We start from the raw sequence: 70,967 nt of genomic DNA, 5'->3' as shown, positions 1-70,967 counted from the left end.
CACCACGTGCACACACACACACACTCCCACGTGCACACCACGTGCACACACACAAACGCCCACGTGCACACACACACACTCCCACGTGCACACCACGTGCACACACACACACGCACACACTCCCACGTGCACACCACGTGCACACACACACACGCCCACGTGCACACCACGTGCACACACAAACAAACCAAAACACAGGAGCGTGCACGCGCACACGCGCGCCTCTGGCCAGGTCGCCATGGCGACGCGATCCACGCCACGCACGCGCCCAGCCCGGGCACGCGCTCCTCCGGGGTGGGGGGGGGGGGTGATTTGGGGGAGGGAGGGTGGGGGGGCGGGGGGATTTGGGGGAGGGGTGAGGGGGGGAGGGGGGATTTGGGGGAGGGGGGGTGAAGAATCCCCCCGCCCCGCCCCCCACGCGGTCCCCTTGGGGATCAATGGGTGCGCCTTGACCCCACCTCACGTCTCGAGACCACTTCCCACACACCTCCTGCTCCCTTTATCGGGTCTTTGAGTGCTACGTGTGTGTGTGTGTGGGTAACGACGTCACGTGTGTGTCACGTGTGTGTGAGAGAGTGCGAGCACTTACGAGCAACGCCAGTGACGGATTGTCTGAACCGGTCCTGGGCCTCCCCTACGTCGGCTCGGCCTTAAATGAGTACCTGCTGCGGTGTGTAAACACCCCCACGGAGCGATAATAGACTTTTGGTGGCAAGTGCTGTTAGCGAGCTCCTGTGAAGGCCGGTAAGGCACACGAGGGGGTGGGTAGCCAGCACCACGCCCAGCCGCCTTTATCTCCCCAGTGGCTACGTTTACACCTCATACCAGGTACTCATTTGAGGCGGAGTCGACCTAGGGGAGACTCCCTTGTTGAGCGTGAATCAAACTCGGGTCGCCGGGTTCATCCTACGGCACACTGGTGCACACTCACACATACAGACACACAGACACACCCCCCTCTCTCACACACTACTCCCTCTCACTCTGTGTCATGGTGTGGTTGGCATGAGTCCTTGTGCAACGAACGACATGGGCCCCCCCCCCACCTTGTTCAAATTCCATTCTCCCCCCCCCCCGTCCCCCCCCCACCTGTCTCCCCCCCCCTGTCTCCCCCCCCCTGTCTCCCCCCCCCTGTCTCCCCCCCCCCTGTCTCGCCCCCCGTCTCCCCCCCCCCCTGTATCCCCCCTCCTGTGTCCCAACCCCCCAGGTGCAATTCCACCGCCTGCACTCTCGACAGCTTACGTCACTGCTCACTCACCCTCTCGCACTGTGACGCGCTCGCACTCGCCCACTCGCACACTCGCTCGCCCCACTTGCCGTCACACTCACCCCACTCACCCTCACGCTCGCCCCACTCACCGTCACGCTCACTCGCCCCACTCACGCTCTCGCCCTCTGGCGCGTCCGTGTGTCGTGCAGGAGGTCACAGGTCGAGAGCTGGAGGGAGAGGATTTCCGCGCTGCCCTGGAGAACGGCGTTGCCCTCTGCGAGTGAGTCTCGGGGCACAGGGCACAGGGCACAGGGCACAGGGCACTTGGCGACAGGGCAAGCGAGGGCAGGGATAAGGGAGGTTGAGGGGTCACTTGCACAGCTGCACCACAGCATCACCCGCGCCCGGAGCACAGAAGGCCGGGGGGCATGGGACGGAAGGGTAAAGGATGGCAGGGCTGGGGGAGGAAGGGCATGGGGGGGGCAGCGATGACGATTCTGAACCCAGGGACTCAAATAACCCCCCTGTGTTGTGGTTGTATGGGTGGTTGTGGTGGATGTGGTTGTAGCGGTTGTTGTGGTTGTTGTATTTGTGGTGCCGTAGCCTCGTGAACCACATCAAGCCGGGACTGGTGAAGAGGGTGAACCGACAGCCGACCCCGATCGCCGGCCTCGTGAGTGACATCGGCTCTGCCGCACCCCCGCACCGCACTGCACCACTGCACTACCACATCGGACTCTCACACCACCAACACGGAACTTGCACCACCACACCACTGCACTACCACACCAGACCCCCACACCACCAACACGGAACTTGCACCACCACACCATTGCACTACCACACCAGACCCCCACACCACCAACACGGAACTTGCACCACCACACCACTGCACTACCACACCAGACCCCCACACCACCAACACGGAACTTGCACCACCACACCACTGCACTACCACACCAGACCCCCACACCACCAACACAGAACTTGCACCACCACACCACTGCACTATCACATCGGACTCTCACACCACACCACCACACAGGATCCCTGCACCGCACTACCACACCAGACCTCAACAGCACCGCACCCCAGCACCGCGCCACCACGCCACACTCCCACACCCCTACACCACACGACACCGCACCATCACTCCACAACCCCCCCCCCCCGGACCGCACCCCTGCACCAACACCACCGCACTCCACCACCATGCTCCCACACCGCTCCCACACCGCTCCCACACCGCTCCCAGCACTCCACGCGGAGTGGTGCGCTCACCGCCACCAGGTTGAGTCTCTCTCAGCTGTGCATCCTCCTGGGCCCACTGTGGGTGTGGTGCACGCCAGTGTGGCTGATGGTCGTTGCGGTGGTGATTGCGGTGGTGATTGCGGTGGTTGTGGTGAGCGATTGTGGTAGTGGTGGTGGTGGTGTTGGGTTTGGTGGCTGTGGTGTAGTGGTGGTGTGTGTGGTGAGCGCTTGTGGGAGTGGTGGTGGTGGCGGTTTACATTCTCGGTTCGCCAAGCACCATGTTGCCCCCTCTCCCAGTCCTCCTCGGGTGTCGGGTTCAAGGGTCAGGCCCCCCACGTGCCGCGTGAAGATGGGGCAGGGGGGAGGTGTGAGGATGGCGGTGAGGAGGTTCTCATCCGCGTTGGGAACTCGCGTCTGTGTTTCCCGGTGCTTGTGAGTGGGTACGCAGCGCGAGTGAGCGCGCCCGTTTGCCCAACGTGTGTGCCTCGTTGTGTCTGTGTGTTGCTTTAACTGTGTGTGTGTGTATATATGCCCGTGTGTCTGAACCTAGGTCGACTCGGCCTTAAATGAGTACAGTGCCTGTTTTTTTGTTGTTGTTTAAACCTCAGCACTAGGGAGACTAAGGCGGCTGTGCTTAGCCACCCATGCCCTCTTGTGCCGTGCTGGCCTTCACAGGTGCTCACTAAGAGCACTTGCCCCAGCAGCCTCAGGTTATTTTGGCCACCTCGTATTTTGTGTGTGTCCACTTGCGTGGGTGTGTATCCATTATCTAGGGTCATTACTATTGTAATTCTGTAGTTTGTAATAAAGTTTAATGAGTTTAACGTTATTGTAACTTCGGCCAACATTACAGCTCTAATTGTAAATGACCCTAGGACTGGTGTGTGTGTCTGTGTGTGCTTGTGTAAATATATGCCTGTCTGTATATACGCGATATATGTGTGTGTACGCGTGTGTTGTGGCGCCGCTGTTACCGCAGTGCGCTAACTGCAGCGCCACCGCTCCCCAGTGACCCGAATCCCGCTCCTGACCAATAACAGTGGTGGTTATTTAAACCGGTCCTGGGCCTCTGCGAGGTCGACTCAATCTTCAATCAATACCTCGGGCGGTATGCAAATATCAGAATTGGGGACACATAGGCGGCCGGGCTTAGTGCTGGTAATCCACCCCCCCATGTGCCATTTCGGCCTTTGTAGAAGCTCGCTATTAGCACTTATCCCAACAGTCCGTTAAAGGCTATACGGGGGATATTTGTGTGTTTTTGTGTGCGCACACGCGCACCTCTTAACATTTATTGCAACCAATTCGTTGGGACGGCGAGATTCGGCCAATCTCGTCTATCTGTGAGCCGCGCCTGGGGAGGTGATGACGCTGCGAGGACGAGGGGAGGGGCGGGGATGGGGGCAATGCTCGGGGAAGGAATTCCTTCCTTGGGACTTTGCTGCTGGCGACGCTTTTGGGACATCAGGTCTTGAGATGAAAGAATCCATTCGGAAATTTCCCGTGGGAGTTCAGTGATCAATTGTCTTTGGTTGCAATCGAACAATATTATTTTTATTTATTACCATGAAAGCCTCTCACTTAGCCTCAAGACTCCCTTACAGGACATGGGGACGTTTGGCCAAGCGTTGCATTCATGAGAGTTTGCCGCCATGCGGGAGGAAACGAGAGAACACTCGGAAGCTCCGCACAGATGGATCCAATAATCCATTGTTGCACTCCCAATCTGTACCGTGTGATTGAAAAGGTGCCAAGTGCTCCCTTGGATTAATTCACCTTGGCGCCACCTGTCCACTGCTCGTTCTGCCAAATCGGTCCACGGATTGTGCCCATGGGGCGTGACCTCGACCTTGACGGTGACCTCGACCCTGACGGTGACCTCGACCGTCACCTCTGCAGGGCAGAATGGAGCGAATCTGGCAGGCCGCGGCGGTTGACGCTGCGCCGAGTGGGTGGACCGTAGGGCGCCACGCGCCGACCGCCTCGCAGTGCAACATTACAGGTCCCGTGACGTCGTCGTTCGAGAAAGAGCAGGCCATTGTGTGCCGGCGTCACTGTCCAAATTTGTCACATTTAAAAGAGACTGACCCGATTGCGATCGCACACAGCAGCGTCGCCCCCCCCCCCTCCCGTGAAGCTGCTTGGCAGCGCTGCCACGGCCCTGCGTGGTGACGACGACGATGAGTGAAGAGGTGTCGGATGCAGCGAGCTGGGGGCTGAGAGCTGGGGGGGGGAGGGCGAGGAGGTGAGGGGCAGGGAGTGGGGGCCACGCTCCAAACCCACTGCCCCGGCCGATGATCTCAGAGAGCGTGAGCTCCCCGGAGGAATGGGCGGCACGGCCGCTCTCGTCTCTCTCGCGAGCGGAGGTTGCGCCGCCTCCGCTCGCGAGCCCTCGCATTCCTCGCGCCAGATGTCATCCCGCGCCGCTCGGGCCGCGCGACGATGAGCTCAGCGTGTGTCACCGTGGTGGCAATTCCAAAAAAATAACAACGCGCGCGCGCAGGGACGCGTTGGGGCGCGGAGAATGCCTGGGACCGTGGGGGACCTTGGGGGACCTTGGGGGGCCGTAGGGGACCGTGGGGGGGACTGGGGGCTCTGGGCGGAGGGTCTCGGGGGTGAAGGTGTCCCAGGATGCAGCCTGCTGTAGGTGAGGATCCGAGTGGTGGAGGGTGCAGCGATAGAGGTGTTTCGCAATGGACAGTCCGGCAAAGGGGGCACCCCGCGATCGTTCCTAGGCTGGAGGTGTATCGTTCCTGGGATGGAGGTGTCCCTCAGGGTAGAGGGTCACGGGATAAGAGAGCTCCAGGGTGGAGGATCCAGTGGTTGGAGGCGTTGTAATGGAGCCACCGGGAGGCAGGAAACATTGTCACGGTGACGTCAGCTGCAGCAAGCAACAGCAGGTCTCTGGGGAGAGGCGCAGGCTGGGCTGGGGAAACAGTGCGATTAAAACACAAAAATAACAAAAATAACAAAACGCAGCGCGGCCAAGGAGCTGGGCGCGTCGGCCATTCATCGCTCCGGGGTCCAGCAGCGGAACCTTCTGCTCCCCGCGGCTGCTCCCCACCCCCTCGATCTGGTTCCCAAGCCGTCAGTTCCAAACTCTGGAAAATCTACAGCTCACATCCTCCTGGACTCCACGGGACAGCCTCCGAACTGGAGACTCCCACCGCTTGCTGCTTGCTGCTGCGGCGGGTGGGTTGTCGCTCGGCCGAATCGTCGGGCATGATCTATCCACTGCAGGATGAACATCCACCGCCCCCCCCCCCAAGCTGTCATTGTGTCCCACGCTCCTGCGACGTAGCGATCCATCGCGTTCCGAACCAATCTCGCGGCTCCCCGTCGCCGGCGCACGTCCTTTGCTTCCACGTTGCCCACCGACCGTCAGCCCTTCTTTCTCGGTGCGATCGCACGTCCCGTCCACGCCACTTTGGCACACTTGTCAGTTTGTTGTTCCACCTCCTCCCCGCCGCGTGCCCCGTGTAAGCGCTGCCTTTGTGCGTCTTGTTCAATCGCGGTTGCCGCTGAGCCCAGGCGCAAAACGCCAAGTGGCCAGCAACACACGGCACCCATTAACATCACAAAAGACAAAGCTTCACATGCTTGTTCGAGTGAAAGGGCTTGGAAAATCGATGAGCGGATTGTTCCCTTCGTGCCCCCCACTGAAGCCACGTGACTAGGTAGCCACAACGACGCAGAGCAGTGCTGGACGTGGTGTGCCGGGTTCGGAAATATTTTCTGGGGTCACCGACCCGCACGGACCCCCGCCTGACATTGGTCCCTGGCGACGTCCCCTCGGCTCCGGCTGTTTCCCGTCTCGAGCGGCCGCGTCTCGACCCGCCCGGCGCTTCTTGCACTGGACTCCTCGGCATCTGTCCAGGGAGCGGCCCCTTGGAATTTGGCACGGGAATGGGACCTGCGAGTACGTGTGGTCGCGCGCGTCGTCTGCGTGCCCACGTGCGCGCACGTGTGTGCGCATGCGCGCGTACGCGCACGCTTCTGTGCGCGCGTACGCGTGTGTGTGTGTTTGCGTGTCGCGGACTGCGCTACGAACCCGCCAGCCCGAGTTCGGTTCCCGGCCCCGGCCGGTTGTGGACCGCTCTCCCTCGTTGACTCGGCCTTAAACGACGAGCACCGTCGAGACGAGGGCGACCAGGCGTGGTGCTGGCCACACCAACCCCGTGCGTGCCTCGGCGCCCTCCCTCTATAGGTGCTCGCTGACAGCACTTGCCCCATCTGTGTAGGCTAGACGGGGGGGGGGGGGGACCTTTGTCTTTGTGTCTGCATGCGTGTCAGGCGGGTTGGGGAGGAGGTGGGTAGAGAGAGAGAGGGGGGGATGGTCAGCGGAGGGGGGGGGGTCTTTTTCCCCTGGTGTCCTGCAGGGGGGGGCGATGGGAGACGGGGGGCGGTGGGCAAACATTCCTAAATCTGGCCCCGCAGCCGGGGTGGCGGCGAGGGGGCTCTGCTTTCCCGGAGCGGCCCAGGGAGTGAGGCGTGCGTGGCCCTCGTTAGCGCGGCCCTCGTTAGCGCGGTCCCTCGTTAGCGGTAATTGGGGCTTCTTGCGGCGTTTGGCGGGGAACTCCGTCGCCCTCGTTTCGCTTCCACCGTGAGACGCGGCGACGATGGCGCCGTGCGTTGATGTCGCAATTAAACCACCCCCCTCCCCCTGCCCATCGCTCCCCTATCACGGCAGTGACGTCCCCCCCCCTTCCCTAGCTGTGCCAAACTAAGGCAGTGTGCAGTGAGTGGCGTGAGACCACGTGGGGGGGGGTTGAGTGATCGGGGATCAGCGTTAAGTCACTGATGGGATGGGGGGGAGGGGTTCAACGTGGGGGAATCGTGGGGGGGGGGGGGATTGGGTCAGTGAGGGATCAGGGAGGATTGAGGGGGGTAAGAGTCGTGTGAACGAGCGTTGTGTACAAGCGGAGAGTACATCGTGTGTATTCTGTGCAACGTGTGTGTGCTGTGTGCACTTGGTCTATGTACCTGGTATGTTTGCTATGCACCAGGAATGTAATCTGGCACGCGTATGTATTCAGCTATGAGTGTAGTGAGTGCTCGGACAAGCCACTATTATTGCATTCGTTTGTGTAGACGCGTGTGTGTACCCCCCCCGTGTGTGTGCGTTATTTTGAGTTCACATTGTGCGTATACACGTGCGGTTAGACACGTGCTTATCTACACGTGTGCGTGTGTGTGTATACAAGGTAGGGAGCGGTTGTGCAGTGCTTGGCGCATTGCACGGCTAACAGTCGGTGGTGAATATTTGAACCAGTGCAGAAAAACCTTCCTTGGTCGGCTCAACAGTTAAATGAGTACCCGGTTCGGTGTGCAAGCATCCGCACCGGGGAGACAAAGGCGACCGGGCGTGATGCTGGCCATAACACTGCCTGGTGCGCCGTGCCGCCCTTCCGAGGTGCTCGCTAACAGCACTTGCCCCTAACAGCCCGTCAAAGGCTACGCATGGGGCAAGGGATCTGCGGCTTTTTGTTTAGCCCAGGGGCCGGCAACGAAAATAACAATGAGACATTTTTTTCGGATTCGTGTAAAAAAGAAAAACCTTCTATTTCAAGAGCCGCAAATGCCGCGCTTTGAATACGAGAGGCCGTGGTGGCACGTTGATAAGCGATGGAAAAAGTCCTTAAAAGAGCGGCGTGTTGGCTCTGGATATGCAGGTTGTCGACCCTCCGTGTTCATATTCTTAGTTTTTTCGGTAAAGTCACGTAGGTAAAAAAAAATGAAATTAAAATTAATAAAATAAAATAATAAAAATCACGGTGGGACTGTCACAGCCAGATTTGCTGCATCAAGTGAGGGTGTTTATTCGGCCGGGTTCGGTCTCGATTCGCCGTGGGGCTGGGGAGCGTCGCAGGGTGCGCCGGGGTACGCGAGGGAGAAAGCGGAGAGAGGGGAACGGGGCGGGGAGAGCGGCGAGATGAGATGTGAGACAGAGGGATAGAGGAGAGGAGGATGGGGAGAAGGAGAGGTTAGAGAGCGAGAGAGAGAGGGGGGGGGAAGGGAGTTTCGAGTTGAGTTGGAGAGAGTGATGAAAGCTCTGAAACGGAGGGGCAGGGAGGGAGGGAGGAGGGGATGAAGGTGGAGGGATGAGGCAGGAAGGGAGGGGATGGAGAGGGAGTGATCAGGCAGCGAAGGAGGGGATGGGTTTCGGCACAGGAATCCAAATCCCGCCTCGCTCTGCCACCTCCCCTCGTCTCTCCCCTCTCCCCCTGCTCCTCCCCACGCCGCGACCCCCACTCCCCGCTCCCCCTGTCACTCTCAGCGAGGAGTCGCGCGTGCGGGAGTCGGGGTGCGTGACTGAGCCCGTGACGGTGACGGTACGCCTTGACCCGTCTGCGTGTGCGTGTGTTCACCCGTCACTTTGTGTGTGTGTGCGTGTTCACCCATCAGTGTGTGTGTGTGTGTTCACCCATCAGTGTGTGTGTGTGTTCACCCATCAGTGTGTGTGTGTGTGTTCACCCGTCACTTTGTGTGTGTGTTCACCCATCAGTGTGTGTGTGTGTGTTTCGCCGTGACTCTTGGAGTGTTTACCTGGGACTGTTGACGAGTGAGCGCGTGAGTGTTCGGCAAGTGCCTTGCGCGTCTGTGACGGTGACCGTGCGAGCGTGACTCACAGTGGCAGTCCGATCGTCGCTGTATTGGCCCCTGAGGCCGTGACTGGGTGAGCGTCTGTCACCGTGCGAGTGACTGTGTGAGTGACTGTGTGAGTGACTGTGCGAGTGACTGTGTGAGTGACCGTGTGCGTGACTTTGTGTGTCTGTGACTGAGGTTCTGTGAGGGATGGTGAGCATGTGAGCGTGCCTTCGTGAAGATTATTTAGTTGAAGTTTGCATTGAGAGTGAGCGACTGTGTGTTTGTGCGACTGTGTGTCTGTGCGACTGTGTGTCTGTGCGACTGTGTGTCTGTGTGACTGTGAGAGTGTGCGACTGTGTGTCTGTGCGACTGTGCGACTGTGAGAGTGTGGGACTGTGAGAGTGTGGGACTGTGTGTTTGTGCGACTGTGTGTCTGTGCGACTGTGTGTCTGTGTGACTGTGAGAGTGTGCGACTGTGTGTCTGTGCGACTGTGCGACTGTGAGAGTGTGGGACTGTGAGAGTGTGGGACTGTGTGTTTGTGCGACTGTGTGTTTGTGCGACTGTGTGTCTGTGCGACTGTGTGTCTGTGTGACTGTGAGAGTGTGCGACTGTGTGTCTGTGCGACTGTGCGACTGTGAGAGTGTGCGACTGTGTGTCTGTGTGACTGTGAGAGTGTGAGACTGTGTGTCTGTGCGACTGTGTGTCTGTGTGACTGTGAGAGTGTGCGAATGTGTGTCTGTGCGACTGTGCGACTGTGAGAGTGTGGGACTGTGTGTTTGTGTGACTGTGAGAGTGTGCGACTGTGTGTCTGTGCGACTGTGAGAGTGTGCGACTGTGAGAGTGTGCGACTGTGCGTCTGTGTGTCTGTGCGACTGTGAGAGTGTGGGACTGTGTGTTTGTGCGACTGTGTGTCTGTGCGACTGTGAGAGTGTGGGACTGTGTGTCTGTGCGACTGTGAGAGTGTGTGTCTGTGTGTCTGTGCGACTGTGAGAGTGTGTGTCTGTGTGTCTGTGCGACTGTGAGAGTGTGTGTCTGTGTGTCTGTGTGACTGCGAGAGTGTGGGACTGTGAGAGTGTGGGACTGTGAGAGTGTGGGACTGTGTGTCTGTGCGACTGTGTGTCTGTGCGACTGTGAGAGTGTGGGACTGTGAGAGTGTGGGACTGTGTGTCTGTGCGACTGTGAGAGTGTGTGTCTGTGTGACTGTGTGTCTGTGTGACTGTGATAGTGTGTGACTGTGTGTCTGTGTGACTGTGATAGTGTGGGACTGTGTGTCTGTGTGACTGTAAGAGTGTGTGTGTGTGTTTATGCGACTGTGAGAGTGTGTGTCTGTGCGACTGTGAGAGTGTGGGACTGTGTGTCTGTGTGACTGAGAGTGTGGGACTATGTGACTGTGCGACTGTGCGACTGTGCGACTGTGCGACCGTGTGCCTCCGCGACTGTGAGCGGCTGGGCCTCTGCGAGCGGGCGCTGGCGAGCGATCCCCCGAGGGCGACCGCCGGCACCGTGAGTGACATTTTCCCGTCTCCCGGCCCGGCAGGACAACGTGAACCAGTTCCTGGACGCGTGCGCTAACCTGGGCCTCAAGCCGGCTCAGCTGTTCCACGCGGGCGACCTGCAGGACACGTCGGAGCGCCTCACCATCAGGTGAGCTCACCTGCTGCTCCCCCCCTCCCTCCCCAACCTCCACCCCACCTGGCGGCTTGGCCCCCCTCCACGGAAATCACAGCAGGCTCTACTCGTCCGTGCCTCGTGGGCGAGGGGGGGGTGGGCACCTCAGCGATAGGCGGCCCCGCGCGCTCTGGGAGCGACCGTGCGTCTTGGCGAACTTCACATCTCTCGCCAGGGTGACCCCTCGAGGTGGAACGTCTCGTCTGCAGTCGGGTCCAGAGGGGGGGGGGGGGCGGGGGGGCGGTGGACTCGGGCACGGCAAGCACCTAACGACACGCGCGCATTTTAAACCTGCAGCTCGTGCGGGTTGGCTGGAATAGCGCACGCGCACGCGCACACATGCGCACGTGCACATTAGCGCGCTTTCTAGATTCGTCAGTCAGAGCCACGACCCGGTGTGGCTAACGGAGGACCGACGAGAGATAACGAGGGCGACCGGGATCCCTACCCCCCCCCCATGCCTCCATGTGCCAAGTCCGGCTTTATTGCGCGGTCCGTGCCGGGGTTTGGTAGAAGCCATAAATTCCTTTTTCGTCCTTGAGCCAGGGTAACGCGGTCCTCGGTGAGTTACCGTTGGGTCCTCGGTGTGGTCACATGGGTCCTCAGTGTGGTACCGCGAGTCCTCAGTGTGGTACCGCGAGTCCTCAGTGTGGTACCAGGAATCGTCGATGTGTTACCATCGGTTCTAAGTGCGTCACCACGAGTGCCCGGTGCCTTAAAAAAGGGGGTCCTCATTGCTATTAAGAACCCCATCAGAACGTTCCCAAGTATCCTCATGGGGCGTGACCAGGATCCCAAGGGGGGGACCCCTTTGTGGGGGTGGGTGAGGGTCCATGTCGCCCTTGACCCCGGCTGGAGCGGCCGTGGTGCCTGGAGTCGCAGAGGCTGCTCCCGGAGGCACCTGTGAGCTCCACTGGGGTCCCGCGGGGTCTCTAGGGGGGCTATCACGGGGTCCCCGGTCCAAAGTTCGCCCCTCGGCGTGACACTTTATTGCGCCGTCATGGCAACTGCCGTTAATGTGCAGTGGCGTTGTGTCGTGCCCAGTCGTCACCGCTCCTCCCTCCCTCCCACCCCCCCACACTCGACCGCTGAGATTGTTGTGGGGGGCGGGGGGGGGTGGGCGTAGCTTTGGGCCGTGGATGCAGGAGGGGGGTGGAGGACACAGTCGGTCCTGCGGTTTGTCTACCCCTGTGAGAGAAACGGGCAAGATAGGGGATTGAAGATGGGAGATTTGGGGGGGCGGGGGGGGATAAAAGAGCCCCGCCCCCTCAGGAGTCAATGTAACAGGTGCCCCCCAGCCCACCTCTTAAGTAAACACGATGCAATGCGGATCACACGGCGTCCAAATGCGACTGCATTTCAAGACCCTGTGATAACAAAACCCTCTCCCCCCCTGTACAGTTGAAATCTAAGGCAACCCCCCCCCACCACCCATCCTGAAGAAACAGAACATGGACACCCCCTTTCCTAAGGAACAGATCTGATGCGAGCCCCCCTCTGTGATACAAATGACAACAACAAAAAACTCCCTTTTGGCTTTGAGATACAAGCAGCTTCCTGAGGCCAGAGATCACAAGAGCTCTGCTTCTAGGGTGAAGATAACAGGGCCCTGGCTTTGCCTAAACGTAACAGCCCCCCCCCCCCTAGAGTAGAGATAACAGCTCCAGCCCATCATAGAGGTTTTTTTTTTGCCGGGACCCAGGGTCCGTGGGCCTTGGAGGGACCGTGCCTCTCGCGTCCCCTCGGGAGAATGTGGAGTTGCCGGATGTGTGTGTGTGTACGCCCCGTGTGTCATGCGATGCCACTGCAGGGAAGCCTCATCGAGGTCTCACGACATTTGTCAGGAGAGTGCCCTGCCAAGTTTGTGCAGTACGTGGCGATGATTGCTGTATGTAATCCAATCAGGTCATTTGAGTGGCGGTAATTGAGTGGCGGTAATTGAGTGGCGGTAATTGAGTGGTGGTAATTCAGTGGTGGTATTTGAGTGGCGGTGGTGGAGGTGGTGGTGGAGGTGGTGGTGGTGGTGGCCCCGCCACACCCTTGGCGTTCCAGTGACTCCTGCCAGGGCGGTGCTGTTGTTGCACGCATTCCACGGCGGGGAAGGGTGGGGGGGTCCGAGGGGCGGGTGCGATGGGTAAAGGTTAAAGGTGAGGATTACAGGTGTGTTCTCACACGACAGGTATGTCCCCTTTGCATATCTGCAAGGCGCAATCTGCGCTGCATTCCGCCGCGTCCCTCACGCTCTGACGTTGGTGGCGGTAAAACAATGAGACTCGGGGTTAGGGCAATCGGGGGGATAGGAGCTGCACCTGCCGTTGCACCGGGGAGTGGGCGGGAGGGTGCAGCTGAAGGTGCGGCGGCTTTCATCGCGTCGGCGGGACGGGGCATCGAGGGGCCTCGGGGGACCTCGGGGGGCTTCGGGGGGCCTCGGGGGGCGTCGGGGGGCATCGGGGGGCGTCGGGGGGCTTCGGGGGGCCTCGGGGGGCGTCGGGGGGCGTCGGGGGGCATCGGGGGGCCTCGCGCACTTTCCCTGTCACCCGGGGCCATCGCACCGGGCGGCAATTCGCGTCGACCCCGAGAGTGCGGAGGGCGACGTGCGGAGCTTTGGCTGCGCGCGTCCCCAGCGAGATCGCGATGGTGGACGCACATCCGTCGGTCGCTCGCGGGTTGCGTCCTCGCTCCCGCTACTCCACCGCACAGTCGGCTGCCAGGAGGACAATCCTGATGCAGCATGGCTGCCGGGAATTCCCTATGCAACATGGCCACTGTGCTCAGGCGGGCTGTGGCTAAGTTGCATATTTATGTTATTCGTGTATTTTTAAAGTAATGCGAGGGTGTCTTTGCGTAGCATGTATTTGTGCGAGTGTGCGTGCGAGCATGTTTTTCTTTTTATGTCTCTGCCGTGTGGCGTGTCTGTTAAAAGGCTCTATGGAGGATCTTTGCCTGTTTACAAGAGTGCGTGTCTGTGCGAGGAGCGTATTTGTTCGCGATTGCGCACGAGGTGTGTTGGGTGTACGTGTGGGTGCAAGCGGATGTGTGTGGATGTGATGGCGGAATTCAGGCTTGTCTTCCTCATCGCCCCTGATATCCCCTAGTGTCCCCTGATGTCCCCTGATTCTCTGGTTCTCCCATCCCCTCGTGTCCCGGTCTCTCTACCCCCTTGTTTATTTATCACCTGGTTCAAAAGGTCACCTGTTAGCCTCATTATCCTCATTACTTAATCGCCTGATATCTCCACCTCCTGATCCCCGAGTTACCCCGGTCGCATTGTTCTCCTCTTCTCCACACCCCCTCATCCCCCTGGTCCCCCCTCGTTATTGTGGTCGGGGACGGTGCCTGGGCTGGGTTGCGCGTGGGGCACGGAGTCCATCCCGGGCCCCGGCGAGCGCGCGGTTAAATATAGACCCGCGGAGAGGAATTTACGAGACAACAATTTGGTTTACGAGCCAGGGGTCGCGATGGGCGGGGGGGGCGGGGTCGGGCGCGGCGGTGAGTGTTCGGGACGGACTCTGGGCCCGGTCGCTCACTCGTCCTGTCACGCAAACGGGAGACGAGATCAAGTTGAGTTTGTGCACGAGAGACCCCTGTCCCCTTGCGCCTCACCTGGCCACGGGGGCCCACGGGGGCCTGGCGAGGCCGGCCCGAGCGTCGCTGTCCCGGCGCGTGTTGCTGAGCGCGGAGTAGCACCACCGAGGAGCGTGGAAGCGAGCTTCGCTTCTCGCTTCCACGCTCCTCGCGCGCTCCGCTCGGGCAGCTGCCGCCCCACGGAGGCACAACGTTGGCCGCCCGCAGTCTTGTCCCGCCAGGTCGTCACAGACCGTTCCGCAGGTTCACTCCGATTCTGTCCACTCATCCTCGCGTGTTATTGCATTCGTACGCTGCGCGAAATACTCAGGGGTGTTTTTTTTTTTATCTCGCTTGCTGAGCATAGTTGCCAAAAGGCCCAAAGAACACCCAATGGCCAGTAACAAACAGTACACTGCTGTAATAGGTGAGCGATAACACGTTCCTTGAATTGAGCGAGATTATTATTATGATACCAGTTTGGGGCAATGTGACGATTGGAGGGAATTCCAGAGTCGAACGGCACAAGGGAAGTGGCAGGGAAAGTGTGGTGACCTGCGGCCTGGTGGTGGCACGCGGGTGGCGACATCGGTGAGTTTAGTTCGAGCGAACAGTGAACCGTGCTCGTGGCGATAGGCGAGTGATCAGGAGGTGATTGACTCGGTGTGTGCTGGGGCACTGTGAGTGTCCACGGTGGGGGAGCTCTACAAGTGGTGCTCCTCCTCTCAGCCGCCACCGCTGCTGATCCAGACACCTCTGGGCCGGGTGACGTCTCTGTGATTGAGAGAGAGAGAAGGAGGGCTTCATGAGCAGAGCCACGACGTCCGGCCCACGGGGGCCATGGGGCCCCAGGCGCATGGCCGGCTGTTTCCCCGGGACGGCTGTGAGCAGCCGCAGTGTGAATTCCTGTGCCCCGGGGCTGTGGTTTGACAGGTGCCTCCTCCTCCCCTGACTAAAAATACTCGCGGGTCCGCCATTCACAGCTCGCGCTCGTTGAAAGAGCAGGGGCAGGAGCCAGACTGGGCCCCGGGCAGTTGCGGAGAACGGTCAAACGAGGCTGACTTTTAAAGGGCACGGCCAGGGGCATTCCTCGTGAGCGGAGCGACTGACTGGCTTTTCAAGAGGCACGGCTCGGGCAGTCCCAGAGCGCAGGTTACACCACGGTCTTAGACTCTCGTGTGGCCAATGAAGAGTGACCATCGGAGATTTAGTTGAGAGCCATTCAATTGCTTTGTCCGAGTGCTGGTGAATTGTCGACTCGCTCACCCACTCGCACCTAATCACTCGCGCGCCTACCCACTCACTTGCGCGCACCCACTCTTCCAACCCACTCTGCCAACCCACTAACTCACTCATTCAAAGGCAAAGAATTCCCCTTAGAGCCTTAACAGACTTTATTCGCTCACTCACCCACCACCTTCAAGTTTATATTTGGGGCAGTGCAAAGTCACATGGTAGCTGCAGTGGCGCATGGGGGGAGAGAAGGAGGCTTCTGTGTCTCCGCTCGTGCGCTGCGTGCCCTCCACGTCCGTCCGTCCGTCGTCTGTCATCGTCTCTCGCCCAACGTATCTCTCCTTCTGCTTTAACTCCATTGATGCTATCGGCAACAAGAAAGAACGGCAGTGGAGGGAGATCAAAAACCAGCGTGCGGGGGGGGGGGTGTGTAGATGCAGTGGTGAAGGATCCAGAAGAGAACGGGTTGAGAGTAGACGGAGCGGCGGTCTCCGCTAAAGACACCCGCAGCACGAAGTTGCTCCCCAGCCCCATCGTGGCTGGTGGGCCGACAGATGACAAAGATGACGACGACGATGACGACGATGACGACGATGATCTATCGTCGTTGTGGTAACAAAGTGTCCATGTCGTCGTAGACAATGGCCCACGGAAGCGGATACCACAGAGCTGCCTCTGAGATCACGTCAAGTGACCTCTGGTCCGCTCGGTAAGGGGCAGCAGTTGCCAGCCTCCCTGCTGGATGGAGGCGACGTTCATCGTGTGACGGTCAAACTAACATTCGTCACTTTCATCGCTGCGTTTTACCAACATTAGGTGCAGAAACAAATTTAACCCGATGTTTTATTTTTGTGTGTGCAGTCATTGGTAACTGGGCTGAGACCATCCACTCACTGACCACAAGGGCCCGGTTTAATCGGGGGCGGCTGAAACGGAGATTCGAACCCGCGGGGGTTAAGCGGTGCCGGCTCGGCGCTCCGACCGCTAGGCTGCGCCGTCCCGTGAACCTGAATTCCTCCTCCAGCGAGGAACTCAGGTCCACGGGATGCCCTGACGTTTACCTCTGGGCACAGGATCGGCACGGGAGCGGCACGGGATCGGCACAGGAGCGGCACAGGATCGGCACGGGAGCGGCATGGGAGGCGGCGGGGTGCGGCAAAGCGAGTCGCGGGGAGTCACGTGGTGGGTGGGAAGGAGAGTCGCAGGGAGGCGGAGGGGAGTTGTAAGGAGCCGCCGAGAGTCACCAAGGGGGTCGAGGGGAGTCGCGGGGAGTCACGTGGGAGGGTGCAGTGGGCGGGTGGCCGGCCTGGGTGTGGCAATGTGGGCCCCGGGTAATTTTAGCCACCGAGGGTTGGCAGCTGCTTTCCCAGCTCCTGGAGAGAGAGAGGGAGGGAGAGTGAGCGAGAGGGAGAGAGCGATGGGTGGGATGGCTGATTAGGGTTGGCGACGGCGGTTGTGTTGAATGGGTGGTGGAATGAAGGGATGATTAGGGAGGTGGTGGTGAAGTAGGGTTACTTGGGACCACGGGCCCGGCCGTGCGTGACACCGGCGTGCAGGTGCCCACACCGCGCGCGCGGTGTTTACCTGCGACGAGTGTTTGCCGCACTTGTCACCGGGCGCTGAGGAACTCGCCCCGGCGGTGGCGTCACCGCCAAGGAATGGCGCGGAACCGCTCGGCTCACGGGACGCGCCGTGCCCGTCAGCGAAACAAAGAGCTCAGGTGTCGGCACAGCCCGTCTGATGCAGCACCCCCCTCCCCACACCACACATGCCACCACCGCCACTACCACCGAGCCCCTCCCAGCCTCCTCTCATCCTCTCCCTCTTGAGCCACACCTTGCTGGGACACCTTTTCCCGTCGCTTCTACCTGAGACTCTACCTGGCACTCTACCTGTGTGCATTAATGGGCGGCAGGGTGGTGGCAGAGTGGCGACGCTGCTGCCTCTCGCAGCAAGAGGTTCCTGCGTTCGAATCCGGTCTCGGGCACATTTACGCGTGGAGTTTTTATGTTTCTAGCCCCTGTTCTGCATGGGTTTCTCCGGTCCCCCCCCCCCCCGCATAGCGACAACACACGCAATGAAAGTCACCGGTATTGGCCAAACAACCCAAGGATGAAAAATAACCTGCAGATTACTCACTTCGGTGAACACGTGGAATAGTCATAACGATGCATCGCTGGTCGTCTCATTTAGCCGTCTTCCAATCGACGATCTCGGTGTTTTCTCTCCCTGAGACGTCTACTTGAGGCACTGCTACTCCCGTGCTTCCGTCCCTCTTAGCGGCCTTCTCCACCGGCAATCTTCGGCGGTCTCGTCAAACCCGAGGGGACCCCTCTTGGGCCGTCCTCTCTCGCGGGGACGCGGGCGGAGGCGTCGTCTCACCCCCGCTCGTCTCCTCCTGTCTCCCCTCCCCCGAGACGCTGTGACCCTGCGTCCGTGACCCTGAGACGCTGTGACCCTGCGTCCGTGACCCCGAGACGCTGTGACCCTGCGTCCGTGACCCCGAGACGCTGTGACCCTGCGTCCGTGACCCCGAGACGCTGTGACCCTGCGTCTGTGACCCCGCGTCTGTGACCCCATGACGCTGTGACCCTGCGTCCGTGACTCCGAGACGCTGTGACCCTGCGTCCGTGACCCCGTGACGCTGTGACCCTGCGTCCGTGACCCCAAGATGCTGTGACCCTGCGTCCGTGACCCCGAGACGCTGTGACCCTGCGTCCGTGACCCCAAGATGCTGTGACCCTGCGTCGGTGACCCCGAGACGCTGTGACCATGCGTCTGTGACCCCATGACGCTGTGACCCTGCGTCCGTGACCCCGAGACGCTATGACCCTGCGTCCGTGACCCCGTGACGCACGACCGAGGCCGCGTGTCCACGCCGAGGGGGGGGGGGGGTCACGCCGGGTCGTCCGAGTGTCGGTCAGCGGTGTCACCATCGCGTCTGCAGAGATTTCGTTTCCACCATTTATCCCTGGAGACGTCAATGAGCACGATTAAATAATCGACACCGTGCGTGGCCTTAAAATGGTAAATATATAATGGGTGACGTTTCGGGCAATGGGCCCTTCTTCACAGCACGTGGATCATCGGGAGGCCACAGAGACGTAGTGAATAATGAAGGGTTAAGTGAAAGCCAAAGTGCACGTATACGCTCGCGACACGCGCCTTCGAGTCGTGCGCGAGACACGATTGTGATTTGCGATTCGGGGGCCCGTGTTCTTCACCTGGCGACCTGCGTTAGGAGTCGGATGATTGTCCCGTGGGAATTGTGGCCCGCTGAGAGATACGGCCGAGCTGTGACGGACAGATCGAGATTGGCGAGAGAGAGGAGAGCGAGTTGGAGATAAGGGGGAGTCCGCTTAGTGGTCACGAGCACCAGACGTTATGGTGCCATGTGGCTCCGGCCACCAGACGCTGCTAATAAAAAAAAACGCTTTTAGCGATAATTTATCGTCAGTACGTATATATACAGTGTATCGCGAAAGGGTGACTGTGCTGCGTGTGTGTCCTTGTGTTGTATTTGTGTTTCTGTGTTGTGTGTCTGTGTTATTTGTCCGACTGTGCTGTGTGTGCGTGAGTCCCTGTGTGTCACTGTTTTTTTCCCAGGCCCTTGTGTGCTCTATGTGTCACTGTGTCACTGTGTACCTACGGCTCTGTGCCTGCTTGCGTGTAAACATCAGCAGTGGGGAGACAAAAGGTGGCCAGGCATGGGGCCGACCATGCCGCCACCTGCAGTGCCATGGCAACCTTAATAGGTGCTCGCTAACAGCACTTTGCCCCGACAGCGTGCAGGGCCATGGGATGATCTTTGTTCCCATATGTGTCCACGCGTCTCTGACCGCGTCACGTGTCCGTGTCTTGCAGTGAAGCGGAGACCGACAGACGCCTGAAAAATGTGAGCAGCTACACACCTCGTCACACACACACACCTCGTCACACACACACACACCTCGTCACACACCTCGTCACACACACACCTCGTCACACACACACACACCTCGTCATACACCTCGTCACACACACACCTCGTCTCACACACACACACCTCGTCGCACACCTCGTCACACACACACCTCGTCTCACACACACACCTCGTCGCACACCTCGTCACACACACACCTCGTCTCACACACACACACACACACCTCGTCACACACCTCGTCACACCCACACACACCTCGTCACACACCTCGTCACACACACACCTCGTCACACACCTCGTCACACACACACCTCGTCACACACCTCGTCACACACACACACACCTCGTCACACACACCAGAGGTCGCAAACGGGTTTTGATTCCTTACCCGTCCCCGTACCCGGCCACACCAGGGTCGCAATCGGGTACCCGTACCCTACCCGATACCCGGCTACCCGGACCCGGCCGGGTATTGGGTAGGGTACGGGTACCCGATTGCGACCTCTGGGATGAAGCCATGTTGCAGGCGTGGGTGGGTTGATTCTAGGAACTTGAATTGTGAGAAGAGACAAGACGTTGGGAAATGAGTGACAAACGGTTACTCACCAGTGACTCGCGGTCTACCCGTACCCGGCCGCACCAGGGTCGCAAACGGGTACCCGTACCCGGCCGGGTACGCATAGCCGGGTATCGGGTAGGGTACGGGTATCGGGTACCCGATTGCGACCTCTGACACACACCTCGTCTCACACACACACACAAAGATCCCCCATATAGCCTTAACAGACTGTAGGGGCAAGTGCTGTTAGCGAGCACCTTTGAAGGCCGGAACGGTACACGAGGGTGTGGGTGTCCAGCACCACGCCCGACCGCCTTTGTCTCCCTAGTGGCAATGTTTACACACTGCACCAGGTACTCATTTGAGGCTGAGTCGACCTAGGGGAGGCCCGGGACCGGTTCAGATAATCGTCACTGGTGTTGGCCGTGAGCGAGAATCGAACCCGGGTCGCCGGGTTCATAGCGCAGCGCGCTAACCGCTACACTACCGCTCCCCCACACACACCTCATCAAACACACACCTCGTCACACATACACACCTCATCAAACACTCTTTCTCACACACGCGCCTCACAGCAACAAGGAACTTGGGTTCAGTTCCCGACTCCGGGTGCCTTTCTGTGTGGCGTCTGCATGTGGCGTCTGCACGTGCATGTTCTTCCCCCGGTCTACTCCTCGGCGTGAGTGCTATAAATCACCGTGCGATGTATAACCGGTGTTGGCCAAAAGTCCCAACGCAAGACCCTCCTGCAAAAAGGGCCTTCGGACTCGGTGTTGCCTTCCTCGCGGGATGAGTAACTTCCATCGTTATTATCACTGTCCCCTTCCCCAACCCCCACCTCTCTCTCAGGTGCTGATCACCCTCTACTGGCTGGGTCGGGCGGCGCAGACCTCTCGCGACTACCAGGGCCCTGCGCTGGGCCTGCGGGCCTTCGACGGGGTCCTCTCCGGCAGCGGGGCACACGGCAAGGTGCCTCCTTCGACACAACGCAGCGTTACAATCGTCGGCATTGTCATCGTCATCATCACCGGTTATGATCGATTCACTGCTGACTTAGAGTCTTCCACCTCCCCCCACCCCCCGCCCCACCACGATGCCGTCTGGTTCGTGGCCGTTATTCGACCGCTCTTAACCGTGCTGGTCGGTGCGGCTCTGCGGCGTGGGGCCGTAGAAGTGCAGTACAACAGCTGGCCCCGCTACTGTGCCCACCGCGGGGCCCCAAAGTGTCACAAGTGTCGCGTGGCTCTATTTATAAAGCGTCTGTGCGTAGCGAGAGAGAGCGTCTCCCCCCGTCCGACTCTCCTTCCGGTAAAAAGTATTTTGGTTCGTTCTCCAAATACTCGTCTATGTGTGGCCGTCACATTGTTGTGAACGCGTTCCTATTTCTGAACACGTCGGCGGTGACGGCGTGGACGTCGCCATTCATTTTTCACACCGAGTCATCGTTTGCAAAGGCCGGGCCGTCGCCGTGCGAGATTCCGTGTGACCGTGTGAGATGCTGCGAGTCACCATGCGAGCCACCGTCATCCTATCTCCGTGTGGCCGCAGGCGGAGGAGGCGGGCGAGGGGGGGGGCCGGTGGGTGGCGCGGCGGGGGGCGCGACAGCGGGTACCTGGAGAGCTGCGACTCAGAGCGCAGCGCCTCGCTCTCTCCGCCCTCGCACGTACGCGACGACTCCCTCGACTCCCTCGACTCCCTCGGCTCCCTCGGCTCAGCCGGCTCCCGGCCGCTCTCTCCCGACGCGCCCAGGGACGGCGGAGAAGGTGGGGATGATGCGACGCGACGCTCGCCATCGCCGTGTCTCTCGGGTGTTCGTCTAATTGGCTGTTGATTTTGACGATGGCGATGACGAAGATCATAACGATTAACGATGCTACCGATGGCAACGCTGCTATGGTGGATTAGGGTGATGCTGCTGCTGCTGCTGATGATGATGATGATGTTAAGAGTCCTTGTGCGTGACCTTGACAGTGAACTTTTGCCCGACATCTCTCAAGATCGTGATGGATCCCACCAGCCCCCCTCCCCCCCCCCACCTTGGGCCTCCTTTTAGAGGCCACGATGCTGCTGCTATTGATGAGTGATGATGGCGCAAGTGATGCTGATGTTCACGATTGTGCTGCTACTGCGGCTGCCCCTCGTGCCACTGACGATGACGACGCTGCCCCGCCCCCCACCCCAGGCTACCAGGGCAGCGACGCGGAGAGCGAGGGCGCCGTGCGCCGCCGCGCCTCCGGCCGGGACGACATGTCGCTGCGCCGCGTCTCCACGGCCGTCGAGCCCAAGACGCCGCCCGCCGCCTTCAACCAGTTTCTGCCGGGGCGCCACCAGGCGACGGCGCCGGCCACGAGCGCCCTGGTCGTGTCGGCGCACCTCCCGGCTCCGCTGCGGCGCAAGCGCGGGGAGCGCAACGAGGTGGCGCGGCGCAGCTGGGCCAGCAGCGTCGCCCTGCAGGGCCCCGACGACACCGACGGCGCCGGCCGTTCGTTGTCCGTCACCAGCGACGGCGGCCTCTACAGGTAGCGCCGCCACCGCCCCGCCGCGAACCGTGGCCGCCCAACGCCTGCGTTTCACTGTTCCGTGCGTGTGTCATAACACCTGGGTCTGTGCCGTGACCTCCTGCCAGCGAGCCTTTTGACACTTCACGTGGCCTCAAAGTGTACCTAGCCTGGCACAAGCAACGTGGGTGCATCACAGCCTCTTTGTGGCGAACGACGGCCGTTGTTGTTGTGCGCATGCATGTGCGTGCATGCATGTGTGTTAGTACGCGCGTGTGTTAGAGAGTGGGGCTGAGTGCGGGAGAGCGTTCCGATTCGTGGTGAAGTGGGTTTGAGGTTATTCAAGATTCCCATGATTTTGGGATTTTCTGGAGATGCTCGGGTGTTAGAATTTGGGCTTTTTGAGGCCGTTAGGGTTGGGGATTATTTTCCTTGGGGGGGCGGGGGGGGTATTTTGGGGGGCCCTCTGCAGAACTGGAGTCGTCGGGGTGTAGCGTGACGCGACGGTGAGCGTCGTGCGCTGGGCCCGCACAGACCCGACGACGATGATGACACCGCGGAGGAGGAGCGCCCGCGCCGGCGCACGGGTAAGTGCGTGACCTTCAGCGACCCCGAGACGGTGACCCCGGCACACGAGAGGTCTGGGTCGGGGTCGGATTCCGACGGGAGCGAGCGCGCCGGCTGGTACAGCGTGACGCGGGGCGTCTGCGGCACGGCCCCGGTGCCGTCGTCGCCGCCGCCCTCCCCCTCGCCGCCACCGGGCACCGTCGCGGCGCAGCGGCCGCCGTGGTTCCCTACGCCGGCGCTGCAACCCTGGACGATGGGAAGGTTCGGAGGAGTGGCTCCCCCCCCCCTTAACCCCGCCTGCTCCCTCCTGCCTGCTCCCTCCCCCCGCATGGTCGCGGTGCCAGCGAGGCGCCAGCCTGTCCCACGGGCCGGCGGGGTAACGGCCCCGGCGACGACCAAACAACCCCGTTCAGGGGTTCCCCAGCAGCGGGGTACGAGCAGGGGTCAGGGGTTTGAGGGTTTCCCCGCGGGCCCGTGGGAATGTGCCGCCCGCCTGCCTGCGTTTTGAGTGCGGGATTGAGTGGGGGGGGGGGGGGTGAGAGCACTTGGAGGGCACGCTCCTCGCCCTCGACTCCGCAATCGCCTAACGCTGGCGACCACTGCCACCGGCGCCACTAACCTCCTCCTCGCGAAGATTGCGGTGACACTAACTCCCACTAAAGCACCGGCGGGTCGATACCGACGCCGCCGCCGCCGCCGAAGATGACGGTCCAGGCGTCTGTGCCCTCCCTGACGGCGGCCGGCGCAGCGCGGAGGAGAACGGGGAGCACGAGGGGGCGCGCTCGCCCGACATCATCACGCGCAGGGACAACCCCTTCCTGAGCGGCGCCGACGGCGGCTCCGACGGGGACGACGACGACGACGAGGAGGACGACCGCCGCGTCCCCGACGTGGAGCGCGACGACCTGGCGGCCCGGCGGGCCCTCGGGCTGCGGGGCCCCGCGGCCGCCTCGCCCCGCAGCTTCCTGCCGACGCCCTGCACGGAGCGCGACGCGCGGCGCTGGGACGCCGTCGTGTGGGCGTCTCGACACGGCGCCTCGCGGCAGCAGCAGCAGCAGCGGCCACCCCGCAGCAGGTGGGCAGGGGGAGCCTGCGCTTCAGTGCCCCGAGGGAGGAGGGTGCAAGCGCCCGCACGGCGAGCTGCCAGCGGCCCCAGTGAGGCCCCGGAAACCTGTCGCCAACTTCAGAAAGCCACGGTTCGCTCTCCTGGTCGCTCGGAGGAGACTCTGCTCCTCCTGGCTGTCTGCCCAAGCAACTTGCTCCCTTCCCCCGTTTGGGGTCTAATTCTCAGGGCCCACCCCGTGGCCGCTCGGCTTTGTCCCTTGGGCCCTCGCGCTCTGGGCTCGGTGCCCCCCGCTCGGGCCTGGCGGCTCACTCTGCTCTTGACACTTGACCTCTCACCCACCGGGGGTGGCCTCTTCCTCCTCCTGCTGGAGGAGGTCTCCACGCAGCCTCCACCGCTCTTGCGGCTCCTCTCTCTCTATCTCTCTCACCTGCCTTCTCCTTCTCCCCTCTGCCTGTTGCTCCCCCTGTTGCTCCCCCTGTTGCTCCCCCTGCTCTGTCCATACCTGCTGCAGTCCCCCCCTGGGCCCCTCCCCAACGTGGGGGCCGACCCCCCAGCTGCCCGACGGCGCCCCCCCCTCCCCGAAAATCCTCACTCGTAGAGAGAACGCATTCCTGAGCCCGGCTCGCGACGACCAGGGTGGCGGCGGCGACGACGACGACGACGACGAGGGAGAGGAGGAGAGGGTGCCCGACGTGCGCAGGGACGACATGACGGCGCGGCGCACCGCCGCCTCGCTTCCCGTGGCGCGCCCAGCCATGGCCTTCAACCGCTTCCTGCCGAACCCCGCGGCCCGCCGGGCCCAGGATCACCACCACCCCACGGGGGCCACGGGGCCGCGACGTGAGGGGGGCGCCACCGCCGTCATCCACAGGCAGCGGCAGCAGCAGCGGCAGCAGCTGCAGCAGCAGCAGCAGCAGCAGCAGGAGCAGCAGCAGCAGCAGGGCCCCGTGGAGGGCCCCGTGGAGGGCCCCGTGGAGGGGCTGCTGCTGTTTGCCGAGAGGGTCCACGTGGAGAGCCCGGAGCCTGCGCCGTGCGTGTGAGGATGCCCCTGTGTGCCGGGGAGTGTGCGTGAGGGGGGGAGGGGTGCTGTGTGGGGGGGGCTGTTGGGCGTAGGACGAGCGGTATGGGGGTGGGGGAGGCATCGTGCCAGGTGGTGAACGGGGGGAGGGGGGGGGTACTTCAGCCTCTCCAGGATTCGTTTTTTCGCTGAATGTTTCGTTGTCAGGCAAGAACATCATCGGCATCACTAGCGCTGTCATCACTCGTCAATAGCAACAGCATCGTGGCTTCTAAGAGTCCCAAAGTGGGGGGGGGGGGAAGGAGGATGGTGGATTCTTCACAACTGTGAATGGCTGGTGGCTGTGAATGGCTACGGCCGGAGCGAGGGATCCACGCGGCGTTGCGGGGTTGAGATGGAGAGGTGACTCCGGTGTGCGTTAGGGGCAGCAGCAGCAGGAGGGTGGTCGTGGTTGGCGGTGCAGTGGCGACACTCGCGCCTCGCAGCAAGAAGCGCCCGGGTTCGATTTCCCACACGGGCTCCTTATCTGTGTGCAGTTTGTGTGTTCTCTCCTCCCCCTGTTCCGCACGGTTTTCCTCCGGGTCCTCCAGTTTCCTCCCATGGATAGAATCACACACATCGGCCACAACATCCCAATGCGCAAAATTATAAATAAACGGCAAATCGCTTCAATTGGATCACACACACACAGCGGCAACATCGCCTCGCACTGCGAAACAAAAACCCGGCAGGACCCTACTATAAAAGTGTCGTGAGACTCGGTGAGGCTTTCTGCGTAAACAAACTTTATCGCTACAATTATTATTTAAATAATTTAAGTGTGGGTGCCCCACAAGACGTCCGCCCAGCATGGAAGAGTAGGCCAAACACGCTCTCTGGAGGGGATCTCGAGGGCTCCCTCTCGTGGAGGCACCTCCCGCCAGCAGTGGGTGCCGGCAAGCAGTTGACGGGCTGCGGCTCTGTCACCACGCGTACCCAGGTGCGCACCGGGGATCCTGCCTCGGTTCGCCATGGGATTCGTCCAGATCGTCGGGATCGTCGCGATCGTTGGGACCGTCGGGAATGTTGGGATTATTGGGATTATTGGGATTGTTGGGACCGTCAGGATCGTTGGGACTGTTGAAATCGTCGGTTTTCGAGACCGCCAGGGCCATTGGGGCCGTCGTGCACCGTCGTGCACCGTCGTGCGACGTTATCCTCCGACTATACGAGGCCGCCCCGGCGACGTCCCGGCCACTCCGTGAGCTCGGCTCGGCCACTTTAGGGAGTCCGACCGCACGCAGATCCTGAGCCGAGTGCTGTGTTGTCCAATGTCGTCCCCCGTAGGGAGCAATCGGAGTCCACCGAGGTGGATCCTGACGGGTGAGTGACGCGTCCTTCCCGCGCGTGCATGGCCGCACCGCTTCGGAATGCCGGTGTCTCTCGCCGTCCTTTCCTCCCCCTGCGCCGGGCTAAGCCCCCCCCCCTGCTGGTGCTGGGCACCGCTGCTGGTGCTGGGCACGGCTGCACGTGCCTCGCGGTTTTAACCCCTTAACCCCTCGCCCGCAGGACTCGCACAGCCCACCGCCGCCGGGTGCTGTGCCCCCCCCCCCCACCCCGCACTGCCCCCCACCCCGCATGTGGTGTCGTGAACTAACGCAGCTTCCCCCAAGGTTTCGCTTCTTCGCTCGGAGGCTGCTTCTCTCGTCAAGCCGCAGAGCGCCGGCGGCACCGTTGGTGTAGCTGGCTGGTGTGCAGGCGGTGCAACTGCGCCGGGGACTGGTGGGGAGAGGGTGGGGGGGAGGGTTGAGCCAGAGTGGCCCAGGTGAGGAGGAACGGGGATATTGACTCGCATTGCCTGCACCGGTGTCCGAGGTGTCAATTCGCATGGTGCTCTAGGAGGGTGACTGAACTGGGTGTGGTGTTCTAGACGGGCTAGAGAGCCGAGTGTGGTGTTCTAGACGGGCTAGAGAGCTGGTTGATCAGTGGTGAGGCTAGCGAGTATGGAGGCAGTTCAACTGCTCGGGGTTCCCATGGGCAAGCAGAGCTCAGGCCCTGAGCTGCGAAGAGAGGGGGACGAAACTGGTCCCCATTCCATTGCTGGCACCAGGGCCCTTGCCAGCCACGCTCCAGCACTGTGCCCCACCGCCGCAGGGTGGCGATGCCGGGGCTGCTGGGTGCCACGGCGTGCCACTTGGTGTCCTAGGAAGAGGTTGTGCTGGGTGGAGCGGTGGCACCGCATTCGGCGCGTCGCGCTAACCAAAAGACCCGAGCCCTTTAGTCTTCGTGCGGCTAACACCGCGATGAGCATCAGAACCGGACGTGGGTCCCGCCCCTAGGTCGACTCGGCCTCCGTTGAGCTCCTGTTTTGCTGTTGCATAAACATCGCCACTGGGCGGGGAAATGGTGGCTGCCCTCTCAGGTGCCGCGCCGGTCTTTCATGCGTGCTGCTCGCTAACGGCACTTGCCCTAACAGCCTGTGGAGTCTACACACGGGTGGGGGGATCTTTGCCTCTTTTCTGAGAGCATTGCTGATGCTTGCTTCGGTCATGCCGGGTGTTTTGGGAGCACTGGGAATCCTCGGCCGTGGCTGCACCCGTGGCTGTTGCCGGACGCTGCTCACAGCTCTCGTGCCCCGCAGGACCAAGAGCCTGACCGATGTGGCTGGAGAAGGAGCGGCTCGCTCCAGCATCCTGCTCCACTACGAGGAGCTGCAGAAGATCCGCGGCGAGGGCAAGGAGCAGGAGGAGCAGTGGCAGGATGTGAGTTCAGTGCACACCGCACAGGGCGTCTGCCGCGGAGATGGAGCGATTGAATCGCCTCGTTTAGAGGTCGAGTTCCATTAGCGCTCACAGCCACAACACCAGTGGCGAATATTTGAACCGGTCCAGGACCTCCCCGAGGTCGACTCAGCCCTAAATGAGTACCTGGTGCGGTGCGTAAACGTCAGCACTATGGTGGCAAAGGCGGCCTTGAAAGGTGCTCGCTAACAGCACTTGCCCTAACAGCCTGTGTGGGCTACACGGGGGATCGCTGCCTTCATTTGCGTTTTTGCCGCTGGCAGGATCTAGCTCGCTGGAAGAACCGGCGCCGCAGCACCTCGGGCAGCCTGAAGCGGCTGAGCACGGCCTCGGAGGCCGAGGGCCCGGCCACCGCCGCCCGGGAGATCCGCACCTACGCCCAGATGATGCACAACAGGTGAGGGGCTGACATGGTGTTACCTCGGGGTCACGGGGTCACGGGGGGCCGTGTGATGTCACACCGCGGGGATCGCACCACGCGCACGCAAACGCACCGTCCACAGACATGTTGGGGCACGTGCGGCCAGCACCATGCCCAGCCACCTTTGTCTCCCCAGTCACCCACTCCCCCACCTCCTCCCCCCTCCCCACACCCCTGGCGTCCCAATGGCAGGGAGGACCGCGAGCGCGACCGCGAGAACGGCTACGGCGATCGGCTCCACGGCACGGACGACGTCTTCTCCTCTCCGCACGACGGCGTCGACAGCAGCGTCCGCTCCTCCTCCTCCTCCGGCAGAGCGCCGTCGAGCGGCCTCGCCGACCCCCCGGCGGCCCTCCGCCCGGCGGCACGAGCCTCTCCCGAGCCGCCGGTCGCCCCTCCGCGCAGAATCGTCGCGGAGAAGGAATTGCCGCCGCCGCCGGCGCCGCGCGATAGCAGCGACGACGATAGCGACGGGGACGCGGCCCCGCCGGGGCCCGTCGGCCCCCCGCGCGCTCCCCTCGCTCGGGGCCCCGAGGTTCCGAGACCCGAGGAACCCGCCCCTCCACGCCCCGTCGCCAACGCCGCCGCCGCTTCTCCGGGCGTCTTCGCGTCGGAGGACGCCTCCTTCGAGAAGCGTCCGCTTCGCCCGATCCGCGTTTCGGAGAAGAAGATCGTCCACGAGAGCGTCTCGGCTGCCCTCTACTCCTCCATGCCGGGCCCCGTCGCTCAGGCCGACGACGACGGCGGCCGTGCGGCGGAGCCGAGTTCCGTGACTTCCGTCGGCGCCGGCGCTGCTCGCCGGGGCCCCGCGGCGGGCCCCCAGCCGTGGAGTGCCGGCGTCGCGCAGCGCGTCGTGGGCGTCCGCCCCGGTGTCCAGGGCGTGCGCGTGCTCCCGGGCACCGGCCCGCGCCCCTTCAGCGCCGCGCCCCGCAGCCTCCAGTCCCTACCGCGCACCTACCAGGTGAGGGCTCGAGCCGGGGTCCCGACGGTCCTGGCTACCCGCCGGTTCCGGACTTTTGGAATCGATCTCAAACACGGTTAGCGGCTGATCGATTCCCGTTCAGGATTGCCGTTCAGCAACCCCGGTTCGCGGCAGCCGATAATGATCGAATTGTTGTTTAAACGCCGCCCCTTGGTCAACGCACTGCTCGACGAGGACCTCCCCACCCACGTGAACGGTGGGTCTGGGAGGTCGTGACCTTTCACTTCTTACCCTTCGTGTCGCTGCCCCCCACCTTCCCCCACCCCCCAACCCCGACAGGCGGAGAACCTCTTCAAGGTAGGGTCCTCCGTCGATGGTGCCGGGGTCACGGGGTCGCTGACTCACTCGGACTCACGAGGGGACGCCCAGGATCGGTGGGGCAGCAGCGAGGAGCTCAGCGACACGGAGTCGGAGAGGGCGGCGCAGGCCTCTGTTCGCCCCCCCACCAAGGTACGAGCACCACGCCGCGCCAAGTTTCATTTTCCATAAATATGCTAAATTCCTCTGTTGATATGCAAATTCCTTTGTCAAGGCGCTCTTCCTCCCCTAACCCAGCTTAAATATACGCTGCGAAGCCTGGTGGTGCTCATTCAGACGCTGTCTTTCCAACAGACCTGTTCTTCACCTGAGGACGGCTGCTTGCGTTGTGGCCGAAACGTCGTGAGAATTGTATTATTTTATTATGTTTTATTTTTATTATTTTATTATCTCCCTTCTACGTGACTTTACCGAAAGAACCAAGAAGAAGAAGTTGGAATGAACTTCCAGAAAGTGGGAGAGAGAAAGGTGGGGGAGATGGATGGGGGGGGGGTGGGTAAGATCGACCGCTAGCAGACGTGGCGGGAGACACCGGCCCCGCTTGACCGCGCCGCGGTGTCTCCGTGTGTCTCCCCGCAGGCGCCCCCCGCGGAGATGGAGCCGCTGGTGCAGGTGGCGCAGACGCCGCACCATGCCGTGTTCACCGCCGCTCCCCCCCCTCAGGTGAGGGCACGCAGTGGCGGCGTGGGGGGGGGGTGAAGAGGGAGCAGCACGGTCCTCTTCATTCGTGACTTCATTACCAGTCGGCCTGTGGCCTGCCCACGCGGCACTCAGGCTTTGCTGCACGTGTTGGGATTCTAAGCGTCAGCTGTAGGCCCCGCCCACACCTCTTTATACCCCGCCCCCTTATTATTTAGTCCCCGCCCCTGCCTGATCAGGCCACATCATCTCCTCCTCTTCTTCTCTTGGCTCTGTGCCTTGTTGGGCCCTGCTACTCCTCATGTAGGCCCTGCCTCTTTCTGTTTCGCTGGTTTGGGGTGGTGATGAGTGAGTCGTGGAAGGGGTGGTGGTGGGTGGGGACATTCAATCTCTCACTCATTAATTTTGATGAACGTCGCTGATTGTGTCATCTGACTTAATCGGATTATAAGCTGTACGCTTGGTGTCGGACATGCCGGGACAATGTTGTGTGATGATGAGCCGTGGCGTGCTGACGTGACGACTTGCTGTGTCGACTCGCACAGGCCCCGGTTTCCACGTCCCTCTGGGACGACGCGTGTGTGGGGAAAGAGCCTCAGGGAGAAGCGGGGAGCAACGGTGAGTTCCGCGATTCATCCTCTCATTAATTCTGCTATTAATTCATTTCCTACATTCTGTGATGTGTTCATTCGGTCATGAATTCATTTTGTAAACAATACATTTGTTTCGAGAATTATTTGTTCCGCCATTCATTCTGTCACTCGTTGATTCGCGGGCACTGTGGGAAGAGTCGCTCGGCAAGAGACAGGTGCCCACAGCGTATGTGCTGGCATGCACCACGCGTACACGTACACACACACGGACAGGCACGCACGCTGGCCGCCTTCTCAGGTGTGTCCCCCCTCACCTGCACCCCCAGGTGGCTCCAGTCTCGACTTGGTGTCCATTAGCCGCAAGAACCAAATGAGACGCTCCCAATTTTTCGGACTCCCAGGTGATCCCCCACCCCTCTTCCCCACACCATCCCCCTACACCCCCACGCTGAACTCCTTCACACAGCCTGGAACCTCTGCTCACCTTTGACCTCTCTGGATCCCTCGCAATCTCAGCAGATCTGTCCACTGCTGCAATGCACAAGAATTGCCTGATGCTGCTGCTGGTGCTGCTGCTGCTGCTGATGGTGCTATTAACTCTGAAACCGCTGCTGCTAATGATTCTTGCACGCTCCGCTGCTGGATGGCGCCGCCGCACCGGCTGTGTTTCTCTCTCGGCGGCCGCCCCTCGACGCTCCGCGGCTCCCCCATTTGCGTCGCTGGCGCCGCTGCTCACCCCTCGCCGCGCCGTCGCGCTTCGCTTGACGCCCATCGCGCGTGCGTGCCCCGTGTCTCAGGCGCGACCCCTAACGACCGTGCCCTGCCCTCTTGTCGTCTCTTGCAGTGGACAGCACGGCGGAGCTGCCCCCGCCGCTGCAGCCGGTGAGTCACGTGAGCGCGACGACGCGGGATCGACGCTTCGTGCGACGAGCACTGCTCTCGTAGGGCAGGGCGAGTGCGATAGCGCCGCCCTCTGCCGTGTGCGGACTCCCAGAGGTCGCTTGCAGAAGGGGGCTTGGAGGTGGCTCTGTGATATCCGCTTCGGCGGGCCGTTCTAGAACATTAAGGGTCGCGCCGCTCTGAGATTTCCGAAGGGATTCTCCGTGCGGCATTGGTTCGCGCATTTCGGTACAAACCCAACGACCCAAGTTCGTTCCCGCTCGTGGCCAACATCACTGGCGTATGGATCTGAACTGGGCCTCCTTGACCTTAAACGAAGTCCCTCGGTGCGGTGTGCAAACAATCAGCACCGCGAAGACAAAGGTGACGGGGCGTGGCACTGGTCACACCTCCCTCGTGTGCCGTGGCGCCCTTAATAGGTGCCCGCGAACAGCACTTGCCCCAAAAGTCTGTGAAGGTTACACGGGGGGGGGGTCCTTTGTCTGTGTGTGCGAAGGTCCCACTGTGGAGCCAGACGCCGCCGGTCCCCGCCCCTCGCGCCCGCACCATTGAGCCGAACCCCGAGGATCTGAGGCTGGCTGCCATGGAGACCGAGCGCAAGCGGGAGGAGGAGGAGGAGCGCAAGCGGCAGGAGGAGGAGCACAGGCAGAAGAGAGAGCAGGAGGAGCGCAAGCGGGAGGAGGAGGAGGAGGAGCGCAAGCAGAAGAGAGAGCAGGAGGAGCGCGGGTGGCAGGGGGAGGAGGAGGAGGATGATGATGATGATGATGAGGAGGAGGAGCGTAGGCAGGAGGAGGAAGCACGCAGGCAGCAGCAGCAGCAGCAGCAGCAGCAGCAGGTAAATGAGGAGGAGGAGGAGGAGCGAAGGCGGCAGGAGGAGGAGCTGAGGAAGCGCCAAATGGAGCAGGGTCGGCTCCGTCTGGAGCAGGAGCAGGAGCAACGCCGCCAGCGAGCGATCGAGGAGGCGCGCAGACGAGCGGCGGCGGCGGCCGAGGAGGAGGAAAGCAGGAAGCGGGAGGAGGAGGAGGAGGGGAAGGCGGCGGCGGCGGCGAGGAAGAGACGAGAGGAGGAGGAGGAGAGGAAGAGACGAGAGGAGGAGGAGGAGAGGAAGAGACGAGAGGAGGAGGAGAGGAAGAGGAACGAGGTGGTGAAGAAGGAGCGGCGACGGCAGGAGGAGCAGGCCGCCGTCGCGGCGACCGCCGGCGCCAGGTGAGGAGCCGACCGCCGTGTCGCCACCGTGTGGGGGGGGGGGGGGTTGCGTTACTCGCAGGCTCGGCGGCACTCGGAGGCGCCGCTTCCTGCCGCTCCACACGAAGCGCAGTGGCCGAGGAGGCCCCCACCCCGGAGCGCCGAGCCGGCACCGCCGCCGCCCTGGCGTTCCCGTCCGGGTTGTTTCAGGCGCCCACGATGAATCCGGGTTCTCTCGAGAGCAATGCTGGGCTTCAGCCCGGTCGCGTTGAACCGGATTTGACGGATTGCGTGTTAAATGAGCAAATTTGAATGACTGAAATGTGGGGACCCGGCCTGTTCCATCTGCCTCGCCACGTGTGGAGCGTTTCCTGGCACGCGTGAGTGTTTTCGGGGTGCTCCGGATTCCGCTAGCACCTTAATACACAGGGGACCGCAGAGCTTGGGCATAAACTTTGTGCCGACCCACCGCGTGGCTGCTGCCGGCTTCCCCCCCTGCTCGTCTGCGGTTCCTCCTCCTGGCGCCTCCGAGTCGTCCCCCCTCTCTCTCTCGGAGAGCGAGCGGACCCTGTGCGGTAGCACCGCGTAACGAGTCGAGATTTTAGCGATGGACGAAGGTGGATGATGACGGGGGTGGTTGACGGTCGTGTCTTTGTGTCCGTCAGGGGCTCGGCGCGCGCGTGGACGCGGGTCCACACGGAGAGCGACGCGGGGCCCCAGCACAAGCCCGGTATGTTGACGTCCTCACCGCATCGTCGTTCATCCCCTTGCCGCATTGTCGCCACTCATCCGATATCCTCACCACTACCACCACCAGTACCAGCACCACCACCACTACCACCACCACTACCACCACCACCACTACTACTACCACCACTACCACCAGCACCATCACCACTACCACCACCACCACTACCACCACCAGCACTACCACCAGAACCACCAGCACTACCACCACCACTACTACCACCACCACCACTACTACCACCACTACCACCACTACTACCACCACCACCACCACTACCACCACCACTACCACCACTACTACCACCACCACCACTCACCCGAGATCAGTGGTTCTAAACTGGGCGTACACGGGAACCCTGGAGGTTACGTGGCAATGTCCCAGGGGATACTGGAGGTGCTTTATAAATATGTGAAATTATATCATACATGACAGTTAATTGGTGAATAATCACGTATGAATCTGCCAATATAATCCATATGGTAACCTAGAACGATATATAAAATACCTTTCTAAACTCATTTATCACGAACAATGTGGTTTCCAAGAATAACTAGGGAGCGCGAGCAAATTACGTCATGTATGTAGAGCGTCCATTTAAAAAAAATGTATTCGCTTGCAGTTATTGGCTCGTCAGGATACCGCAAAAAATGGACAATTGATTAAAATATTGATGTTCATTATTCATACATTTATTTCTCAGAACCACGTTGGATCAGGCAAAATTCAAAAAGGGGGGTACAGTAACCAAAAAAGGAGGTTGAGAGCCACTGCCCTGCATCATCCTCCGTGCGCCCCCCGGTGACGTGGCCGCGTGGCCGCGTGCGTCCCCAGTGAGTGTGCAGCGCGCCACGGGGAACATGGCGCAGAAGCTGCTGGAGGAAGCGAACACCCAGAGGCTGTCTGCGCTGGCGCCCTCGGGGGCGAGGCCCGGGCCGGCGACAGCGCCGCCCGACCCGGCCGTCCTGGACGAGGAGAGGAGGCAGATCGTGCAGCAGATGAAATACCCCAACCCGGCGGCGCGAGGCGAGTGCCGCCCCCCTCCACCCACACCCCCCCGTGGCCGCCGATCGCCCCGCCGAGGCCGGCACCTCGCTGGCGTGGCGTGGCGGTGGTGCGCGAGTGCGTGTGTAGCCGGTGCATCTGCAGTCATCTCAGTCGGTCAACCCCTTGGCACCTGGGTCTCTGTCCCGTGACATCCTATCGGCGAGCCTTAGCTACTTCACGTGGCCGCAAAGTGCACGTAGCCGGGCACAAGCACTGTTGTGACATGACTGCCACCTAGTGGTGAATGGCGATTGTTGTTGCGTGTGTGCCAGTGTGTTTGTGGTGAATGTCATGTAGCCCGCATGCCCAGCCACCGCATGCCTAAACCGCTTTTGTTCGGCCGGATAGAGGGGGCGAAACAGGAGCGGCACGAGCTAGAGAAGAGATGGAGTGATGTGGTACAAGAGGATGTAGAGCTGAGTGGCTTTGCCGGTGATTGGTACCATCGGTGTTAAAACCGGACTCTCTGGAGGAGGCTGGTGAAGGATGCTGCTGCTGGGCAGTTGGAGGCAGTCGCCTTTCAGCAACAACGGAGGGCGGAGGAGCGACGCTCACAACAACGAGCGAAGCGCCAAGTGGCTAAAACACAGCAAGTTGGCACAATAGGGGGCACAGGTGGTGCATCGGCCAGTCATCTCAGTCATCTCAGTCATCTCAGTCATCTCAGTCAGTCGACCCATGGCACTTGGGTCTGTCCCGTGACCTGCCAGCTGGCGTTCGACACTTCACGCGGCCTTAACGTGCACATAGCCTGGCACAAGTGCCGTGATGAAGTTGTGGCGAATGGCGGCTGTAATTGTTGCGTGAATCTGTGCGTCTTGCGCGTGTGTGTGTCTCCGAATGCGTTCGCGTTGTCCGTGCGCAGCGCGAGGAAGCCTCGTCTTCAAGGAGCCGGCGCTGGCGCGCGAGGAGGCGCGCACCGCCTCGCAGGCGGAGAAGGAGCGCCAGCGTATTCTGCAGGAGCTCAAGAAGCCGGCCGTGGTGACGTCGGACGCCAGCTGGATCCGCAACCGCGGCAAGCCCGGCGCCGCGGTTGGGGCGGTGGCGGCGGCGGTGCCGGTCCCCCGCCGCGCCGACGACGAGTGGAAGAGGAGCTCGGGGGTCGAGTTCCGCACCAAGCGCTCGTCGACGCTGGGCGGCGACCGCAGCTGGATCCGGCACTCGCTGGCGATGGGCGAAATGGAGCACGATCGCGCGAGCGCCATCGCCAGCGAGCTGAGCCATGTGCGCCGGCAGTGCGACGACATGGGACTGCGGCCGTGAGTGGCGCAACCAACCGTTCGGGGGTCGGGGGTCGAGGGTCGGGGGTCGGAGGTCGGGGATAGACACAATGGGAAGATGCAAGGAGGCACAGGGAGACAAAGGGAAATGCAGGCACACGGAGTTGTGCGCGGTGACTCAGGAGACAAGGGGGGGGGGGGGGGGGACAGAGAGACAAAGGGGACTGGGCGTGATATTCCCCCACCCTCTGCTGGCCTTCTGAGGTCGTCGCCAATAGCACAAGCTCCAACAATGCTATCTGGGGGATCTTTATCTTTTTCTTTGTGTATGTCTGTGCTGTTGTTGCTACTATAGCACGGACATGACGGACGGCCCGGGCTCATGGAACCGTTCATCTCCGGTGTCGCCGGAGCCCGCACCTGACAGGTAACAGGGGGTGGGCAGGACAGGAGGGGGGGTGGTGTTGAGAGTTGGCAGGGAGTGGGGCAGGGGGGCCTGGTGTACCGTGTGCCGACAAGACGCGTCGGTCTGCGCCCACCGTAGCGACGTGTCGTGCGTCGATATGCTCGGCGCTCGCCGTGCGCCGCCGCGTTACCGTGCCGGTTCGCGTGTCGGTCGCCGCCCCGGTGTGATGCGTCTCGTGTGCCGCCTGCTCAGGCCGGCGAGCAGCAAGAAGCAGTGCTGGGGCTGCCAGAGCTCGGTGGGCAAGGGGGCGGCCATGTTCATCGAGTCCCTCAACGTCTACTTCCACCTCGAGTGCTTCAAGGTGGGGCCAGCGGGGGGCGGCTGATGGTGGAGCCACGCACTCGCATATACACACACACATACGTCCACTCATACACGCTTACACTAACGCACTCGCATACACACGTCCACTCATACACGCTTACACTAACGCACTCGCATACACACGTCCACTCAAACACGCTTACACTAACGCACTCGCATATACACACACGGCCTCGTGCACACCTTGGCGCACGCGTCCACTCATACATGCTTACACTAACGCACTCGCATGCACTCACATGCACACTAAGGCACTCTCACTGTTTACACCAATGCAGCTGCCTATACTCACCCACCCTGTGTGTGTGCGCGTGCGTCAGTGCGGGGTGTGCGGAGGTGGTTTGACCACCATGGGCTCCGGGGTCGACGTGAGACTCCGCTCCGGACGCCTCCACTGCCACGAATGCTTCACGCGTGCCGACAGTGAGTGCCGTTGCACCCTCCAGCTGCGCGCCTCTGATCTCTGTCCAGCTCGCGCAGTTAGCCCGTAGCACCTGCTGGGTCTGCCCCGTGACCTCCTGTCGGCAAGCCTTCCACACTTCACGTGGCTTCAAAGTGCACCTAGCCTGGTACAAGCGCTGTGGTGACGTCACAGCCGGTGTTTCGCGCTACAAACCCGACCGAGTGGCGAATATTGAACTGGTCCTGGGCATCCTCTAGATCGACTCGGCCTTAAATGAGAACCTGGTACTGTACCAGGTACTAATTTAATCATCTGCACTGGGGAGACAAAGGCGGCAGGCCGTGGTGTTGGCCACCCACCCCTATTGTGTTTACTGACCTTCATAGGTGCTACTCGCTAACAGGACTTGCCCCTAGTCTGTTAAAGGCTAAACCGTGGGGTCTTTCATTTGTTGTTGTGTTGTATAAACATTGGACTTTTGTTTTATCTCCCCATGTCAACACCTTGTCTCTCAGATGGACTTCAGCCGCAAGCGTAGAGTCCATGAAAGAGCACGACGCATCGACGCCACGTGACCCCGTTGGCCCCCCCCCTCACCCTCGTCGAACGTGGTGGCGGCCATTCTGAATCCGCGACGTGCCAAGCGCGCCGAGGGGCCAGGGCCACTCGTCAGCGGCGCGCCATCCGCTTCACGTGACTCGACGTGTAACGTGATTCGTCCGCGTGGTGCGGGAGGGGCGAGAGGGTCCGGGTTTGAGTTCAGGCCAGTGCAGGTGGCTCCTGCTCGTGGTCCTCTCCGTACGTCTCCCTCGGTCGGGAGAGGGCGAAAGGGGGCGAGCTTCGTCGCCTTGGGTGGAGGGTGAACACGTTATGCACCGGGGTATTTCTTTTTTTTTGGTTTTGTTCGCATTTGGCCAGTGTGTTTAAATATTTAGTCTCGCGGACAAACATGTACTGTACACACACACACACATGACACACACACAATGTAACCGCCGTGCCTTAAAGATTGTCTCCGCAGCCGTGCCGGCTTGGGTTGGCTTGTGGACCCTGCTTCACTTTAAAATAAAGGTTGTTTTTTGCACAGAACATGAAATGCATATTCCTTTACATGTAATCATTGATAACAGCTCTGCTGAAACACACACACAGCACACCAAATTAATCTCTTCCAAACGTTTATTTAAAATATTTTAATCTCATAGTACGAGCGACATAATCAAGACAAACCACCGTATCTACATTAGCCCACAAGTGGGTTAACCGGGGTTCGTGACTGAGCTGCGATTGCTGAGAACAATCGTGGGCACAGCGACCATCACCTGCTCCACAGCCTGTAGTTTAACAACCATCTGGTGTGTCACAGGGATATGCCTGTGTGGGCAAGGTTGTCATAACGCCAGCCAGAACCCATCACGGCCCACTCTGTGTTAATTCATGGACGCTGTGGGTAAAGCACCAAGAAGCGCTGGGGGAAAAACTTTTTTTAGGATTTAGCCATGCAGAGAAAATAAGTTTATCTCACCACACCCAGCCTACGCGTAACGTGACACTCCACAGGGACTACGCTAAGCACTGTACAAAAGGTGTGGTTGTTTTGGAAGAAGCTTTTGAACCCCTCTGGGCGTGGGAGACAACAGAGCCACTCATCCCAACATCAATCCCCCTCTGCGTGCAAGACTCCTCTCCTCGGGGGTCCGAGACCCCCGCTCCTCTGTCCAAAACACCCCTCGCATGCCCAATCCCCTCAAGGGGGCGCCCAAAACCCAGGCGGAGCCACCTCACACGTGGCTTTCGTAGCACACGCACGAGGCGGCCGGCGCGAGCGCCACCTCGCCGTCCTTCACGCTGGCGCCCGACATGGAGCTGCCATTGCGGCTGTGCTGGGCCGATGCCGACACGGGCGGGGAGGAGGAAGCGGCAGCAGCAGCAGTAGTAACGGCAGCATTGCCGGCACTTGCAGGCGGTGGCGGCGGCTGCTGCTGCTGCTGCTGGGTCGACGAATCAGCAGCAGCAGCAGCGCCGCCGTCCGGCTTGTGCTCGTGCACGGCAACCTGGATGGCGATGTGACGGCGCCCTGGCAGCGACGCGGCATCATCCGAGTCGCAGGTTGCCGAGTCGCGGTCGCCGTGCGGCGGGATGGTGTAGACGCAGCCGCCGGCGCCGCTGGCGCCGCCGGTAGCCCCCTCAACCTCGTCGTCGTCGTCGTCCTCTGTAGACACCGGCGCCGCCCCCTCGACCCAGACGGCCTCCACCAGCTCTTCGACGATGTTGCGACAGTTGGTGATGAGCGGCGGGAGCGGCACGCTGCGCGCCAGCTCCTCGACGTAGCGCGCAAACTCGAGCGTCTTGAACTGCGTCACCTTGGCGAGCTCGAGCGTCTTGGCGCCGGTGATGATGGGGATGCGCTTGGCAATCTCGAAGGCCTTCTGGAGGCGCTCGGCGCCCTCCGTGCGGAAGAACTCGTTGATGGCCTTCTCAGTCTTCTTCAGGTGGCTGCTCATCATGCAGAGGCGCGTCACGTTGAGGATCATGATGATGGTGAAGGCGATGAGGCACACGAGCACGTAGTAGATGCCGAGGTCTCCGCTCACGTACACCACGCGCAGCGTCACCGTGAAGTTGGCGCTGCCATGCTCGTTGGTGGCCATGCAGGTGTAGCGGCCTTTGTCCTCAATGCGCACGTGGCTGATGTTCAGGTCGCCCGTGGCCTCCACCTGCCAGCGGCCTGGGGGGACGGGGTAGAGATGGGGGAAGGGAGGGGAGGAGCAGGGGGTAGGGTCGACTTTAAATTTCGCTGCACTCGCCGGTCGCTGAGACTGATGTGTCAGATCGCCAGCTACCAAACCTGGAGGAGGGTGGTGCTCAAGGGTTTAATAAAACTTGTTCAGAGTGATGTTTGTTTATTGAGGTAAGGGCATGATTAGAAAACCAACAGGTCACACAGGTGACATATCTCCATTTTTGTCATATCCTAACAAACGTCACCAAGTCTAAAGACCCTATTTTCAAAGATGTATTAATTGGCGTGTTTAGATACTGTACTTGCATCGTGTTTCCACACGACCACGATTACTACCCCCACAAATTCGAGGGTAACAAATTGATATTTGATAAGCTCTCCCTCATCCAAACCTCACAATCTTAACCCGTAACTGCAACTCTCAACCCGAAGCCTAAACACGGTAACCCACACTAAAACAAACTTAGTATCACCGCCTCGTAGTGCAAGCGAAACGAAGCACAAGTGGGAATTGGTTTGCGAATAAGGTACGCGAATTCAACAAACATAAGAGCGCGCACAGCAGCCACGCCATTTTATTATTCGAACACAAATGGAGTCGCGTGATCTGCGGCTTCCGCGTACGGGAGACCCCGGCAAGACACCGGCGGACCACTCTCACATTCGCCAGAGAGACCTCGCCACCGCCGCCGCCTCCACCAGGAGGCAGAGTCGGGGCTTTTGCCCAAGGTCACGTACGTGGCCACAACTCCCGGGGGGGCTAGCGTCGCCTCGCCCTCACATCGGAGGAACCAGGAGCCGGTGCGGCAGCGGCGACTCCTCCCAGGGTCAATGTGGGGCAGAACGAGACGCCGACTTCGGCCTCATCCCCCCCCCCCAACCAGACGCAAGCCACGGCGGATGCGACTGATGCCTGCTCTGCTCGTTAAAGCGTTTAGTGATGCTGCTGCGTTGGCGGTGGTGCACAAATAACGAAACCCAACGCATTCGTCACTAAAATAAGAGGCGCCGTTTCGGGCAACTACCCTTCTTCAAAGCACAAATAAAGTATCAATTATCACTCGCCTGATAGCTGCTGCTGCTGCTGCTGTTGCTAATCTGTCTACGTGTGCTGCTTGTTGCTGGTCCTGCGAGTGGCGAGATGTTTAGAGGATGCTGCAGGACTCCGTTGTGGGCAGAAGAGGGAAGTCCAGCAGTGAGTTAACAAAGCTCTCTCCCGACAAAGGGTTGTTGTTGCTAGTGCAGCTACTCCTGCTACAGCTGCTGGTGCTGTTACCTATGCTGATACAGCTAGCCCTCCTCCTGCTGCTGGATCGGATATGTACTGCTGCCACAGCTTGTGTTACTACGACTGACAGTGCTGCTTTGACTACAGCTGCTGGTGCAGCTAGTTTTGCTGGTGGTGCGGATAGTTCTGACGGTGTTACTACTGCTGCTGCTATTACTGCTGCTTCTACTGCTGCTAGTGGTACAGCTGCTAGTACTACTGCTGCTAGTGCTGCAGCTACTACTGCTGCTAGTACTACTGCTGCTTCTACTGCTGCTAGTGGTACAGCTGCAGCTACTACTGCCGATATTGCTGCTGGTGCTGTTATTGGTGCTGTTATATTACCGCTGCTACTGCTGCAGCTACTACTGCTGGTGCGGGTACTACTGCCAAATACATTACTGGCACGGCGACTATTACCGCTGAAACCATTGGTGTTGTTTACTGCTGCTGCTGCTGCTGCGACTGTTACAGCAGCAGCTAACGGTGTCGCTCCCATTGCTACTGCGTGTACTACGGCTGCGGCTGCTGCTGCTGGATCAGCCATAGCCAGTGGCGCAGCTGCTGCTACTGCTACTGCAGCAGCAGCTGCAGAGGCGGTGTCGGAGGCCGCAGTCCCTTACCGGATCCCGGCTGCAGCGCGGAGACGCCGCGGGGCGAGATCCAGGCGACGCTCGGCTCGGGGCTGCCGCTCACGTTGCAGTGCAGCAGGGCGCTGTCCCCCTCCAGCGCCGCCATGTGCTCGGGCGGAGCCGCGGCCTGAGGCCGGGAGCCGCCGCCGCTCGCGTTCAGCCCCGGCGACGAGGGGACCGCGGTCGGGCCCAAGGCCGGGGTCGAGGGGGTCCCCGCGTTGGCGGGGCCCGCGCTCTTCGGAGCGGTAGGAGGACCAGGCGAGGTCGAGGCTGCGGATACGGCGACCAGGCCGCAGACGAGGAGAAGGCGGAGAGCGACCGACATCGCGATCGGGGTTGTCGCGCGGCGATTCTACGGCAACGGGCAGCGACTGAAGAGCGTCTAGGAGGCGGCCATGGGCGCGTGGAGAGCGGAGAGAGAACGGGGAGAGAGCCGAGAGAGGAGCCGCGACCTCCGTCTCGGACAGACAGCGGCGACGTGCGATTGGTCCGCGCGAGCCACGTGACCCCCGCCGTGGGACTCGCGTCACGTGGTGCGGCTGTCAGATTAACCTGGGCCCCCCACTCCCCATCAACAACCGTGACGTCACCACGACGCTTGTGCCAGGCTAGGTGCACGTTGAGGCCACGTGAAGTGTCGAACGCCCGCTGGCAGGAGGTCACGGGGCAGACCCAGCAGGTGCCACGGGTCTACTGACTGAGATGGCTGAGATGACTGCTGGTTGATGCACCACCTGTGCCCCCTACTGTGCCACCACCCCCACCCACTGACTGAGATGAATGAGATGACTGGCTGATGCACCACCTGTGCCCCCTACTGTGCCACCACCCCCACCCACTGACTGAGATGGCTGAGATGACTGGCTGATGCACCACCTGTGCCCCCTACTGTGCCACCACCCCCACCCACTGACTGAGATGGCTGAGATGACTGGCTGATGCACCACCTGTGCCCCCTACTGTGCCACCACCCCCACCCACTGACTGAGATGAATGAGATGACTGGCTGATGCACCACCTGTGCCCCCTACTGTGCCACCACCCCCACCCACTGACTGAGATGGCTGAGATGACTGGCTGATGCACCACCTGTGCCCCCTACTGTGCCACCACCCCCACCCACTGACTGAGATGAATGAGATGACTGGCTGATGCACCACCTGTGCCCCCTACTGTGCCACCACCCCCACCCACTGACTGAGATGGCTGAGATGACTGGCTGATGCACCACCTGTGCCCCCTACTGTGCCACCACCCCCACCCACTGACTGAGATGGCTGAGATGACTGGTTGATGCACCACCTGTGCCCCCTACTGTGCCACCACCCCCACCCACTGACTGAGATGAATGAGATGACTGGCTGATGCACCACCTGTGCCCCCTACTGTGCCACCACCCCCACCCACTGACTGAGATGGCTGAGATGACTGGCTGATGCACCACCTGTGCCCCCTACTGTGCCACCACCCCCACCCACTGACTGAGATGGCTGAGATGACTGGCTGATGCACCACCTGTGCCCCCTACTGTGCCACCACCCCCACCCACTGACTGAGATGGCTGAGATGACTGGCTGATGCACCACCTGTGCCCCCTACTGTGCCACCACCCCCACCCACTGACTGAGATGGCTGAGATGACTGGCTGATGCACCACCTGTGCCCCCTACTGTGCCACCACCCCCACCCACTGACTGAGATGGCTGAGATGACTGGCTGATGCACCACCTGTGCCCCCTACTGTGCCACCACCCCCACCCACTGACTGAGATGGCTGAGATGACTGGCTGATGCACCACCTGTGCCCCCTACTGTGCCACCACCCCCACCCACTGACTGAGATGGCTGAGATGACTGGCTGATGCACCACCTGTGCCCCCTACTGTGCCACCACCCCCACCCACTGACTGAGATGGCTGAGATGACTGGCTGATGCACCACCTGTGCCCCCTACTGTGCCACCACCCCCACCCACTGACTGAGATGGCTGAGATGACTGGTTGATGCACCACCTGTGCCCCCTACTGTGCCACCACCCCCACCCACTGACTGAGATGGCTGAGATGACTGGCTGATGCACCACCTGTGCCCCCTACTGTGCCACCACCCCCACCCACTGACTGAGATGGCTGAGATGACTGGCTGATGCACCACCTGTGCCCCCTACTGTGCCACCACCCCCACCCACTGACTGAGATGGCTGAGATGACTGGCTGATGCACCACCTGTGCCCCCTACTGTGCCACCACCCCCACCCACTGACTGAGATGGCTGAGATGACTGGCTGATGCACCACCTGTGCCCCCTACTGTGCCACCACCCCCACCCACTGACTGAGATGGCTGAGATGACTGGCTGATGCACCACCTGTGCCCCCTACTGTGCCACCACCCCCACCCACTGACTGAGATGGCTGAGATGACTGGTTGATGCACCACCTGTGCCCCCTACTGTGCCACCACCCCCACCCACTGACTGAGATGGCTGAGATGACTGGCTGATGCACCACCTGTGCCCCCTACTGTGCCACCACCCCCACCCACTGACTGAGATGGCTGAGATGACTGGCTGATGCACCACCTGTGCCCCCTACTGTGCCACCACCCCCACCCACTGACTGAGATGGCTGAGATGACTGGCTGATGCACCACCTGTGCCCCCTACTGTGCCACCACCCCCACCCACTGACTGAGATGGCTGAGATGACTGGCTGATGCACCACCTGTGCCCCCTACTGTGCCACCACCCCCACCCACTGACTGAGATGGCTGAGATGACTGGCTGATGCACCACCTGTGCCCCCTACTGTGCCACCACCCCCACCCACTGACTGAGATGGCTGAGATGACTGGCTGATGCACCACCTGTGCCCCCTACTGTGCCACCACCCCCACCCACTGACTGAGATGGCTGAGATGACTGGCTGATGCACCACCTGTGCCCCCTACTGTGCCACCACCCCCACCCACTGACTGAGATGGCTGAGATGACTGGCTGATGCACCACCTGTGCCCCCTACTGTGCCACCACCCCCACCCACTGACTGAGATGGCTGAGATGACTGGCTGATGCACCACCTGTGCCCCCTACTGTGCCACCACCCCCACCCACTGACTGAGATGGCTGAGATGACTGGCTGATGCACCACCTGTGCCCCCTACTGTGCCACCACCCCCACCCACCCCTCCACGTGCTCTCTCCACTGCTGGATGGGTGCGCTCGCTCCACAGCTGCTGCCCGCAAAGGCTCTCCCGATCTCGCCGTGCAACGATCCGGCGCAGCACCTACAGCACGAGCTCGTTTCGTCGCTCCATCTCCGCGGGAGACGTCCTAGTTGATGTTGGGGGGGGGGGGGGGGTGTCCTCTGCCTTTGGCTGCCACTCCGCTGTTCGTCTCGACCGCCGGCCCATCGCCATCCCTGCTGACCGCAGCCCCCGCTCGCCTCTCTCGCTGCGTGAGTTCTCTCCTCTGTCTCTCGGTGCAATTCCAAGCACTGTGGGGCCGTCCATAAATGACGTCACGCACCTGGGCGGGGGGGATCAGACATTTGTGACGATGTGTGACGAGGGGGGGTTTGAAAAATGTGACGTCACGTTCTACGTAATTAAATAGACTTTTTAATAAATGTTTTCTCCTACAACATCAGAGTGCAGTGCCACATTAAATACGCACTACAATGACAATAGTTTAAAGCGATTTGAAGCATTTTTTTTTCTGGGGAGGGGGCAGAGCTTTGTGACGTCATATTTGAGGGGGGGTCTGGCTTTTTGTGACGCCGTGTGACGACGGGAGGGTAAAAAATTGTCCAAAATCGCGTGACGTCATTTATGGACGAACCCTTATCACAGGCCAATTCAGACCTCATTGGTCACCCCGTGCCTCAATCAATCTCAACGTTCATCCTACAAAGTTCCATCGCAAGGGAGAAACACAAACAAGTAGAATGATTTTTGCCCGCATTGAAACAGCTGTACGCCGTATGGACCCTGAAAACTCGGATTTCCCTGCACAAGATTACCGGGTTAAACAGTGTGGGGTTGAGAGCTGTGTGCCTGTGTCTCTCTGACCCCACGTGCATCATCGGCTGTTGACTTACATATCACAATTAACAGATGTGGCACGCATGTCCCAGGGGTCTCCACGTGTTTTCAGTAGTGCACACGCAACAATGAACACGCGACTGAACGCGTCGGTCCGTGTGTGCGACCTTCAATGAGAAACACGCGTTCGGCGTACAGGGCTGTAATTTGTCTGATATAAAATGTCCACGTGATTATAAGCCACTTCGCTGAGCTATCATTAGTGGCCAGGTCGCTTCTGGGAAAGAGCTGTGCATAGCTCATTGGGCCTTGCCTCTGGTTGAAATCGTAAAAAATACATATATAAAATACGACGTTTTAGGAAATGACCTTTTTTAAAGCACATAAATTGCACAATTATGTAGGACGTCTAAGTGCTATGCAGAAAGGTCATCGTGTGCCGTGAAGAAGAGCCATTGCCCAAAACGTCGCCGATAATATATATTTTATCTTTAAGGTTACAGTGTTATTGACGAATATGATTGAGTCCATCTGCCTTAAGGGAAAGATTTGAGTGGCTGATTCAGAAGACAATGGCATCACTGACAGCGTCGGAATAACATTCACGGGGCGATGGCGACGATGACGATGCCGCGCTCCACTGAGAGACATGACGAGGAACACGCGGAGGGGGCAACATCAGCACGACGATGACAACCACGAACGCAAAGAGAGTTCACACTGCCCGTATCAATATTCACACTTGCGTGACGTCACGGGCCAGGCTCAGGTGCGTCTCGCCAACGTGGGGGTCGGGAGGTTAGGGGGGAGGAGGGAGATGGGGGGGGGAATGAACCCACAGCGGATCACCGATGCGTTGTACACCAGGTGCCGACATTTCCACGTCCAGGCGTGTGTGCAGCTGTGACCCCTTTCTCCCCGGCCACCCCGTCCCGCAGTCCCCACCAGGGTCTCCAGGACCGGCTCCCCGTTTTCGGGGGTTGCCGAGGAGAGTGCAGACCTCACGCGGAGAGACGTCTCTCCCGCAGCCCTCTTCGCCTGCCCGCTGCCGCAGCAATGAGGAGCGAAGCGACAATCGAAGCGAGGAAGGAATGAGACCACGGCGTGGCGATGAATTTGTGGAATTTGCCGTCACAAGGCCGCGCCACCAGGAGGAGATCGCGATGCGGTTGGCGGATTCTTGAATCGATCTGTGCGACGGTTTGTGCGTTAACGGAATGTTCAGTCATTATCGCGACCACATGGCCCTGCATGCGCCGCGATCTGGTCGTGATCTAGGAAGCTAAGCGGGTGTGCGCCTGGTCAGCAGTGCTGGATGAAACTCGTGCGAGCCCTGTAGCAAATGTTATAAAGGGGCCCTACATTTAAAAAAAACACAAATATTAAAACACACATTTTTTACTTGCATAGTAAAATAATTGTATTTTTTCATTTGCTATACAGCCAGATAATACGACAAATCGCTAACCTTAAACACCCAGTCGTTCATAAAAGTTGAAGGCGGTATAGTAATAGAGCAAGTGCAGAATCACTGAACCGGAATTGATAGCTTTAAAGCATTTCGCGCGGGGCCCTTGAAAGTGCGGTCCCCGTAGCAACATGTGTAGCTACATTTGCTACTAGGATAATCCGGCACCGCTGGTCAGTACTTGCCCGGAAGACTGCCGGGGAATATTCGGTTCATTTGGCTTGTGCTGCGAGGTGGTAGCTAGGGAAAGGGCAACACAGAACAATGATTATTGGATCTGTCTGTGCGGAATTTGTGCCTGGTGGAGTTTCTCGGGGTTCCTCTCGCAAGCAGCCACACTCCCATTGGTGGAATTCATGGCCAACTGCCCCAAGGACAGCCGCACCGAGTCGCAAGACTAAATAAATAAATGAAGGGCACGATTTAATTGTTTGTAAAAGTTTCTCGCTGGAGGTGTGGATGTGGGCGATGTTAACGCGTGATATATGATGTGTGATGGGGTGTACTAGTTGCTGCTGTCACAGTCCCTGTACAAAATGTACACCAACCAATGCCCCCCCCCCCGCCACAGACCTTGAGGCCACGTTCCCCCCCCCCCCCATACGAAAGACGTCGTGCCATCCGATTAAGCACAACCCTGCCAAGCCACGGCCTTGCCCCCCCCCCCCCCCCCCGAGTTTGCCAGTCCATGCTCCCTGAACAGAAGCTCCATTCTTCTTATTCTGCTGCCCGGATATGGACCTGCCTCCCCGATGAACACATTGTCGTCGAAATCACCGATTCTGGTCTCGAGGCCTTCAAATTCCGCGCACGTGGACATCTCGTAACGTCACCACACGCCTTGTAGGAGTGAGTCCTTGAGCTGCAGTGAAGCAATGATTATGCTGATTAGATGTACTCATGTCTGATATGGCTGTTGTTTTCGCGATTGCACGCAGAAAAATAAGGAGCGATAGTGATGGCTGATGTGTGATGGGTGTAGGAGTGATGGTTATTGGATGATGTGTGTAGGAGTGATGGTTGATGTGTGATGGGTGTAGGAGTGATGGTTAATGCGTGATGGGTGTAGGATTAATGGTAATGGATGATGTGTGATGGTTATTGGATGATGTGTGATGGGTGTAGTAGGAGTGATGGTAATGGATGATGTGTGATGGGTGTAAGAGTGATGGTAATGGATGATGCGTGATAGGTGTGGGAGTGATTGTTGATGTGTGTAGGAGTGATGGTTAATGCGTGATGGGTGTAGGAGTGATGGTAATGGATGATGTGTGATGGTTATTGGATCAGGGGCTGTTTCTTCATTAGGGCGATTGGGCGACGCACCACCAATGTCATTCAACCACAGAGTCACGCTAGCCGTCACTGTGCCTCTGGATATAGTCCAATCAGCGTCATGCTACGTTCTGTGGAGTACCGCCTCTTTTTGGGCGATTTCCCTCCAGCTGAGAATCGCCCCGAGTGGCCCCATAGACTTACATTCAAAGATGTTTTATTCGAACGGGGGCGCTGCAATGCATTCTCTATGGCTTCCGGGAGGGCTCGCCCTAACGTGCTTACGTCATCATACGTAAGCACGTTTCATCCAACAATATAATTTGTCGCCACCTAGTGGAATCTTTAATAAAATAAACTTGAGGGGATTGTATATTAATAGTGAGTATAGAAACAAACAAGATGTATTGTAAGAGTCACTTTATTTTTCATTAATATTAAAGAAGTGAGGTTGCCTTTACATGCTTAAGCTGTTAATTTATCCATTGCATGGGTGGACCTTATCCTTATCAATCATCCAGACATTTGCCCCCCCTGAGAGATTTTGCAGGAGCCGCCACTGTATTGGATGATGTGTAATGCGTGATGGGTGTAGGAGTGATGGTAATGGATGATGTGTGATGGGTGTAGGAGTGATAGTTAATGTGTAATGGGTGTAGGAGTGATGGTTGATGTGTGATGGGTGTATGAGTGATGGGTGTATGAGTGATGGTTAATGGATGATGTGTGATGGGTGTATGAGTGATGGTTAATGGATGATGTGTGATGGGTGTAGTAGGAGTGATGGTAATGGATGATGAGTGATGGGTGTATGAGTGATGGTTAATGGATGATGTGTGATGGGTGTAGTAGGAGTGATGGTAATGGATGATCAGTGATGGGTGTGGGAGTGATGGTAATGTATGATGGGTGTAGGAGTGATGGTTGATGTGTAATGGGTGTAGGAGTGATGGTAATGGATGATGTGTGATTGGTATAGGAGTGATGGTTGATGTGTGATGGGTGTAGTAGGAGTGATGGTAATGGATGATCAGTGATGTGTGTGAGAGTGATGGTAATGTATGATGGGTGTAGGAGTGATGGTTGATGTGTAATGGGTGTAGGAGTGATGGTAATGGATGATGTGTGATGGGTATAGGAGTGATGGTTGATGTGTGATGGGTGTAGTAGGAGTGATGGTAATGGATGATGAGTGATGGGTGTCGGAGTGATGGTAATGTATGATGGGTGTAGGAGTGATGGTTGATGTGTGATGGGTGTAGGAGTGATAGTGATGGCTGATGCGATGGTTATGGCTGGAGTGAGGGTTGGTCTGTGAAGCCAGGAGATGGTGGCTGTGCACGCGGCCTGTAATCCAGCACTAAGGAGGCTTCAGCGAGGGTTGGTGGATCACCGCACAGATGTTGCGAAACTCCCTTCCCACGAGCGTCAAGGAGCTCCCATACCCCTGCCTCACCACAAGGCCGTGCGGACCAACATCACGTCCATTCCGTGTGGGATAGCGCGTTGTTCCCTCGCACGCGTGGGGTTTTCTCCGGGCGCTCCGGTTTCCTCCCACATGCATGAGCACTCATTGGTTGAAACCATCTTAATATGTAGAGGACCGCAGGGCTTTTGCCAATTGTTGGTAGCGGCGACTCCTCGCCGCGTAGCTGCTGCTGATGCCGCCCTTCCGCTCCTCGACTGTGCCTCCTCCTCACGCCTCTTGAGTCGTCTGCGTGGCGGTGACGTTAGTTGGCAACTTATATTGTTTGAATAATAATAAAGTTACGTTGACTTGCATGTCGTGCACAGTTGCAACAAGTTAACGATGCCATTGAGACGCAAACAATACAACTCCTGTATGTCACTACATTTATTCGGCAGTGTCGGGTGGAGGAGGGGTGTACGACACACATTGGCACTGTGCTCACGAGATCCCACCCCACCCCCCCCAAAATATCAATTATGAATCAAAACTTTGTCGCGAAAGCAGACGTGGTGGCAACAATGAGATGATGGTGATGTTTGTAGCTGACCGGACTGACCCGTGTGGGGGGCGCGGTGAGGGGGTGGAGGGGTCCGTGACCAATCTCACCATTCCATTCCAGAGCCCAATATCTACTGCTGCTGCTGCTGCCGCCGCTAAAGATAGACGCGGCGCCTTTGCTCCAGCAATTAAAACGGCGCCTGGGGGCAGCCTGGGACTGTTTTGGGATGGGGTCGGGGGGGGCTGTGAGAGTGGGGGCAGGTGTCAGTAGATTCCGTGGTGGGGTGGGGGTGGGGTGGGGGGGAGAGACGCGTTCACGACTCTCGCGGAGAGAGGGAAGACTGGGAGCGAGATTCCTCGATGTTGTCATCTCGACCTTCACGAACACTGCCGGTGGAGGAGGCTCCATCCAGGGCGCGTCGCTCTGGGATAGCGAGATCCCCGTGGCTGGGCCAAGGTCCCCGTCCCTGGGACAAATGTTGTGGCTTGGCTCTCCAACACGCCGCTGACGAATTGGCCACGTTCTTCTGTGCACGTGACAACCCTTACTAGTTGGCTGTGTCGGGTGGTGGTGGGTTTAACGACACTTTTATATATTTACGTGATCTAACCCCCAAAAACCTCTTATGGATGATATTGGTTGCGAAAGCCTACTTCGTGTTAAACTGCGATTGTTGTCTTAATTAATTTGAATTATCCAGGAACACTACACAGGAATCTTTTTTGAGGAGGGGTTGCTACCGTGGGTTTATTTGTAATTTTTAATATGTGTTTCCATACAATTATTTCTGCGTGTTGCTTATTACACACGTGGGGGGAAACCGGAGTAGCCGGGGGAAACCCCGCGCGCGCCAGGGAGGCAGCCGCTCTATCCCCGTACGGATAGAAACCGATGGCGATTAGTCAACTTGCTGTACCGCCTTCTCCTGGCGAACCAGGGTGCAAGCGCCTCCTCGACGCGCACGGGAAGGGAGTCTCACCAGGTGCGCGCGCGGTGTTCCACTAACCCTCGCTGCTGCCTCCACCGGTGCTGGACTACAGGCAGCGTAGCCCACGGCCCGCCTGTTGATGTTCGTAACAGTTTGCTTTTTTAAGACGACAACTGTCAGAATTAAACTCGGGTTGTTTTAAAGTCACGTGTAACTGGTGATTTGTAATGCCCTGCTGCGCTGGCGTCTGTCGGCCGGGTCGCCCTTGACAGAGTAGCTGCGTTGTTCGGTGGCTGCCCCGGGCAATTCAATTCTGGCCTCTCATTCTGAATTCTGATGGAGTGCGGCGTTTCGTCTCGCTCCACGAGCCCGTGCGCTTGCTCCTTCCTGGAAGTCTTGTGGGCACGAGGCTCTTCCCCCACCGCGATCCTGCGGGGGACCTCATGGGGGGTGGGGGTAGAGATAGGAGTCGCTGTCTTCGTGGGGCTCATGGAGCCAGACTATGGCCCTGCGTCCCGTGTCCTCTTTGACAAGAAGCGGGGCCTCTCGTGTTCGCGGGCACAGGGGGTCCCCTTGTCCATGGTGTGGGGGGTATGGCAGGGGAGGGGCTATTTGGGGTCCTATAGAATACCCCTCGGGCACCACTGGGAACAGACCCCGCATTGAGTCGTGGGGGTCTTGGTGGAGGATGGGGGAGGAGAGGGGTCAGGAGCGGGGAGTCACCTCGCTCCTGTGGTGGGGAGGGGGGAAGCGGGAAGGCGCTGGGGGGGGGGGTGCCAGGGACCTAACCCCCTTCCTGCCCTGCAGCGGTTGTGATCACAGCGAGACGTTTCCAGGAATGGCGAGGAATGGAGTTGGGGGAGCGAGGGGTTGAGAGAAGGGAGACTCTGAGATGATCCAGATGGGCTGATCGAGACGTGGGGTCATCGAGTAATAGGGTGCTGGAGAGACGGGATGAGGTGGGATGAAACTGTGAGATTATGCTACGATGTAGTGAGATGACGCAGAGCGATGGGAGGAGCTGATGGGATGGATTTAGGCGAGTGCCATAGCCATGAACAGCGCCGGGGGTACCACTGGCCAGGCCAGAGGGGGGGGGGGCTCAAGCCCCGAGCTATGAAGAACAGTCACGACATTTGATGCGGGGGGTGGGGGGGGTGTGCACCCCACGGAGACCCATGCCAAACCACGCTCCTCTCCTGGTGTAGAAGATCAAATGAGCTGACGAGTTGAGATGATGCGATCAGACGATAATGGGATGAGATGAGTTTGAGATGATGGGGTGAGATGAGCGGCTGTGATGGGGAGAGTTGGTGGAGAGACCGGATAAGGCGCAGCACTCGGGCGCGTATTTGTACCACCGCTCCGCTCCTAGACTCGAGAAGAGGGGAGGGGGGGTGAGGGGGCTGCATCTGGGGACCCTTTAACCCCCTCCTGTGACCCCCTCCTGTGACCCCCTCTCCTCTCCCTCCACCTCCTCGGGGTGGCTCGCGGAAGCTCTTTGAGTGAAATTAAAGATTTCGTCATCACGGACACCGCAGGTTGATGCGGCCACACCACGCCATCACTTCCTTTCTTCTGGCAGAACAACCGAAGCAGTTCCACAGTCGACGCCGCTTGAACCCCTTCCCCCACCTCGTGGCATTCTACACTCACCTTCACCACCATCAGCGTTGCTCACTCCACTGCTGGATGAATGCTTCCCCAACCCGCTGCATCTCCCACGATCATGCGATGTAATAATCCACGTTCTAGATTTGAAGTTTTCGTGACTGCAAGGGTCCATACTCTTTGTTTTTTTCGGTAAAGTCACGTAGGTAAAAAAAGAAAATTTAAGTAAATTAAATCACGACGTTTCGGAGGCAACACAAGCTTCCGTCTTCAGGTGGCACCGTCACAGCAAAATTGCTGTACCACTTGATACTGAAGACGGAAGCTTGTGTTGCCTCCGAAACGTCGTGATTTAATTTATTTTAATTTTCTTTTTTTACCTACGTGACTTTACCGAAAAAAAACAAAGAGTAATAATCCACGTGTTCTTCTATCCCCCACGTACCCCTGTCCCCCCCACGTACCCCTGCCCCCCCCACGTACCCCTGTCCCCCCCCAGACCCCTGTCCCCCCCAGACCCATTGGGGCCACGTTGCAGAATTGAGACAAGAGTCAATGGGTAGAGTTGGCACCGCCGTCATCATCATCATCATCACACTCTTCCTTTACTTCTCTACTCTACTGGGTGAATAATCGCGCGGGGGAGGGGAGGGGGGGCGCGTACGCATCAAGGGGGTGATCGTGTGGGGGCTGGGTGGGGGGGGTAAGCTGCATCGTCAAATTATTTCGGGGAGGGGTGGAGGAGATTACAGCAACTCCTCGGTGTGAGAATCAAACCGCGACAAAAAAACACGACAGATCCGCGGGTCTACCCCCACCCCCCCTCTCTCTCTCTCGGGGGGGGGGCAGGAGGAGGAGGGGAAAGCGGGGGGGCGGCTCCAGGCCGTCCGACGGTGGGGGGCACGGTGAGTGCGAGTGGGGAGGGGGGTCAGGAGGGAGATGTCGCCAGTGAGGTCAAGTGCAGCTTGGTGAGCGTCCAGTGAAGGAGTCAATCTGAGCGACGTGTGGTGAGGTTCATCCCGAGTGCGCGCTCGCTCCTCTGTGCTTGTGTCACTGTACACGCGTGTGCCCAAGTCCGCGAGTCGCCGAGTCTCCAAGTCCCCGTGTCTCCCCGTGTCTCCCCGTGTCTCCGTGCTGTCACGTCTCCGTCCCCGTGTCTCCGTCTCCCCGTGTCTCCGTGTCTCCGTGTCCCCGCGTCCCCGCGTCTCCGCATCTCTGCGCGTCTCCATGTCTCCGTCCCCGTGTCCCCGTGTCTCCATCCCCACGTCTCCGTGTCTATGTCTCTCCGTCACCCCACGTCTCCGTGTCCCCAAGTCTCCGTGTCCCCGTGTCTCCGTGTCCCCGTGTCGTCTCCGTGTCGTCTCCACGTCGTCTCCGCAGCTCAGGAGGAGCTGTACTTGTGGCTGGAACGCGTCGTGCTCCGCTCGGAGCCCCCCAACTCGGGGGGCCCCCGCCCCCTCCACTTGCTGTAGAAGACCTTGTTCCGTGGGCCAGGGCCCCCCAGCAGGGCCTTGCCCTCGCAACAGCAGCACAGGCAGGACTGGGGGGGGGGTGGGGGGTAGAGGGGGTCACTTGCTGGTCGCCCACGAGGGTGACCCCGACTCTCCATCGTGCGCCCTGGACTCCACGTCTACCCCCTCGCCATGTGATCGACTCCCGCCCCGAAGCGATTTTAGTAATTTCATTATAAATGACTTCGCTCGGCCGGGGGTCCTGCTGCCACATCGGGTTGCTATTTGTACGACGTCTTCAGCCAATCAATGGGAAACCGGAGCACCCGGGGAAACCCTACTACGCCTCGCGCGAGGCAGCAACACTCGATCCCCGTACAGACAGCAACACTCTATGCCCGTACAGGCAGCAACAGATGGCGATTAGTCCACTTGCTGCCAGCCGGGGAATAGCAACTCCCTCGGCGCCCGCTTTAAGGGAGTTCCACAGCATCTGTGTGGTGAAATTTTTACTTAAAACTGTCGTGACTGCAGGAATTCATATTCTTTGTTATTTCGTAAAGTCACGTAGAAAAAAAAAAGTGAATACAAATAATGAATAAACACTAATGTCGACTGTAGCCTGGTTCTTAATCGTAGTGAGTGTACTGGCAATCTATCATGTGGACTGTAGCCTGGTTATAAGTTTGGTGAGTGTACTGGTAGTCTATGATGTAGACTGTAGCATAGACTACTAGTCCACTCACCAGACTTGATAACCAGGCTACAGTCCACATTATAGATTGCCAGTACACTCACTCCGATGAAGAACCAGGCTACAGTCTACATTAGTGTTTTTTTTGGTTTTTATTATTTTTATTGTTATTCTTTTTATTCACTTTATTATTTAATTTGTTTTATCTACATGACTTTACCGAAAGAACCAAAGAGTAGAATCTGCGTGTTTGATCCACCAACCCCTCCCTGCTGCCTCCACAGTTGTGGATCACGGGGACCGTGTGCGGCGTAGCCACCAAACCACTACCCAGCTGCTAAAGTTCATGATCGATCTTAAGACGACACTGTCAGAATTAACTCGAGTTGTTGTTGTTGTTGTTGTTTTTAAAGTCACGTGGCAACTGGCGAGTGAGACAGGGGGAGTGTGGTACTGATACTGTGACTGGGTGAGTCCGAGTGAGCCATCGGTGAGTGAGCCCGGGGTGAGTGAGCCCGAGTGAGCCATGGGTGAGTGAGCCGGGGTGAGTGAGTCCGAGTGAGCCATGGGTGAGTGAGCCCGGGGTGAGTGAGCCCGAGTGAGCCATGGGTGAGTGAGCCATGGGCGAGTGAGTCCGAGTGAGCCATGGGTGAGTGAGCCATGGGTGAGTAAGCCATGGGTGAGTGAGCCCGGGGTGAGTGAGCCCGGGGTGAGCCGGGCGGGGTGAGTCGTGGCTGCTCACCTTGAAGCAGTTCTTGAATCTCTTGCTCACCAGGTAGAGGGCGATGGGATTGATGCAGGAGTTGATGCAGGTCATGTTCACCCCCACGTAGTCCAGCACCAGCAGGGAGCTGTGGGAGAAAACCGGGGGTCACAGAGAGCACTTCCTGACGAAGGAGGGGGGGGGGGGGTAGGGAGGGGGGGGCTCTAATTCTGGGTGAGTCCAGGACATGACCCCTGGACCGCACTCGGGTCAAAAGCCTCACCCTGGGGTCATCCCCCCAGAGAGTGGGGGGGGGGGGCAGTAGGTGTTGTGGCAAGGAGTGCTGGGGTCTTGCGCGGGACCCCAGCGAGGGGTGTCCGCAATGGAGGAGAGAGAAGGGGGGAGGGAGAGCGATGAGGTGTGAGAGTGGGGAGGTGGTGGGAGAGTGATGAGGTGGGAGAGGAGGGTGGAGGTGGGGTGAGAGTGTGATGAGGTGGGAGGGTGGAGGTGGGGTGGGAGAGCGATGAGGTGGGAGGGGAGGGTGGAGGTGGGGTGAGAGTGTGATGAGGTGGGAGGGTGGAGGTGGGGTGGGAGAGCGATGAGGTGGGAGGGGAGGGTGGAGGTGGGGTGAGAGTGTGATGAGGTGGGAGGGTGGAGGTGGGGTGGGAGAGCGATGAGGTGGGAGGGGAGGGTGGAGGTGGGGTGAGAGTGTGATGAGGTGGGAGGGTGGAGGTGGGGTGAGAGAGTGATGAGGTGGGAGGGGAGGGTGGAGGTGGGGTGGGAGAGTGATGAGGTGGGAGGGGAGGGTGGGGGTGGGGTGGGAGAGTGATGAGGTGGGAGGGGAGGGGAGGGTGGGAGGGAGACCTGAGGAGGTCGCAGCGACCCGGGTCCACGGCGCTGTAGACGGAGTTCTTGAGCGTGCGGCTCAGGTGCAGCGGGAACCAGCAGACGGCGAACACCAACACCAGGCAGAAGACCGTCTTGGCGACCTCGCGTCGCTGCACTCACCACACACACACAGTCACCACACACACACAGTCACACACACACACAGTCACCACACACACAGTCACACACACACAGTCACACACACACACACAGTCACCACACACACAGTCACACACACACAGTCACCACACACACACAGTCACCACACACACAGTCACCACACACACACAGTCACCACACACACAGTCACCACACACACAGTCACCACACACACAGTCACACACACACACAGTCACCACACACACAGTCACACACACACAGTCACACACACACAGTCACACACACACAGTCACACACACACAGTCACACACTCACAGTCACACACACACAGTCACACACACACAGTCACCACACACACAGTCACCACACACACACACAGTCACACGCACACAGTCACCACACACACAGTCACACACACACAGTCACACACACACAGTCACACACACACAGTCACCACACACACAGTCACCACACACACACACAGTCACACGCACACAGTCACCACACACACAGTCACACACACACAGTCACACACACACAGTCACACACACACAGTCACACACACACAGTCACCACACACACAGTCACCACACACACACACAGTCACACGCACACAGTCACCACACACGCAGTCACACACACACAGTCACCACACACACACAGTCACCACACACACAGTCACCACACACACAGTCACCACACACACAGTCACCACACACACAGTCACACACACACAGTCACCACACACACAGTCACACACACACAGTCACCACACACACACAGTCATCACACACACAGTCACCACACACACAGTCACCACACACACAGTCACACACACACACAGTCACACACACACACAGTCACACACACAGTCACCACACACACACAGTCACCACACACACACAGTCACCACACACACACAGTCACCACACACACAGTCACCACACACACAGTCACCACACACACAGTCACCACACACACACAGTCACCACACACACAGTCACCACACACACACACAGTCACCACACACACAGTCACCACACACACACACAGTCACCACACACACAGTCACCACACACACAGTCACCACACACACACACAGTCACCACACACACAGTCACCACACACACACACAGTCACACACACACAGTCACACACACACAGTCACACACACACAGTCACACACACACACAGTCACACACACACAGTCACCACACACACAGTCACCACACACACAGTCACCACACACACACACAGTCACCACACACACAGTCACCACACACACACAGTCACCACACACACACAGTCACCACACACACACACACAGTCACCACACACACACAGTCACCACACACACAGTCACCACACACACAGTCACCACACACACAGTCACCACACACACACACAGTCACCACACACACACACAGTCACCACACACACAGTCACCACACACACAGTCACCACACACACACACAGTCACACACACACACAGTCACCACACACAGCCACACACACACACAGTCACTACAGACACACACACACAGCCACACACACACACAATCACCACACACACACACACAGTCACCACACACACACAACCACAATCACCACACACACACACACAGTCACAATCACCACACACACACACAACCACAATTACAACACACACACACAGTCACAATCACCACACACACGCACACACACACCACACACACACAGTCACCACACACAGTCACCACACACACACAGCCACAATCACCACACACACACCACACACACACAGTCACCACACACACACACAGCCACACACACACAACCACAATCACCACACACACACAGCCACACACACACAACCACACACACACACACAGTCACCACACACACACAGCCACAATCACCACACACACACAGCCACAATCAACACACACACACAACCACACACACAATCACCACACACACGCACACACAACCACAATCACCACACACACACAGCCACACTCACCATACACACAACCACAATCACCACACACGCAATCACCACACACAATCACCACACACACACAACCACAATCACCACACACACACACACACAATCACCACACACACACACACTCACCACACACACACACACAATCACCACACACACACAACCACAATCACCACACACACACACACAGCCACACTTACCACACACACAACCACAATCACCACACACACACACGCAATCACCACACACAATCACCACACACACACAACCACAATCACCACACACACACACACAATCAACACACACACACACACTCACCACACACACACACAATCACCACACACACACACACACAGCCACACACACAATCACCACACACACACACAACCACAATCACCACACACACACACAGCCACACTCACCACACACACAACCACAATCACCACACACACGCAATCATCACACACAATCACCACACACACACAACCACACTCACCACACACACACACAATCAGCACACACACACAATCACAATCACCACACACACATACACAGTTACCACACACACACACAGTCACCACACACACACACAACCACACTCACCACACACACACAACCACAATCAATGCACACACACATAGTCACCACACACACACACAGTCACCACACACAACCACCACACACACACACAGCCACAATCACCACACACACACAATCACCACACACACAACCACACTCACCACACACACACACAACCACAACCATCACACACACACACACAACCACAATCACCACACACACACACAGTCACAATCACCACACACACACACACACAACCACACTCACCACACACACACACAGTCACCACACACACACACAATCACCACACACACAGACAGTCACCACACTCACCACACACACACACAGTCACCACACACACACACAGTCACCACACACACACAGACACAACCACACTCACCACACACACACAGTCACCACACACACACACAATCACCACACACACACACAGTCACCACAATCACCACACACAACCACACTCACCACACACACACACACACAGTCACCACACACACACACAATCACCACACACACACACACAATCACCACACACACACACAACCACACTCACCACACACACACACACACACAATCACCACACACACACTCACCACACACACACACACACTCCCCACACACACACACAATCACCACACACACACACACTCACCACACACACACACACTCACCACACACACACACACTCACCACACACACACACTCACCACACACACACACAATCACCACACACACACACAATCACCACACACACACACACACACTCACCACACACACACTCACCACACACACACTCACCACACACACACTCACCACACACACAATCACCACACACACACACACTCACCACACACACACTCACCACACACACACTCACCACACACACACTCACCACACACACAATCACCACACACACACAGTCACCACACACGCACTCACCACACACACACTCACCACACACACAATCACCACACACACACACACTCACCACACACACACTCACCACACACACACTCACCACACACACAATCACCACACACACACACACTCACCACACACACACTCACCACACACACACTCACCACACACACACTCACCACACACACAATCACCACACACACACACAGTCACCACACACGCACTCACCACACACACACACAGTCACCACACACGCACTCACCACATGACACTGCCACAATTACTACACACACCGCCATACTAACCACACAATCACCACAAACACCGCCACAATAAACTATAAAAACTAAAAAAAAATCATGTTACCAGATAGGGCCCACTGAGCTGTATAGCTGTTTATAGCAGCGAACTTGCACAATTAATAGCTCCACGAAGTGACTTATCATCATGCGGAAAATGTATAGCAGCCAAATACTCACACCGGAGGACCTGGAGAAAAACCCACACGACCATGGGGAGAACATGAAAACTCAAAATATACCGACATCAGGGTTGGGGTCGAACCCACGACCACCTGTATACCAGGCGAGATCGTTAACATCTCACCACCGCCACAATCACCACACACAATCAGCACACACAATAACAACCCCGCCACAATAACCACGCACAATATCCACGCACCAGAACCAGACAGAAAATCATCAGGGCCACACGGGGGCAGATACCGAACCACCATAACCAGATGCAGAACCACCAGAACCAGATCGAGAACCACCATTGCCAAACCACCACCACCGCTCCCACCGTCACCGCCCCCACCACCGCCACCGCCACCACCACCGCCGCCACCACCGCCACCACCACCAACACCACCACAGCCACCACCACCGCCACCGCCACCACCACCGCCGCCACCGCCACCGCCACCACCACCGCCACCACCACCACCACAGCCACCACCACCGCCACCGCCACCACCACCGCCGCCACCGCCACCACCACCGCCGCCACCACCGCCACCACCACCACCACAGCCACCACCACGGCCACCACCACCGCCGCCACCGCCACCACCGCCGCCACCACCACCGCCACCACCGCCTCCACCGCCGCCACCACCACCAACCACCACCGCCACCGCCGCCACCACCGCCACCACCGCCACAGCCACCACCGCCTCCACCGCCGCCACCGCCGCCACCACCACCAACCACCACCAGCACCACCACCAATGCCACCATCAGCACCACCACCGCAACCGCCACCACCACCGCCACCACCACCACCACCAATGCCACCACCAGCACCACCGCCACCACCACCGCCGCCACCACCACCACCGCCACCACGGCGCTGTACCTGCTTGAGGTGGTCACTGAGCGAGAGGCGGAGGTCTCCGCGCTTCCGGCTCAGCATCTCGCACGCCATGAGCGAGTAGAAGGCGCCGGTGCAGGCGAGCGGCATGCAGTAGTAGAAGCCCAGCAGCCACCAGTCCTTGGCCACCTTGTACACCTGGGGGGCGGGGGGCGGGGGGGGGGGTGCTTGGTGTCGTGCCGGGATCGTGGTGAGGTGTGACACGGCGTGCTGTGTGTGATGCGTGGCTCAAGCTGTGCGTCAGTTTCACCGTGTCACCGTGCCACTGTGTCACTCTGTCAGTTTTACTGTGTCAGTGTCACCGTGTCAGTGTGTCAGTTTCACTGTGTCAGTGTCACCGTGTCAGTGTGTCACTCTGTCAGTTTCACTGTGTCAGTGTCACCGTGTCAGTGTGTCACTCTGTCAGTTTCACTGTGTCAGTGTCACCGTGTCAGTGTGTCAGTGTGTCAGTTTCACTGTGTCAGTGTCACCGTGTCACCGTGTCAGTGTGTCACTCTGTCAGTTTCACTGTGTCAGTGTCACCGTGTCACCGTGTCACTGTGCCAGTGTCACCACCGCGCGCCACACGCAGCACACGCACGCGCATGAAGGCCGTGTCAGTGTGCCAGTCTGTCACTGTGTCAGTTTCACTGTGCCAGTGTCACCGTGTCACCGTGCCAATGTGTCACTGTGTCAGTTGCACTGTGCCAGTGTCACCACCGCGCGCCACACGCAGCACACGCACGCGCATGAAGGCGCCGCTCTGCTGGGGCGCGAGCATGCATGTCCGCAGGGTGACGCCGCGGTACTCGGAGACGAGGAGGTCGAAACCGACGGCCTCGGGCGCCGCCAGCAGCAGCGAGAGCAGCCATATGGCGGCGATCTCCAGCGCCGTGCACAGCGGCACGCCCATGCCCTGGATGCGGCTCCAGGACGCGACGGCGCGGTACCTGCGGCATAGCGGGGGTGGTGGCAGGGGGGGGGGGGTAGGTGAGTGGGTAGGTGAGTGGGTAGGTGAGTGGGTAGGTGAGTGGGTAGATGAGTGGGTAGGTGAGTAGGTGAGTGGGTAGATGAGTAGGTGAGTGGGTAGATGAGTAGGTGAGTGGGTAGATGAGTGGGTGAGTGGGTAGGTGAGTGGGTGAGTGGGTAGATGAGTAGGTGAGTGGGTAGATGAGTAGGTGAGTGGGTAGATGAGTAGGTGAGTGGGTAGATGAGTAGGTGAGTGGGTAGATGAGTGGGTGAGTGGGTAGATGAGTAGGTGAGTGGGTAGATGAGTAGGTGAGTGGGTAGATGAGTAGGTGAGTGGGTAGATGAGTAGGTGAGTGGGTAGATGAGTAGGTGAGTGGGTAGATGAGTGGGTGAGTGGGTAGATGAGTGGGTGAGTGGGTAGATGAGTAGGTGAGTGGGTAGATGAGTAGGTGAGTGGGTAGATGAGTGGGTGAGTGGGTAGATGAGTAGGTGAGTGGGTAGATGAGTGGGTGAGTGGGTAGATGAGTAGGTGAGTGGGTAGATGAGTAGGTGAGTGGGTAGATGAGTGGGTGAGTGGGTAGATGAGTGGGTGAGTGGGTAGATGAGTAGGTGAGTGGGTAGATGAGTAGGTGAGTGGGTAGATGAGTAGGTGAGTGGGTAGGTAAGTACGTGAGTGGGTAGGTGAGTAGGTGAGTGGGTAGATGGGTAGGTGAGTGGGTAGATGAGTAGGTGAGTGGGTAGATGAGTACGTGAGTGGGTAGATGAGTAGGTGAGTGGGTAGATGAGTAGGTGAGTGGGTAGGTGAGTGGGTAGGTGAGTGGGTAGATGAGTGGGTAGATGGGTAGATGAGTGGGTAGGTGAGTGGGTAGGTGAGTGGGTAGATGAGTGGGTAGGTGAGTGGGTAGGTGAGTGGGTAGATGAGTGGGTAGGTGAGTGGGTAGGTGAGTGGGTAGATGAGTGGATAGATGAGTAGGTGAGTGGGTAGATGAGTGGGTGAGTGGGTAGATGAGTAGGTGAGTGGGTAGATGAGTAGGTGAGTGGGTAGGTAAGTACGTGAGTGGGTAGGTGAGTAGGTGAGTGGGTAGGTGAGTAGGTGAGTGGGTAGGTGAGTAGGTGAGTGGGTAGGTAAGTACGTGAGTGGGTAGGTGAGTAGGTGAGTGGGTAGATGAGTAGGTGAGTGGGTAGATGAGTAGGTGAGTGGGTAGGTAAGTACGTGAGTGGGTAGGTGAGTAGGTGAGTGGGTAGGTGAGTAGGTGAGTGGGTAGGTGAGTAGGTGAGTGGGTAGGTAAGTACGTGAGTGGGTAGATGAGTACGTGAGTGGGTAGATGAGTAGGTGAGTGGGTAGATGAGTAGGTGAGTGGGTAGGTGAGTAGGTGAGTGGGTAGATGAGTAGGTGAGTGGGTAGGTAAGTACGTGAGTGGGTAGATGAGTAGGTGAGTGGGTAGGTGAGTAGGTGAGTGGGTAGATGAGTACGTGAGCGGGTAGATGAGTGAAGGTGTGAGCGTGTAGATAGGTAAGTGAGTGAGTGGGTGGGTAGGTAAGCGAGTGGGTATGTAAACCCGTGTGTGTGTGTGAGCGGGTAGATGAGTGAAGGTGTGAGCGTGTAGATAGGTAAGTGAGTGAGTGGGTATGTAAACCCGTGTGTGTGTGTGAGCGGGTAGGAGAGGGCGGGCACCTGTCCACGCTGAGCGCGCACAGACTCAGCACCGTGATCCCCACGGACGCTTTCTGCACGAACGGCACCGCCTTGCAGAGTGCCACGCCGAACGGCCAATCCTCGGCCAGGAGCTGCGTCCCAGTGAGGCGTGGACAGGGGAGACACGGCGCGTGAGCGATAACGACCACGGTGAGCTCGCCCATCACACTCTCACCCCACCTCCACCCTCCCCTCCCACCTCATCACTCTCTCACCCAACCTCCACCCTCCCCTCCCACCTCATCACTCTCTCACCCAACCTCCACCCTCCCCGCCCACCTCATCACTCTCTCACCCCACCTCCACCCTCCCCTCCCACCTCATCACTCTCTCACCCAACCTCCACCCTCCCCGCCCACCTCATCACTCTCTCACCCCACCTCCACCCTCCCCTCCCACCTCATCACACTCTAACCCCACCTCCACCCTCCCCTCCCACCTCATCGCTCTCACCCCACCTCCACCCTCCCACCTCATCACTCTCCCACCCCACCTCCACCCTCCCCCTCCCACCTCATCGCTCTCCCACCCCACCTCCACCCTCCCCTCCCACCTCATCACTCTCTCACCCCACCTCCACCCTCCCCTCCCACCTCATCGCTCTCCCACCCCACCTCCACCCTCCCCTCCCACCTCATCGCTCTCCCACCCCACCTCCACCCTCCCCTCCCACCTCATCGCTCTCCCACCCCACCTCCACCCTCCCCTCCCACCTCATCACACTCCCACCCCACCTCCACCCTCCCCTCCCACCTCATCGCTCTCCCACCCCACCTCCACCCTCCCCTCCCACCTCATCACTCTCTCACCCCACCTCCACCCTCCCCTCCCACCTCATCGCTCTCCCACCCCACCTCCACCCTCCCCTCCCACCTCATCGCTCTCCCACCCCACCTCCACCCTCCCACCTCATCACTCTCCCACCCCACCTCCACCCTCCCCTCCCACCTCATCGCTCTCCCACCCCACCTCCACCCTCCCCTCCCACCTCATCACTCTCTCACCCAACCTCCACCCTCCCCGCCCACCTCATCACTCTCTCACCCCACCTCCACCCTCCCCTCCCACCTCATCACACTCTAACCCCACCTCCACCCTCCCCTCCCACCTCATCGCTCTCCCACCCCACCTCCACCCTCCCACCTCATCACTCTCCCACCCCACCTCCACCCTCCCCTCCCACCTCATCGCTCTCCCACCCCACCTCCACCCTCCCCTCCCACCTCATCACTCTCTCACCCCACCTCCACCCTCCCCTCCCACCTCATCGCTCTCCCACCCCACCTCCACCCTCCCCTCCCACCTCATCGCTCTCCCACCCCACCTCCACCCTCCCCTCCCACCTCATCGCTCTCCCACCCCACCTCCACCCTCCCCTCCCACCTCATCACACTCCCACCCCACCTCCACCCTCCCCTCCCACCTCATCGCTCTCCCACCCCACCTCCACCCTCCCCTCCCACCTCATCACTCTCTCACCCCACCTCCACCCTCCCCTCCCACCTCATCGCTCTCCCACCCCACCTCCACCCTCCCCTCCCACCTCATCGCTCTCCCACCCCACCTCCACCCTCCCCTCCCACCTCATCACACTCCCACCCCACCTCCACCCTCCCCTCCCACCTCATCACTCTCTCACCCCACCTCCACCCTCCCCTCCCACCTCATCGCTCTCCCACCCCACCTCCACCCTCCCCTCCCACCTCATCGCTCTCCCACCCCACCTCCACCCTCCCCTCCCACCTCATCACTCTCTCACCCCACCTCCACCCTCCCCTCCCACCTCATCGCTCTCCCACCCCACCTCCACCCTCCCCTCCCACCTCATCGCTCTCCCACCCCACCTCCACCCTCCCCTCCCACCTCATCGCTCTCCCACCCCACCTCCACCCTCCCCTCCCACCTCATCACACTCCCACCCCACCTCCACCCTCCCCTCCCACCTCATCGCTCTCCCACCCCCACCTCCACCCTCCCCTCCCACCTCATCACTCTCTCACCCCACCTCCACCCTCCCCTCCCACCTCATCGCTCTCCCACCCCACCTCCACCCTCCCCTCCCACCTCATCGCTCTCCCACCCCACCTCCACCCTCCCCTCCCACCTCATCACACTCCCACCCCACCTCCACCCTCCCCTCCCACCTCATCACTCTCTCACCCCACCTCCACCCTCCCCTCCCACCTCATCGCTCTCCCACCCCACCTCCACCCTCCCCTCCCACCTCATCGCTCTCCCACCCCACCTCCACCCTCCCCTCCCACCTCATCGCTCTCCCACCCCACCTCCACCCTCCGCGCGAACCGCGACCGCACGTAAAGTCGTGATCACGTGGGGTGGCTCTGCTCGTGTGCCACTCGTGATCACGTGGGGTGGCTCTGCCCGTGTGCCACTCGTGATCACGTGGGGTGGCTCTGCCCGTGTGCCACTCGTGATCACGTGGGGTGGCTCTGCCCGTGTGCCACTCGTGATCACGTGGGGTGGCTCTGCCCGTGTGCCACTCGTGATCACGTGGGGTGGCTCTGCTCGTGTGCCACTCGTGAACACGTGGGGTGGGGCCCGTGTGCCACTCGTGATCACGTGGGGTGACATCCCGAGTGCGACCACGTGGCGGTCTCAAGTTCTCGTCACTGACCATCCACCACCATCACGGTTACATTCACATCGTCGATGTTATCGACCAAATTGTGACCTGGCCGGTGACCAATCAAGACGTGTCGTGCCTGGCACCAACTTGAGCCACACACGGCGAGTTTTCGCTCATACTGCGCTACTGCGAGTGTCAACAACAACAACATCAACATCGTGCGGGGTGAGGGGTGGGGGACAAGGAGTGAGCTCGCAACCGGCGAGAGAAGATCTCGCCTTGTACACCGACACGGGCAGCGCGATGACGATGTAGAGGAGGTCGCCCAGGGCCAGGCTGCCGATGAGCGCGTTGGGTCCGTTGCGCATCCGCTTGTTGCGCCAGATGATCCTGAGCAGCGTGGCGTTGCCCACGAGGCCCACCACGAACACGGCGCTCGACACCGCCGTGTTCACCGCCTTGAACGTGCGACGGATCTCCAGCTGGCGCGCGCACGGGGCTCTCCACGGCGGGGGGCCTCGTGCGCGAGACCCGTTCCCCGGGGCCCGGGGGGGGACGCCGCCGCCGACGCCGCTGACGATGTTGCCGAAGCTGCCGCTGCTAACGACGTCGCTGCTATTGCTGCTGCTGCTGTTGCCGTTGCCCTTGGCGATGGCGATGATTCTGGTTGCCGTCGGGTGCACGGTTGAGCGAGGGATCGGGGGTTCCTCGGTGGAGAGGGTGGCGCCCCCCATTTGGGGAGCCGGCGTGGCGCCGGTGTCGTGGAGGGTCACCGCCTGCGCGCCGAGGCAGCTCAACATCATCAGCAGCATCATCATCAGCAGCGGCAGCCCCGACATCGACATCGTCATCAGCCGAGTAGCAGCAGCAGCAGGAGGAAGAGCAGGAGGCGTGGGCGCCATGCGCAATGTGAGGGTCCCGGGGAGGCGCGGGGGTTTTGGAAGGAGGAGGGGGGTTGGGTGAGATGGAGGAGGGAGATGGGGGGGGTGTTGGGGGGTGTGGGGGGATCAGGGGGGTGTGCGGGGGGGGGGGGTCTCTGTGCAGTGCGCGCCCCGGGACGTGATCTGTACAGGGGCAGTGACCGATGACGTCTCCTCCGGGCATCACCTCGCCCTCATCCTCATCCCCACGCCTCCAATCTTCTCTCCTCGTTCTCGCCACCTCGTCACCCCGAAACCCTTCCTCGTCGCCTTTCACGGTCGCCTCAACTCATTCCCCTCGTTCTACCCTCATCGCGTCTCCCTGTCCCCTCGCTCCGCTCCCACTCCTCCTCGCCACCGTCCTCCTAGCCGCACGTGGTTTTCTCACAGCGAAACACTGGGACCCCCACCACCACCACCACCCACCACCACCACCACCCACCATCCACCATCCACCACCACCACCACCACCCACCACCACCCACCATCCACCATCCACCATCCACCACCACCACCACCCACCACCACCCACCACCACCCACCACCACCACCCACCACCCACCACCACCACCCACCACCCGCCACCACCACCTCTTCTTCATCGTCAGCTACGACGAGGAGTCGGTCACAAGGCGGTGTTCGTTTGTTCCCCCCACGCATCTACATTGCGTGAGGGCGCTTTTTTTAGCTTCTGGAGGGGGTGGGGGGGGGTGGCGGAACATACAAACACCACGCAAATAGGGGAGCCCGTGTCAAGAATTGAACCCAGGCGCTTCGTGATGCGAGGCTCAAGTGTGGCCACAGCGACGCGCTGCCGCCCCAAGGCAGGCACGGCTTTATCGACACGACTTGGTTGACGTGCGATGCCCAAGCAGAAAGCAACTTCACCGGGACGCGAATGCTTCCCTACATCTTGCAAGTGTCAGAGTTGTGCCTCCCAAATCGTAGAGCCACCCCAACCCTGACCTGGTCTCTCCCACACACTCTGTCACCTCACCACATCTCCCACGTGACCATCTCCTCATCACATCTCCCACGTGACCATCTCCTCACCCACATCTCCCACGTGACCATCTTCTCACCACATCTCCCACGTGACCATCTCCTCACCACGTCTCCCACGTGACCATCTCCTCACCACATCTCCCACGTGACCATCTCCTCACCACATCTCCCACGTGGCCATCTCCTCACTACACCTCCCACGTGACCATCTCCTCACCACACCTCCCACGTGACCATCTCCTCACCACATCTTCCACGTGACCATCTCCTCACCACATCTCCCACACACTGTGTATAACTCGTCAACCTGTCACCAGCCCTTCCCTAACAAATGCTACAGCCCGTGACTCTCACCATCCCTCACCCCTGACCCTCATCATCCCTCACCCGTGACCCTCACTATCCCTCACCCCTGACCCTCACCATCCCTCACCCCTGACCCTCATCATCCCTCACCCGTGACCCTCACCATCCTTCACCCGTGACTCTCACCATCCCTCACACCTAACCCTCATCATCCCTCACCCCTGACCCTCACCATCCCTCACCCCTGACCCTCACTATCCCTCATCCCTGACCCACACCATCCCTCACCCCTGACCCTCACCATCCCTCACCCCTGACCCTCACCATCCCCTCACCCCTGACCCTCACCATCCTCACCCCTGACCCTCATCATCCCTCACCCGTGACCCTCACTATCCCTCACCCCTGACCCTCACCATCCCTCACCCCTGACCCTCATCATCCCTCACCCGTGACCCTCACTATCCCTCACCCGTGACTCTCACCATCCCTCACCCCCTGACCCTCACTATCTCTCACCCCTGACCCTCACTATCTCTCACCCCTGACCTTCACCATCCCTCACCTCTGACCCTCACCATCCCTCACCCCTGACCCTCACCATCCCTCACCCCTAACCCTCACCATCCTTCACCCCCTGACTATCACCATCCCTCACCCCTAACCCTCACTATTCCTCACCACTAACCCTCACCATCCCTCACCCCTGACCTCACCATCCCTCACTCCCTGACCCTCACTATCCCTCCACCCCTGACCCTCACCATCCCTCACCCCTAACCCTCACCATCCCTCACCCCTGACCCTCACTATCCCTCACCCCTAACCCTCACTATCCCTCACCCCTGACCCTCACCATCCCTCATTCCTGACCCTCACTATCCCTCACCCCTGACCCTCACCATCCCTCACCCCTAACCCTCACCATCCCTCACCCCTGACCCTCACCATCCCTCACCCCTGACCCTCACTATCCCTCACCCCTGACCCTCACCATCCCTCACCCCTAACCCTCACCATCCCTCACCCCTGACCCTCACTATCCCTCACCCCTGACCCTCACCATCCCTCACCCCTAACCCTCACCATCCCTCACCCCTAACCCTCACCATCCCTCACCCCTGACCCTCACTATCCCTCACCCCTAACGCTCACCATCCCTCACCCCTGACCCTCACCATCCCTCACCCGTGACCCTCACCATCCCTCACCCCTGACCCTCACTATCCCTCACCCCTAACCCTCACCATCCCTCACCCCTAACGCTCACCATCCCTCACCCCTGACCCTCACCATCCCTCACCCCTAACCCTCACCATCCCTCACCCCTGACCCTCACTATCCCTCACCCCTAACCCTCACCATCCCTCACCCCTAACGCTCACCATCCCTCACCCCTAACCCTCACCATCCCTCACCCCTGACCCTCACTATCCCTCACCCCTAACCCTCACCATCCCTCACCCCTAACGCTCACCATCCCTCACCCCTGACCCTCACCATCCCTCACCCCTGACCCTCACCATCCCTCACCCCTGACCCTCACTATCCCTCACCCTTAACCCTCACCATCCCTCACCCCTAACGCTCACCATCCCTCACCCCTGACCCTCACCATCCCTCACCCCTGACCCTCACCATCCCTCACCCCTGACCCTCACTATCCCT

At 59.5% G+C, this 70,967-nt stretch overlaps 3 protein-coding genes across 3 annotated transcripts; 1 reads left to right on the top strand and 2 right to left on the bottom strand.

Annotated features, from left to right (window-relative positions):
* The first annotated feature begins 19,222 nt into the window (after positions 1-19,222).
* LMO7 (LIM domain 7) lies at positions 19,223-38,231 on the top strand. Its single transcript, XM_078864756.1, has 22 exons — positions 19,223-19,257; positions 19,380-19,410; positions 20,846-20,965; positions 21,492-21,759; positions 22,179-22,515; positions 26,472-26,507; positions 27,766-27,886; positions 28,189-28,322; positions 28,539-29,307; positions 29,608-29,778; positions 30,226-30,309; positions 30,831-30,903; positions 31,205-31,279; positions 31,723-31,760; positions 32,275-32,984; positions 33,629-33,693; positions 34,543-34,734; positions 35,621-36,014; positions 36,331-36,402; positions 36,634-36,742; positions 37,086-37,188; positions 37,684-38,231. Exons 1-22 carry the CDS (start codon positions 19,223-19,225, stop codon positions 37,704-37,706), a joined length of 3,960 nt encoding a protein of 1,319 aa, XP_078720882.1. The 3' UTR covers positions 37,707-38,231.
* Positions 38,232-38,329: 98 nt separating this feature from the next.
* LOC144937578 (microfibrillar-associated protein 3-like) lies at positions 38,330-42,345 on the bottom strand. Its single transcript, XM_078864875.1, has 2 exons — positions 41,802-42,345; positions 38,330-39,896 (listed from the first exon to the last, which is right to left on the bottom strand). Exons 1-2 carry the CDS (start codon positions 42,133-42,135, stop codon positions 38,950-38,952), a joined length of 1,281 nt encoding a protein of 426 aa, XP_078721001.1. The 5' UTR covers positions 42,136-42,345; the 3' UTR covers positions 38,330-38,949.
* An 11,420-nt stretch (positions 42,346-53,765) lies between these two features.
* On the bottom strand, positions 53,766-67,970 carry EDNRA (endothelin receptor type A). Its single transcript, XM_078864725.1, has 7 exons — positions 67,347-67,970; positions 64,461-64,573; positions 62,562-62,766; positions 61,823-61,975; positions 56,815-56,948; positions 55,990-56,098; positions 53,766-54,642 (listed from the first exon to the last, which is right to left on the bottom strand). The coding sequence occupies exons 1-7, from the start codon at positions 67,968-67,970 to the stop codon at positions 54,484-54,486; spliced, it is 1,497 nt and encodes a 498-aa protein (XP_078720851.1). The 3' UTR covers positions 53,766-54,483.
* Positions 67,971-70,967: the final 2,997 nt, after the last annotated feature.

Source organism: Lampetra fluviatilis, chromosome 19 (genome assembly GCF_964198595.1).
Source record: "Lampetra fluviatilis chromosome 19, kcLamFluv1.1, whole genome shotgun sequence".
Taxonomy (NCBI): domain Eukaryota; kingdom Metazoa; phylum Chordata; class Hyperoartia; order Petromyzontiformes; family Petromyzontidae; genus Lampetra; species Lampetra fluviatilis.
Note: the sequence above shows the minus strand (reverse complement) of the source record. Positions and strands in the feature narration are given on the sequence as shown.

Bases quoted from the DNA above. Each gene is read 5' to 3' on its own strand.
- LMO7 (XM_078864756.1), top strand. From the start codon at position 19,223: ATGGGGCCGACCATGCCGCCACCTGCAGTGCCATG. The intron at 22,516-26,471 runs GTAGCGCCGCCA...CGTCCCCCGTAG, and splicing joins AGCGACGGCGGCCTCTACAG to GGAGCAATCGGAGTCCACCG. The intron at 28,323-28,538 runs GTGAGGGGCTGA...TCCCAATGGCAG, and splicing joins GCCCAGATGATGCACAACAG to GGAGGACCGCGAGCGCGACC.
- LOC144937578 (XM_078864875.1), bottom strand. From the start codon at position 42,135: ATGTCGGTCGCTCTCCGCCTTCTCCTCGTCTGCGGCCTGGTCGCCGTA. The intron at 39,897-41,801 runs GTAAGGGACTGC...CCGTCCCCCCAG, and splicing joins CGCGCTGCAGCCGGGATCCG to GCCGCTGGCAGGTGGAGGCC.
- EDNRA (XM_078864725.1), bottom strand. From the start codon at position 67,970: ATGGCGCCCACGCCTCCTGCTCTTCCTCCTGCTGCTGCTGCTACTCGG. The intron at 64,574-67,346 runs GCGAGATCTTCT...ACTGGGACGCAG, and splicing joins TGCCCGTGTCGGTGTACAAG to CTCCTGGCCGAGGATTGGCC. The intron at 61,976-62,561 runs GTGCGTGTGCTG...CCCGCCCCCCAG, and splicing joins AGAGCGGCGCCTTCATGCGC to GTGTACAAGGTGGCCAAGGA.